Source organism: Nesoenas mayeri (genome assembly GCF_963082525.1).
Source record: "Nesoenas mayeri genome assembly, chromosome: Z".
Lineage (NCBI taxonomy): Eukaryota > Metazoa > Chordata > Aves > Columbiformes > Columbidae > Nesoenas > Nesoenas mayeri.
Window position 1 is genome coordinate 77,082,119 of NC_137542.1, and position 71,371 is coordinate 77,153,489.

The following is a 71,371-nucleotide window of genomic DNA, read 5'->3' on the forward strand; positions in this document are numbered from 1 at the left end:
GCTGCACAAAATACTGTGACACACAATCAGGTTAACATGAATTAATACACTTAATATAACATGAATTAATATACTTCAAGTGTATTGCTACTGATTGCAATTTGGGATGGAAAAAATGGACTTGGGATTTTGCATTATGGTTGTTTGACCACAGAAAAATAGGTCAGCTAAATGGGATTTATTTTGGGCTTGTAAGACTTGAGCCCTTTAGTACGTAGTAATGATTTGAAGTTGGCCAATGCAAGCGGTGTTAAACCTGGTTGGAAATGCTGATGTCTTTGTTTTAGGGTCAGCAGAATATCCCTTCCCAGGAGGAATCTTCCAGTGGGCTCGTTACCGCATCAATGGCACCGGACTTAACGAAACGGAAAGAATCTTCAGCGAGTCACTGAACAAGGTACGTGCTTCCAATCGGGTACCGGAGCCATTTAAACACAAGGCCCACGGTGCGATTTGTGTCATCTATGACAAACGTAGACGATTCTCTGAGCGTTTTTGCTCTGCTTTTCAGCACGAAAACACCCTGACGTTGGCAACTCTGCGCATCTTCAGCAACGGGCTGGGGCAGCCGCATTTCCACTTCAACGCTAACGAGATGGGTTATGTCATTAGCGGCTGCGCGCAGGTAATTGGTGACATGGGTGAGGGAGATCATCATAAAACAATCACAGACCTGATGCTTCCCAACCTCAATTAATAATACTCCAATTAGTAGCATTACAGAACTTTGTAGAAGGAAAGTGAGGGTACAAATAAAATGTTGATCTCGGTTACATTTTTAAGCTGCTTCAGCAAAATCCCATGTGCTTGGGAGCACAAAATAAAATAGCAACACTTGATTTAGCACCTCTGAGGAACAGGTAGAGAAAATATAGGAAGGATTAAGATTTAGAGAACAGGATTTGATGATGTTTTGCACTCAGTGCAAAGATAATTGAGGTGGAATGATGAGACCTCACAATGTGAGTTAATGTGGGATCGGGGTCTCAGTGCAAACGCTGATTCTCCACTATCTGCAGCCATCACTGTGTATTTATCCACTATCAGCGCGCTGCAAATAGTTGAATATTGATCCTTTCATTGCAATAGGTCGGAGTTATTCTCTCTGGAGTCACCGCCAGCTTCAACATCGGCATCGGAGACGTCATATTTTTCCCTGTCGGTACCCAACATTACCTCAAGAGCGTGTGCGATGAGGATTTATTATTGATTTTAGCCTACAGCACGGGAAACCAGGTGAGAATCCGTATGAGCAAGGGGAGTAAATTATCCAGCCATCCATAATCTTGTAGAAATTGCTAGAAATGCTGTGATTTTTCTCTTTAAAATACCATCTTTTTCTTCCTAGCTGGAAACCCTTCGCATGAACGACTATTTCCGCGGCACCGCAGATCACATCCTTGCTCAGCTTTTTTTCAAGCAACAGGCCGAGTTCAAGAATTTCCCCTAAAAATGAAGCTCACGACCTCTCTTACAACCAAACAGCTCCAGGAACGTTTATATGATCACTGTATTTCTAATAGTACTTTTTGGTACTTTACTCGCTATTTATCTGGAGATGTTCAGGAAAAAGAATTGGGGGTTGCTAATTATAAAAAGCTATTTTCTCTTTTGTATTTTTACAGTGTTTTATTTATAGTGCAATGTAATTTGATTGTATATTAAAGTAACTTCTGCAGTTCAATGGCCTTTTGCTCTGTGTACCATCCATCAGCCCCTGGCACTGCTGGAGCTGCCATTGATTTAATCATGGACACGCCGCTCTTTTCCAACAGCGTCTACACACAAATTCAAGGGTTTTGTTGGAATTCAGCCCCCAAAAAGAAGCCCAGATGGTTTCCCAGCCTGGCATCTCTGCCATTTACTTGTCAGCCTCACCTTCCTCTTCCTCCTTGTGCAGGAATTGGGCTCAGGGAATGGTGTTTAAATCAAAGCAATTCACTGATTTATTATTGACACACAATAACCACGTGCAACAAGCAGTTGGGATTCCACTTCATTCCTTATCAAGGCTCTTGCTATTCTTCAATCCGGCTTTACCGCTCAGGGTGTTTAGTTTTTGGGGGGATGTTTCATTTTGGGGGCTGTCCCGACTGTTTGCAGAGCAGAGGGAGCACAAGGCTCAGGTTTAAACCTGAGTTCAGCTGGGCCAAGGCAGGTTTAAGTGTTCTGAGATGCTGGGGTGTCCATTGGGTAGGGGAGATCTTTATATGAGCTGAACACAGAGATGCATCAAGCTGTGAATTTCTAATTTGATACCCAGATCTCTGCGTATGTGCTACAAGGGGAATGTTTCTCATACACTTTAGCAACCTACTTAGTTTTACTATTAAATTTAATTTAGACTGACAAGCAGGGGTGTTCAGGTACCAGCCCCTTTCCCACAGTCTGGTCCCATTTGGGTATAAATATCTTAGTTATTCCCATGTGTTTGTTTTCGGAGGTTTAACGGCTCATCTCATATTGCCAATATCATCTCAACACACCCAAACATTTACATCTCTCTACATCCCATTCCGGGGTTTGGTAGGATCTTGAAGGGTCTCAATACAGGATGATTTAACAAGTAAAGCTGCTCTGTGCATCCCGTCCCTTGTCCCAACAACAAACCCTTATGGTGAGTTTTATAGATCCCAAATGACAGAAGGAAACTTCCTGCGGTTAATAGTGTGTTCCTGTCACTGCCAGGTTGGAAATGTTGCCAAATACTTGATCTTTGTCAAAACAAACGTGGCCAAAGGGAAAATCCGGCCCAAACCAACATTTAATGAGTCAGTGCTGAAGCATCTTTTGTAGACAAGCCAGGCTTTGTTGAACGCGAGGTTCTGATGGCTGCGTAGCTGGAAATAGCCCACTCTATAGAATGATATTGTTAATTATAGGGGTGGCATCCCATCATAGCCCAGGTTATGGAGCTGGGGACTTCCCAGCATGCTTGGGGGTTCCTGCCAAGTCCTTGGTGGTTTCTGGGCTGTCCTGACCCTGGGCAAATGTTTGATTTTTGTAAGCAAATGGGTGTTTTTTGGCAATTGTACATTTTTCAGTGCGCTCGTTTTGGAAATAATACAGAGCTTAACAAATGCCAAACTGCTTGTGCTTTATAGAACAGGAACCCGGAGCATCCCCTGGGGCAGCACTGAGCGCTGGGGGGTCCTGCAGCCCTTGGCACCCCAGTTTGGCCCCAGTGTCCCTGCTCTGGCCCAACTGGTGTTGCCCAGGACACCAGCGGCTCATAAACTCCTTCCCACCGAACGTGAGGGATGCGATGAGCTGGTTGTCCCTGTCCTGGCCCACGAGGAGGGTGGAAAAACAGTGGGAGAAGAGGGAAAATCAACATGAAAATGAGTCCTGAGCATTTGCGAGGGAGAAGCAAATCAATTATTAATGTGCATTCAAGGAGAAGGTGAAACGAGCTCTCGAGGCCGCTGCGAGGTGACTTTTGCTCAGTAAAGCTCACTCTTGGTGTTCAACAGAGAGACCAAGGAAAACAGGGCTTTGGGGGAGAGAGAATTATCTTCAACTTATCCCTATTCTTGCAATTAAAACGTTGCACATCACCAAGTGAAATCTGGGACTTTGGGTTTTTTATGTTGTCTGATCGAGCTCCTTTTTCTGATGGAGCTCAAAACATCATTAAATACCCCCTGAGCTCCCCAAACCTTCCTTAGGAACCCCCACTCAAAACATCATAAATACCCCTGAGCTCCCCAAACCTTCCTCATCGCCATTTCTGTGCATTTTAATTGACTGTAGGACACTGTAAATGGCAGGTTTTAAATAATTAAGGCGCTGCTAATCCTCGAGAAAGGTCAGAAAGCCCCTAAGAGATGCCACGTGAGATCCTCGCTCTTGTGAATGGGCTAATTAAAGGGATCCTGTTCATTGACAATAAATGACGGTGCGAGGCTGTCGGCTGCAGGGGAAACGAGGGCTGGGGGGCCATTAACACCTCTCACCAAAACGTGATACGATAGCTCAAAATACCAAGGACTAAATCCTATTTTGCAGCGCTGTGAATGACGAGCGGGGGCTGCGCGACTCGACATGGACACCAAGAGGTCTCAGAAGCTCCTGGCGACCTGCAGGTAAGTGCAGGGCAAGGAAGTGGGGGACACGCGCTGTCAAGTCACCTAGAATGAGTTTATTGGTGTAGGGTGGAGATCTGTATGGTATCGGTAGAACCTCCGGGCTTGGCGGGATGTCAATGTCCTTTATTTCGCCCCATCCATCACCACACCTTCCTTCTGCACCTTGGTTAATGCCAAGAAACCCCATGGCTGGGGTTTGAATATGATGTGCTGGAAATGCCGGTTGTAACGCGCCTTGGGAAAGTAGAGCCCACCAGTGGAAAATGTCCAAGCCTGCAGAATTATGGCTCTGAAGCACTTGCCTCAACAACAAAACAAGCAGCTGGAGGAAAAGACATTCGCTTCCAGATGGATTTGTCATGGGCAGAAGCAAAAGGCGGCACTGATACCAACTGGGTGACTGTTCCGCCTTGGAACTTCCAGAAGCAAATTGATGCCAGGGAGAAGCATCTTTTCCTCCAGATGCCTTAGGGGAAATGGAGATTGTGCCAGACGATGGGGCAAACACGCTGTTTGAAGGCTGGAATGTGGTAAAATAAAGGGTATCTGGAGCAAATCAAGAGTATCCAGAGCTTAGCGCACCAGAGCACCCCGGAGCATCCAGGAGTGGTGGCTTTGGGTCCCATCGCTCCAGCTCCTCAGACTCTTCCTTAGGAGATCACTGAGCCCTCTCATCTGATACATTTTAGGGTGCAACGACCTCCCTCGTCTAAAGAAAAGCATGAAAATGGCAGTTTTGTCCCGGTTCCCACTGTTTTGGTGGAAGATGCTCTCGCGTCACGGCGCTAGCACCCCAACCTGGATCCGCTCCGGCTGCTCCATCCATTGATGTTTTGATTGCAATTAATATTGCTGTTAAACATTCCCAGTCCCCCAACGTGTCCCTGGGGGAAGAAATAGTCATAAAGACACTGCAGGAGGCAAAAATATGTCCTGGAGGTGAGGGGTAAAAAGTAGAAGGGTAAAAAGCACGGGACACAATTGTGCCCCGTGTGCGTCGGCGCCTCCTGTTTGAACACAAAGAAATGGCAAATGTGGGCGATATCCCTTGGGTACATTTCATGTGTGCACACGGTGGGTGCGGGGACCAGCACGGCTGATCTTCAGCCCCAAAATGGGCTTTATTCAACCCATCCCCAGCGCCATGCCCAGAGATGGGCTTGGGGAGGGTGCAGCATCCGCATCCTTTCCGCTCCTGCAAGCAAACGGACACAGGGAAGAAAGGAGACTTTATTGTGTTGCTTTTCCTCTTTATTCCTCCTGCTTCCATCGCACAGGCTTTAAACTCCCCCGGCAGCCATTCCCAGCAGGGTCCACTCTATCTTCTCAATGCAAAGACGCTGGTTTAACTCTTCTCTCCCCTGAGCAAAACCGATGCCTTAAGCCGCTCGCAACAAGACACGAGCAGCGACGTTTGATGGGCTGACGCGGCATTAAAACGGAGCTCCCAAGACGCCTCCGACGCGCTGAATCCTGCTCTACGAGGGGGAAAAAGCATCATTTTCTGCCGTAGGGTGTATTTGCTTGCAGGAAAGGGAAACTGCTGGTACAGGAGCTCTGGTGCGGAGGGAAAATCAGGGCAGGGATGTCCTGCCCGTAGATGGGATGCACATCCCCATCCTTTTCTATTGATATAAACCCCGATGCCATAAATCGGGTGGTCGGTGCCTTTGCGATGCTGAGGTTGAGCAGCACTAATGGGACACGATTGAATGTGGCCGGCAATGAGGAAACGGGCTATTCGAGACACTAAAAAATAGGGCGATGCTGCAGGCGCTGGCTTTAATATATCATCTAGCGCTGATAAATTATTGCTAACAAGTTGGAAGGCAGCAGGAGGATTAAACTTGAGCTAGTTCGCCGGTAAGTCGATTCATTTATATTTTCTAATGGTATGCTTTAATACTTTGCTTATTAGCTTGGGTTAATATGAAATTGCTTCAGAAGATAACCAGGGAAATGTGCTGTTAAAATTGACTCGGTGATATATGTTGAACTTATATTCTGCTCGTTCCTCCTCTTCTTGGGGGGTCTCACTGAACCTATGCCTGCAGGATTTATTTAAGGCTGGTTTTTAACCAGATTTGATCGAATTGCAAGGGGAATTAAGCAACTAGAGTCACTGTTTTGCATCTAATCTCAAAACAGAGAGAATTGGATTGGTGGGTGATGGTTCCTTGGGCTGCAAGAAGGTGAATTATTACAGGCTTTGTTTAATTAATAGTGTGTTAATTATAATTAAGAAATGGAGAAGGCCACTCTGAAACTTTTCACAGACACCATTCTGGTGTCTTTTATTGTATCACGGAACCCCCAGGATTCATCATTTTTGATGCACCCGATTTCTTGCCCTAAGGGAGCCAAGTCAATCACTGCAGCGCCTTCCCCTCCACCCTGATTTAATTCATCACCCTCCTGCCAAGGTGTGTGGTTCCTCCACTCATTTAACCTCTTTTTTTCATTTAATACAAAATATTTGAGCGATTTGACCCTTCAGAGGATCTGAGTGTCTATAAACCCCATGAATTTTACTCCTCTCTGCTGTCGGGTGTGATTTTCTTTGGAAAAAGCTTTGATGACACAAATCGTGTTCTCGGCTTTATAGGTTGTTATCACTGTGTTTGAATTCACCCTCCATGGCTCAGGAGAGGGTGTAAATACCCCATTTGCCATATTATTCCTCATTCACAGTGGGGGTTTGGGATCGCGTGGCATCTCAAGGCGCGAATACTTTCAAGGAACATCTCAATAGGACGTTCCTAACGGGGCATCAAAATGATGTGACCATATAACGCACGCGGGGGGGTCTTAAATGATTGTGTCTATATGTTGAAGCACCCCCGGGGCTGTCGGGAATTGGCATTTCCAGGCTGTCCATGTGCCACTTGAAAACTGAGGGTTATCCATCATTTCAGGGCAAATTGCGTCCAAATTCACCTGCACGCAGCCGCCTTCTCGCAGCCGGTTGCTAAGGCAACATTTTCCCCCCACCGGGATCTTCTGTGCAGCGTTTTAGCTGCAGCTCCATCAGCAAAAATGTTTTACAAGCCAGGCTTGAGCTGTGAAGAGCTCAGCTCTGCTTATCTGGGACCTGTTGGAGCAGGTCCAGAGGAGGCTGTGAAGATGATTCAAGAGATGAGACAGCTCTGCTATATGGACAGTTGGGTTTATTCAGCTTGAGAAGGTTCTGGGGAGACCTCAGAGCAGCCTCTGGTATCTAAAGGGACCTACAAGAAAGCCGGAGAGGGGCTTGGGACAAGTGCATGTTGTGATGGGACAAGGGTGATGGGTTTAAACTGAAAGAGGGGAGATTGAGGTGGGATCTAAGGAGGGAATTCCTCACCATGAGGGCGGTGAGACACTGGAACAGGCTGCCCAGAGAAACTGTGGATGCCCCATCCCTGGAGTGTCCAAGGGCAGGTTGGACGGGGCTTGGAGCAACCTGGTCTAGTAGAACGTGTCCTTACCCATAGGTCTAGATGAGCTTTGGAGGTCCCTTCCAACCCAAATCATTCCATGATACATCCAGGCTGATGCAAGAGATTTGCGCGCGCGAGGCTCAGAGGCAAGCAAGGGTTAACTTGGGAGCTCATCTAGACCAGCGGTACCCAGCTTCACGGTGCAGCTTCTTGCAGTTGTTGAGGCTGTTTTATAATCTCCCTGCGCTACCTCATGTGCTTCCCCCGAGGAACCACCGGAGGAAATCGGTCTAATTAATAGAATCGATATTTCTGCATGGAAAGGGCATTGAACAGGCTGCCCAGGGCGGTGGTGGCGTCACCACCCCTGGAGGGGTTGGAAATACACAGAGGTGAGGTTCTCAGGACATGGGGCAGTGCCGGGGCTGGGGGAACGCTTGGACTCCATGATCTTGAGGGTCTTTTTCACCCCAAATGATTCTGTGATTCTATCTTCACATGCAGTTTCCCCCCAGCCTTTGCCGGCATTTCTTCAGATATATTTTGGATCAAGTAACTATGTTATAGGCAATGCTTGTTGCGGTGAAAATGGGCTATTGCTGCTAGGGAAAGTCCAATGATATCTGAAATAAACACCCATTTATTGTGAATGAGTGGACTGATTGTTGAGAAGCGGCCCCGCAATGGGGTTCCCTGGCGAGCGGCCGTGCCGTAGCCACTGGCATTTGCCCTCGAGTCGTGTAGAATGATCATAACACTTCATCTGATAGGCAGTAGGGATGTATTTTTGATAAATGGGTGTTTTCTCTGCTCCGAGCACATCGGCGTCAGTGCTGCCGTTGCTGCTTTGCTTTGAGGATGCTCAGCCTTTGAGATGCCCAGCACGCCTCTGCAAGGCTTTGCTGCATCTTTGATGGGTCTAAAATGGATCGATCACCCTGGAAATAGCCACTAATTGTACAGAAAGTGCCAAGTGTAGCTTACGGGGTTTTATTGCTACAATACCTGAACCGCGTATCTGGGTTTTCAGGGAGCAGCAGGTCGCAGGGAAAGCGCCGGTAAAGCAGAGGCGGCATGAAACCAGTTCTGTTTCATTCAATCCCGTCTCATCACATGTGCAAAATGTACTAATAAGCCAGACAGCCCCTCAGAGGCTGCAGACGATGCTGCGGGCTCAGCGCCGCGACAAGCGCCTTCACCTGCGGCCTCTGGAAGCAGACGATGGGGGTAGGTGGTGGAACTGGAAAACTTGCTTTGAAACAAGCACTTTTCTTCTAGACAACGCGATTATGTACGTTCCCTCTCACACAGCCTGTAATTGAATTAGCTTTCATATTCTTTTTGATCCAAATGGTAATCCCTGCTTGCAGCCCTGGCCTGTTCTCTGCGCTGTAGCGTCGCACAACGTAGCTAAAAGAACTTGGTGCCATTAATCTCTTAACTTAGTGTGTGCCCTAAAACGTGTAAAAGATTAAAACTCCTGCTTATCCAAGAAGGTTTTGAGATTAACCATGTATTTATGTATGATCTTTTGAGGTCCCTTCCAATCCCAAACATACTGTGATACTGTGATTATAATGTGTAGGTTATTACTTAGACTGCTCTGTGGGTTAGAAGCTCAAGATGCATCCCGGCATCCCACAGTGCAAGACTATTCTCTCTCCAGGAGTTATCTGCTATTTTAACATTAGAATTGAACCATTTGGCATCTGGTCACCTCTCCTGAGCTACGTGGGTGGGTTTGGTGGTGGCCACAGTTGGCTCGTATGGATTGGATAGGACGCAGTGGCATAGCCCGTAAAGCACCTTCCTTTCCCGTGCTGCTAATTAACGTTAATCAATGGAAAAGCCTGTGGTTACGGCTAACGCTGCGTGAAGCCAGGTGGTTTCCTTCAGCCTGTTTTTTGGCGATTATCACATAATTCCACCTAATTTTAAAGCGAATTCGCAGCTGTTATCACCGTGATCCCACATCATTTCGAAGCAAATTCACTAGCTCTGTGAAAACAAAGCAAAAAGACACCGTTTGTGACGTTTTCCTGTTGCGTTTTGTTTTGGGTTTGTCACGTTTCTGCAGATAACACGAAAATGTCCAGGGAAAACGTGGCGAAAAGGAACCCGCAGAGAAACACTGTGATAAGCTGCTCTAAAGTGGCTCAAATGAAGTTAAGATAACAAGACAGGCCTGTTCAAATCAGAGCGTGTTTTCCTATCGCAACAGCCCCAGGTACTGAAAATGTCCATTATTACATTTCCAACTGGCCAGCAATTACTAATTGCTGCTTTGGTAGCGAGAGTCGCAAGAGATCGAGTCAAAACCCAGGAGCTCATGAAATTTGGGGTTGATTGTACAGCTTTCTTCATCATAATAAATAAATGCAGGTGCGCACAGTTATTTAGGTGCTGATACTTGGTATTTGCAAGACCAAAGTGATCCTGGTTTGCTCCTGAACACGCGGGCACACCAAATATTTAAAGTGCTGTAACACAGGGAATTGGGGAAAATGGGGTTTGAAGTTAAATAGTAGATCTGATTTTAAAAAGTGATGCAATTTGTAATTGCACATTGAATTTTTGACTAGGCAGGAATGACCATGCTGGCCTTGCCCATGTTGTTTATTCCACGAAAATAAGATTTTCTGCATCTGAATACATTCTAGATGCAAAATGTATTTTAATCCAAGAACTTAGTGGCAGCAAATAACTAAATAATCAGGGCTTTTATTTTCGGCATCATTTTCAGCCGAAGAGGATATTGGTTTCTGACCAAGCTCGTTCATTCCTCTTCTCCTTAATGATTTAGCCCCGGGCTAAGCGCAGAAAATATGAGCAAATCCTGCTGAATGATGATTGTTTAGGAACCACGGAATGGATTCAATGCCCTATTGGCATAAATCGATGGGGTTTTGTTGAGCTCAGCGGAGTTACATTGACAAGCACCATGCGGTGAGTGCAGACTTAGACTAGACTAGACCAGATTAGACTATTCCAGTTAGGAGGGGCCTAAGATGATCACCTAGTCCACCTGGTGCCTTATCTAATCAACCTGCTGGCCTTATGTAATTAAGTGTTCACTCCAGATTGTCCTTGGCCATATATGTTCTTTTTATGCTCTAATCTAAATAAGCCCTTTGCAAGCTGTTGCTTGTGAGTTTAGTCTTTTTTGGCATAGATGGCCAAGAAATATGTTTGATATTATTGCAAACATAGTTTCTCGGTGAGTAATTCGGGGAGTATTTTGATCAAGGATGGGGAGAGAAAGAATATGAAGTATTCCCAGTCCTAACAGAGCCACGCTGGGCTAGTTAGGCCAGACTAAAAGACGTTTGTAGCAGCGTAACGAGGTTGAATAGGCATTAATTCAGCTTGCAGTAGCGAGATGGAAAATGACGCTTCGTGCAAAGCCACAAGAACTGGTTTCAAACAGCTTCCTTAAGGCATCCGCCGCCTTTGCTAAACAGGGGGAGAATGAGTTTTATTTTCCCAAGTCGAACAGGCCTTAGAGAGAAAGAATTTGAATAAGAAATAGCTTTCTGGGATAATTAAAGGCAAAGGAGGTGAGAGAGTGAAGCTGTGCCAGGCTGGGCAGCTGGGATCTGCTCCAGCTGTGGGCACAGGTGAGATCATGTATTTACTTTCCTAATGCAAACACGCTCGGCACAGGGAACTGAAACACCACATCCTGCTGCTGCTCCCAAAGCACATCCAGCCCTCTTTGGTTTTTTTGTCAGGAAATACCACGTTATTAATATTGCATGATTTTCTGTAATAACTCCGTGAAGCGCTTGTTTAGGCACTGCTGCTTCACATGAAATTGCGCTGTCTGGGAAGAACAGGATCCACACACATTTCCCGTTCTTGTGAGTTTTAATTGTTGGAGGGATAAGCAGGAAAACGAGGTTACTGAATAAGTTGCACGCCTTGAATTCAAGAGACCCAAAGGAAACACGCCGACCATGGTGTTTAACATTTAGCAGCCTAGATGAGATAAAGAGAAGAATTATGGAGAAGCTGCAAGGGCTTTAGAGAAACGCTGCTGTGTGAAACCATCCGTCAGAGCAACACATTTGCAGCTCTATCAAAAAGAGCTGGCGGGCAGCGCAGTTACTAATTGCCTGTGTGGTCCAACTGAATCACCGCGGATCAGCGGCCAATTTGTCGGATGCTGTGTGGGTGTGAAGTTCTGAGCCGTGAGGCTTTGGGGAAGTGTTGGCCAACAGTTTGATCTCCTCCGTCTGCCAGCACCGGGCATTTCCCAGCAGGGAAAGGGGAAAACCATTAGAACAGGCTGGTGAGGGGCTGGGAGGGCTGGAAATTGGGGCTGGGAGCACTGGAAAGTGGGGCTGGGTGCACAATCTGCAGCTGCATCGTCTCCTTCAATCACCAACAGCTGATTACCCACAGCTGTTCCCAATTTGCAGGTGTCTCTGGGCGCATAGAAATCAGACCAGGACAGACTAATGGTGTGTTCTACTAGTGTATGAAGCTCAGATTCCCATTCTTTGTTCCTCACCCAATGATGTTCTGTCTATTGATCTACTTTATCGGTGAGACACTTCAACATTCCCCGTCACATCTCACCAATGACCTCACACACATCAAAATTTCAAAGAGGAATTATAAGTTATAATGTCACAATACATTCTGCTGCAACTATGACGAGTCCAATGATTCGAGTGAAAACACTACAGCTCGCTCTGAACACGCGGCTCTGCTGCCCAAGGTCTTTGCAATGGGCAAAACTTGCCAAAATAAGCACACGGGGTGATACCAGCCCTTATTTTCGGTGCTGTCCTCACTCAGCTCTCTCCCTTTCCTGCCTATTGCATTCTCATTTTTAAAGCAGATATTTTAGGACCAAATAATGTGCCAGTTATCAGCAGCTTAGTGCAATACTTTTGTTCTCCACCTGCATAGCAATGCGCGGTACTAGAGAGAGAACACGTCTCTCCCAGCCTTGTGTGGCTTCCCAAGTCAAGGTTGTAGCAGAAATGGTTGTCACCGTGCTGTTGGAGTTCATTGAGGGTACTCCATTCCTAGCACTGTAGAAGTGCTTCAGTTGGGCCGTTTTTTGGCTGGTTTGGGCTTTCTTTTTTCTCTTTCTTTTCGGTATTATGGGGTGGTTGGGTTAGCAGGGCTGGATTAGCGCTGGACGAGCTCTTGCAGCCGCATCGCTTGATTCTCACAGCGCTGGGTTGCCAGAATGGCTGATTGAGACACAACCCGATTAGCCAATGGCCTCGGATTGAGTTTTGGGAAGCAGGAGATGGACTAAAGGGAAAAATCTGAGTTAACTCGAGCGAGCAAGGCTGTGGAAAGAAGCCCTTTGAACTTTTTCCCCTAAGGATTCAGGGGGGTGATAGTAACAGGTTATAGCTGCTCTTTGCTCTGGACCAGGGCTGCTCCCCTGGTAAAAGCCCAGTGTGCATCAAAGCCACGGCAGGGCACAAGTTGGGACTCGCAGGCTCCTGCTCCTCCTTCTCCTTCTCCTTCCAGGAAGGCAAAGCCGGGCCCTGCGCCAAGGCTGAGTCTGGCTCCATGGCTGGGTTCTGTGCCATGGCTGGGTCTGGCTCCATGGCTGGGTTCTGTGCCATGGCTGGGTCTGGCTCCATGGCTGGGTTCTGTGCCATGGTTGGGTCTGGCTCCATGGCTGGGTTCTGTGCCATGGCTGGGTCTGGCTCCACGGCTGGGGAGACCACACCTGGAATCTTGTGTCCAGCTGTGGCCCCTCAGTTCCAGCAGGACAGGGAACTGCTGGAGAGAGTCCAGCGCAGCCACCAAGATGCTGCAGGGAGTGGAGCATCTCCCGTGTGAGGAAAGGCTGAGGGAGCTGGGGCTCTGGAGCTGGACAAGGGGACACTGAGGGGGGACTCATTCATGGGATCAATATGGAAAGGGGCAGTGTCAGGAGGATGGAGCCAGGCTCTGCTGGTGACAACCAGTGACAGGACAAGGGGCAATGGGTGCAAACTGGAACACAGGAGGTTTCACTTAAATATGAGAAGCAACTTGTTGGGGTGAGGGTGTCAGAGCCTGGCCCAGGCTGCCCAGGGGGTTGTGGAGTCTCCTTCTCTGCAGACATTCCAACCCGCCTGGACACCTTCCTGTGTAACCTCATCTGGGTGTTCCTGCTCCGTGGGGGGATTGCACTGGATGAGCTTTCCAGGTCCTTTGCAACCCCCGACACTCTGGGATTGTTTGAGACCCCTCCTGGTCCCCGAGGGTTCACGCTGACCCGCTCACAGCGGTACCGGCACCAGCCCCGGGCTCGTCCCCCCCGCTCCCCGCTCGCACCGGCTTCACGCCTCCCAATCACCCATGTCGGGCAGCGCTTTCCCCACGGCGCGCCCGGCCCCTCCTCCCGGCCCGTCCCCGCCCCGCAGCCGCCAGCCTGGGCCCCGGGCCGAGCGCCCACATCCGTGAGCCCGGCCCGGCAGCGCCGCCTCCGCCCCAGCCCCGCGCCGGGCTCCGCACAGGGAGCTGCTCCGCGCCCGGCCCCGCACCGGGCTCCGCACAGGGAGCTGCTCCGCGCCCGGCCCCGCACCGCCAGCCCCGGCCAGGACAGAGGCTCCCGAGAGCAGGTCTGTGCTGCGGGGGAACCGGGGGCTTGGCGGCGGCTCCGCGGAGCGGGGGGAAGGCGGCGGCCATGCGGCTCCGTGTGCGGAGGGAGGGGAAGATGGAGCCGGGCGGCGGGTCGGGGTCGCCCGGGGAAGGTGAGCGCGGAGCCGGGCGGCTGGAGACCGCGGGGTGTCCCCGCGACACGCGGCCGCTGTCGCGACAGTGTTCTCACGACATGTATCGCGAACCCGTGGAGCGTGTATTTCTGTCGTATGCCGCGTTTCGGGCTGGCAGGTTAGTGACTGTAACCGGAATGGAAGGGCGGCGTGAAGCTGCCGGTGAATGGTGCATGGAAACGGGTGGTGGATGCAAAGCGAGAAGGGAATTGGTAACCAGGCGCTTTGGGGCCGGAATGGCCAAATATAGGTGCTCCGAAAATAGTTCTTCCGCCAACAGACACGTTTTAGCGGCGCCGTGGCTGCCGTCGCTCCCTAATTGGGGTGGAGGGATGAGGTGGGAATAGAAAATGAAGGCTATAAAAAGATCAGATGAACGCGCTTTTTCACCTAAAAATGAATTTAAAAAGAAACACCGTGAACTTCACATTGTTCCAGCAATGTATGGTTGATACTCTTCTATAGCTATTAGATGTGATTACTGCGGAGAGGCATCTTTTACACATTTTGCAGGGAGCACAGAGGTAGATTTGGTCATTAAGTTCAAAGCCAAGCACGACTGGTGCAGAGTTTAACTGAGCGGCTGTGGCAGGAGGGGAAAAGCAGGGACAGAGCAGCACATTCATAGTTTGCATCGTCTGAGCTCTAGTATAAAAGTTCCTTTCAAGTAGCTCTATGCCGTGAGCTGTAGGCATTAAATAAAAATGCCACAGGTGAAATGAATTGCATACGTGCAGGCAGGTGGGGAGAAAAAGGCCTGAGCCTTGGAGTCATGCTAATTCACAGCAGTGAGAGAGAGCGCGACTCCTCTTGCGCTGCTTTAATCAAGACTTTGACTCGAAGGAGGAACAGTTTTCCCATGCTGCAAAAGTCTTCTCAACAGATCTGGCGGGTTTTGGCTGCGCGCGGAGTCCCCAAGATGGGCTGACACGAGGAAATGCGCGAGAAGGCAGCGTTGGCAGCTTTGCTGGTACAACATGGGAGTTTGGGCAGCTGCAGAGCAAAGCGCCACTTGGTTTTGCCTTCAGAGCAACAGCAATAGATGTTCCTGGATTTTCCAAGCTGGTTTTCCTGTTATTGTGTGGCAGGTTTTTACTCTCAGAACTTCTATATTGTGCAGGTTCCCTAGGGAGCTTTGATTTTGCTCTTTCATTGAGAAACAAAGTAATCCTAAGTAATTCAGCGAAGTTTTGTGTTTCGTGTGTTGAAGCGGGACGTGGGGAAGCGGTTTTGGCAGCAGGTTTGGGGTTGATTTGGGCGGCATCACAAAGGACAATGGGTCCTTATCCCCTGGTGAGCTTGGTGGCCTGGGTGGACGTGTCCGCGTCCGACAGCTGAGATGGAGCTGCAATGTTCTCTGTTCTGGTTCGTGCAGCGTTATGAAATGGCCAAGACAGCATGGAAATGGAGAGTTTCTGTGATCTAAGGCGCAGCAGGTTTATCAAGCAGTGAATCATTCTGCAACGCCTGGGAGAGAGTGGACCGTGTAATCTGGAGATTTCATACTGAGAAAGGAGCTTTATGTTTCCTGTAGAATCTGGAAGAACTGGCTGGTTCCCATAGGTCAGAGTGATAGAAGTCAGGGCTGATCTTGCTTGTGGTGCACGAGCGATGTCCCAGGGAGCTAAATGGGTGCGAGAAGAGAGAAATGACTCCTCTCTGTGCCTTTAAGGGGTTAAAACTCCTGGGATAACCAATTGGTGCTTGGGCAGTACAATAGACTTTAATTCCTAAAACGTTTCATGGAATAATCAGATTGCTTCAGCGCTCACATAAGATTGTCTGCCGTAGAAAGAAGAAATGATTTACTGCTTCAAAAGCGCTGATTTAAATGTCTAATAGCCATTAGCTTGTTAGAGCTATTGACTTTCTATCTCGAGGAACCTTCTTTACAATTCGCAGCCCTTAAAGAGCCACGGTCAATGGGATCGGATTATTTGCCAAGCCAAACAGTTCTGCTCAGGATTGTACATTTTTATTTAATCGGAGTGGTATAGGGAGTGGAAATCTGCTTTATTGTATGGAGGGAGGTGTAGTTGCCATTGTGGCTAATGATTATTGCAACGATTGTTTAAAGGGACACCCAAAGTGTTAGAACTTGCCGAGCTTGTCCTAAGCAATATGGAACAATAGGCATTCCTTTTCAGATTCCTGACAGCAAGAGGGTTGCAAAGGGCTTTTTGATGAAGTGCAATCAAGTATATTGACCTGCGTGGTGTTCCATGGGAGCAGGTGTGAACTGAGTGTTGCAAAGCCAGGGAAAAGCCTCCCTGTTTGTCCTGCAAGCCCCTGCACAGGCCTGGGATACAGCACGTATAGGCAGCATAGAATGGAAATTCCATTCATATTCCAGCACGTATAGGCAGCATAGAATGGAAATTCCAAAAGACAGGTTTGATCTGGGGATCAATCAGAGGGCTAATGATGATCATAGTCAGCCCTGTCTTCTGAAAATACCATTGGAAGGAGCTTAGAAAGGATCCCAAGTATTAAAACAGAGCTTTATGAGCCAACCTTTGGCCTTAGTAACTAAACCAGCGTGACTGGTGAGCGGAGCGATGCTGTTCTGTAGCATGAGGGGCCAACCCCAGCTATCAGGACAGGGTTTGTGACCTGCGGAGCTGACTTTCCACCACCCACCCCTTTGCTCTTCACTGTGTTGCTTGCTGTTCATTGCACATATTGAGCCACGTACGTGGGCACAAGGGTGGTGGTATAAAAAACACGTGTAGCTGGCAAACATCCAGGTCTTTTAGACATCATCATCCAGTTTGGAATCTTCATCGGCATCGCAGGCTTCCGAAATTTAACTAGGGATCTGGAGGAGAAACAGCGTAACAGTCCCGAGCTTGATCAAAGGAGTCCTGCAAGAGATTGATGATGAGCTTTGCATTCAAAAGGTGCATTTGATAAGGTCGGGGAGAGATGAAGTATGGCTAATGATACCACGCTTCTGCAGCTAAAAAGCCGCTCCAGCCCACTTCATGTCTTGCAGATAACTATATTAGCTCATCAATTTTCATTGAATTTATGGCAGGCAGACAAGTCAGTCTCATAATGAAGGGGAGTTTTGGCTTGCCTTCAAAAGAGCAGGAGAGACCTGGAGGGTTGAATCCATGGGGAATCTGCACAGGGTGGGACGTGACCCTGAACTTGGGACGTGACCTTGACCTTGGGACATAACCCTGACCTTGGGGCAGCCGTCCCCACAGCCCCTTTTGTCCTTTGAAGCTGGGCTGCTTCCCTCATACGACTTCGGGACTTCCTCAAAGGTAGTGCTGTGATTTCTATGTATTTAATAAGATTTGTTGGTTTCGGTGAGCCGCTGAAACTTCCTCCTACTGGCTTGAATACGTTCCTTTAAATGTCATTGATTCCTGCGCTTGTTTTCCTTTTGGAAATGTGAATGAAAGATTAGAGTATTCGCCGTCTGGGTTATGTTCCAGTGGCAGGATTCTGCTTCCTTGTGCAAGCTCCATTTCTGGCTTGTGTATTTTGTAAGCGGTGGTTATTTTCTGCTCAGCGGCACAGTTGTATTTGTGCGGTCAACCAGGCGTGCGAGACGGGGTTGTGTGCTCAATACAGACGCGCTGCGGCACAGTCGGCCCACAACTTATTCCCGTAGTGACCAAGCAGGTTTTCGGGGTGGTGAAATAAAGGGAAATGTGTGTGATCGCTTGTGTTGTGACTCACCTTGTGCTGCGTGTTTGGCCCGGAGGGAAAAGGCACCGGGGAAGTGTGGTGATAACAGCTCCTGGTGACACTGGGCGCAGTCCTTGGCTTGGCCTTTTCTTCTTCTTTGCATTGCATGTATTTTTCATATTGATTCCTGCTGAATTAGTCACAGTGCTCCCTTGCCCACGCAAAGGTAAATGTGTATTTGTTGCGGATGTAGCGAGAGTTTTCAGGCGGTGTCATTGCATCGGCTGGAATGGATTCAGTGCTCCTCTTTAAGTACAACTCGGGGTGGTGGAGCTCGCTGGGTGACAGGAGAACCCCAGACAGTGTGGGGGGGTGATGGACATGCCAGTGTTTATCGTGGTTTATTCTGAATAAACGTGCAGTGATGCGAATGGGTTCTAGCTTAGGAAGCCTCTGATGTCCCCCCATCTGTTTGGGAAGCGATATTCGGAGCTTTGAGTGCGTTTTATTATGAGCAGAGGCTTCTTATGTGTTGAAAGTGGGTTTGAAGTCCTGATGGCTCCTCTGCAGGGCATGCGGAGCAGTGGGGAGTGTGGTACCCAACGCACCTTCTTACCTATGGAGTTACATTCAGGTGCGCTCAATCGGTTGAAAGCTCAAAGTCCATATATCTAAAGAACTGCTCAAATGCTGCGTGTTCCGTATGTATTTCTTTATTCAAAAGGGGATCCTGGTTTACTAAAGGAGAGTAGAGCGTGACTTGTTTGCCAAGAGTCTTTCCATAGCAAAGCCCCGAGCGTGTGCGAGGCAGCGGTGCCAGAAAACGAGGAAGGCAATGAAAAGATACCGTTGATTTCACACCAGTGTTTGGTACATCTTGTTGGCTCCTGGATGGAGATTGCGATGCGCGGCTGGTTTGGAGCAGAGAAGCTTCATTTCATCTCCAGTGAGCTGCTTGATTTGGGCTTTTTGAGGGGGAAAACTGGCTCATTGCGGGCCATTTAGTTGGCAGCTGCGAGGCTCTTTTTGGCAGATGATTGCAGACAAATTATAGTGGGATGGCTGGACGGAGTTTTATCCCCCATCCTGTCTCTTCCTTCTGCTCAGGAAGGACTTGTGATAGTGCCCTGTTGCATTTATTCTCTACCTGCTCTGCTTTGCATGGCACGTGGTCCTCAATGTTCTCCCTGCTCGGGAAGAGGTGTCTAATGCGACTGTGTTAATGAGCGGGATGTTAATGATCTGAGCTTCTCTGTTGGATGCTCCATTGTCCAGAGAAGTCGACCCACAGCAAGAGAGTAACAGGTTGGGGGGTTTTGAGGGCACCAGAGGACTTGAGTTTAGTTCTTCACCCTATAGGTGGATTAATACTGGTTGGAATCTTGAGGGTGGCAGCCAAGGTTTTAAAAGACAGGATCTAGTCATCCCCAAGCTGGCCCTCAAGAGAAGGGAAGAAAAGAAGGAGAAGAAGAAAAACGGGCTTAAAACTGTTCTCCGCGTCCTTTTCCGTGCGCTGGGTCTTTGGGAGCATTGATTTTCCTGGCTGAGCAGCTGAAGGTTCGATTGGTTGATGTGAAGCCGTAGCTCTCTATGGAGAAAATACTCCCTGGAGTATCTGCTGGCAAGTGGCAGGTTTGAAACCATTATTCACGTTGTGCTTAGGGACCCATAAATAGGGGCAGAACAGAATAATCACTCAGGATTAATCAATCCGATTAGATGCGCAGTCTCTTGAAATAAAGGCTCTTTCAGAACCCCAAACCTCCTCCATTGAGGGTCCTTGCTTTGGTTCAGATGTGGTGTGTGATTATTGTACAGGAAAAGCAGCCTGTGCTGGGATAAAACGTGGGTATATGGGAGGAGGGTTTAATCCCAAATTAATCATTTGTATTACCAGCAATAGGCGGAGAATCACCTCCCAAGATACTTCTGTTTTTCTGGTTGTTTGACTGTTGTTATTGCATCGATCACAAATACTTTGATTTTGATGCTCTTCACGTTCCACTTGCTCAGTGTTGCCTTGCAGCAAGTTTGGGGTGTTCTGGAAGGAATTAAAGATGAATTAATCTCTGTGAGGTTGTTGTGTTGGTGCTCTGGCCTTTCCCTGTCAGATCAGGGGCTTTTTCTGCGGGTTTATTAAACCTTTATTATCAGAAGATGTATTTCTGAAGAGCTTGTGGCTCTCTGGGTGGCTCAATATCCAAGGTATAAACCTCACACAATGGGACTGCTCAATCCACGGCTTTTTTTACCCTGAAAGCTGTTGAAACGCGGGATAATCGGACTCGGTTTAGTTGAGTCGTTGAGTCACAGCGGGTCAGGACTCGCTAATTGAAACGCTCCCCAAGTTAGATTTGAATTCTGATGGAAATGAAGGGCTTGTGTGGCAACAAGCGGCGGGGTTGTGAATGGGATACGGCCCGGGGTCTCCTGCCCGGAGACCACAATAATTAGGCTCCGAATGGAGCGGATTTTGCTATACGCCGAGGATTAACAGGGAGAAAAGAGAAGGCTTAAATCACGTTGAGAAACAAGGGTGGAAACCGGGTGGTGGTTCATAGGATTCCGGGTTTCATACACGCAAACCAATACTTTGTGGATGTATTTCTTGCATGCAGCCCCTTTCCTTCCCCTCTGGAGCTTCGTAACAAAGTCAACACAATCACGAGACCTTGACGTTTAGGGTAATACAAAAGAGTTAAGAACCTGCTTGGTCAAAGGGTGTCGGGCTTGGAAGATGCTCTGCTCGAGCAGCTTATTTCAAGAAGCGATATATTTGATGTATTGAGTATTTTTCAAGAAGCGCTTGGACGACACCTTCAAACCTATAGTGTGAATTTGGGAGTTGGATTGATCCTTATGGGTCCCTTCCAACCAAGGACATTCTATGATTCTTTCAAGATAAGAATCCATAGCTGTGATAATTTAATGTGATGCTAGTTAGAACTTGAACCCTGCGAACGGCCCCTGTTGTGTCCGAGTTTCCTTTTGTACGCCTGTTTCTTCACTACCGATTTTCTTCAAGCTCATAATAATGACTTGGAGCAGAAGGATTTAACCCTGGGTTTCATACCTCCTTGTTTTCTCCTCTTTCCATAGGTTCCTCAAGCTTAGCACTATGACTGATGGAGACTACGATTATCTGATCAAACTCCTGGCCCTCGGAGACTCTGGGGTCGGGAAAACAACGTTCCTGTACAGATACACCGATAACAAGTTTAATCCCAAATTCATCACGACGGTAGGGATAGACTTTCGGGAAAAACGAGTGGTGAGTTGTCTCGTGTCTCATCTTTTCTATTCATTTGTGCTGCAAACGCATTTGATGTAATATTGCTTCTCTTCCTGCGGGTTTAGATTGTGATAATGGGTTGTCTGGGCTAGTTTTTGGCTTAATTATGAACGCTGGATTAAGGGGCCCAAGTATAGAGTTTAAATAGAAAAAACAGACACTTAAGCAGCACAGAAGCTTCAGCTGAGTTTATTAAATGAACAAGCAAAGCACAAGGAGCTTCCACCAGCTCATCACCTGAGTCGAATAATTACTAATCACTGATTTTCCACTCTTGACATTTTGGGGTAAGATAGTTTATAAGTGCAGGAGAAACTACATCTTACATGGACTTACCAGCCTTGGAATGACTTAAAGGTCTAATAAATTATCTTGTAAGAAAGAGATCCCAAAGGTTAAATATGTTGTTCTGGTACATAAAAGTCACATTAAAAAATGACTCTGTGAGATACCATGTTGATCACACATGTAATATTTAATTTGCACACTTGGTGCGGTTGATCCATTGATTTTTCACAACAGCTGATTTACACCCTGTTGCTGTTTAATAAGGAATTGAGCCCCAGCAAAAGGTGCTGTGATTCCTTTAAGCATCATGAATATGCAGTTGGGGAGGAAGTCATTAGTGCCCCACAGAAGTTAATGAAGAAAAAATAGCTTTTTAGAATAGTAGTTAATCCACTGTACAGCCATGACACAGAACACAGCGTGCTAGGCCAAGCTTTAAAGAATTAGGATCTAATTTAACGTCCTAAACATGACCAAATTATCTTCAAAGTGCAACTTTCCCGGGCGTTTCATGTGGCTCCGGGGTTTTTAAACATCATTATGAGCAGCCTCTGAAGTGGTTTGAGAGGCCAGAGTTGCCTTTTACTAAAGGGCAGAACTTATAACTCATTGCTGGCGCAAAGTAGGAGGTTTTGGGGGTTTGGGTGTGATCTGTACCTCTCTTGGTAGGTGTACAACCGCCAGGGACCAAATGGATCTCCAGGAAAGGCCTTCAAGGTCCATCTGCAGCTCTGGGACACGGCCGGCCAGGAAAGGTAACCACCTTCAGCTCCGTGCCAAACACCCCAAAGTCTTTTGCTTTTTGGGGTATTTTCAGGTGGAAAACCCAGTTTTTGTGATGCCGTGATCAGAGGAGCTCAGAAAACAAGACTGGAAGAACCGAGGGTGATGTGCTCCCCGCCTCGTGCCTGCACACGCGGGTTATTAGTTAATATTGGGTTTATAATACCTTCCTAAGCTCTGGAAGATACCATAGAACCTACCTAAGTGCCTTGTGCTTGTAGTTCACATTTTTGGGTAAGGCAGGTTCTGATTAATTTGGATGAAGCCTTCAGGTTATTCCGCTTTAAGCAGCAATACTGCAATGGCTTGTCGAGGGTTTTGATTGCGAGGTGACAAGAAACAGTGGCAGATGTATTGTTAACCCCCACTCCCCCCTTCCCGCTAAGCACAGGCCATCGGAAGGGAAAGGAGGACGGAGAGAAGAGAGTTGGAAAAATGCTGCTGATAAAATAGAGAAAATCATATAAAATATACAAAACCAATCTGGAAAGTCTCAGCAATTGCAGAGCTGGTAGCTGAAGTCCTGGACTGGACTCCGCAGCCACCCGGAGCTGGATTCAGTGTGTCACTGGCCTCGGTTCGCAGGGACAACTCGCAAGGTCCTCTCCTAATGTTGGCCATCAGGAAAAGGGAAAAGGAAGGAAAAAGGGATGAGATCCTCATGATCTCCCACTTTTAGATGAAGTATTCACGTGAGTGGGGTGTTAGACACAGTTGGTCAGTTCCTCGGTCACCTGTTTCTTGTTGCCCCTCTCGCCAGATGTGAATCTGTGCTTATCAATAAGTTTGCATTCCATTGCTCAGTTTACCAAAACACGTATCTGATTCTCCAAGAAAATGCAGCTGATATGAAGCTTTAGCTGACAGGCAAATTCACTACAAGAGAAACTTGGTTTTTAACCAAACCAGGACATGGCTTTAATTTTCCTTTTTGCAGCGCGACTGCCCAGAACCCTCCTTTGCAGGATTATTTAATCACTTGCTCCCATCTTCTCCGTGCGCAGTTGTTTGTTCTTCCCAAAGACCTTCTTGACTTGTGGCTATTGAATTTCATCCTGTTATTTCCCTAAAGGGAGGAGTGTGTGTTCTGCTTCCTCAAGCTTCCCCTACCTAGTTACATACACTGGTTTTGCTCTTAGAAAGTGAGGGGCACCCTTTTTACCTTAAACCCTACAAGTCAGCTCAAGAAAGCACTTTTTTCTTTTAAATTTGCATGGATTTGTGGCATAAAATATCAAGATATGTTTTTTCTCTCACCCAACCCTTCTCTGCTTTGCTGTTGATTCAATCAGGCAGAATTTGAACTAATAGATTAGTCACTGACCGCGCTTATATTCTCGTGTATAAACTTCCTCGGGTCGATTACTAACACACTGATTCATGAGCGTTGATGCATCAGAGCTAAAATTAAAGTCAATAATTAATGTTGAGTTTACTTCCGAGGGAACGTGCGTCTGCTAAAACTTAGTTCAACAAAGCCTCGCTCTATATGATGTTAATAGAGCCGCGTTGTCTTTCCTCTCCCACCCTCAGATTCCGAAGCCTCACCACCGCGTTCTTCAGAGACGCCATGGGCTTTTTACTCATGTTCGATCTCACCAGCCAGCAGAGCTTCTTAAATGTCAGGAACTGGATGAGTAAGTCTAACTTTAGCGCTTGACTTGTGTATTTTGGGCTGCCAGGCTCCATGTGTTTGTGAGCTGGAGAATGCTCAAAGAAGGGGTTTTGTCTAATGTGTCTAATTCGGGGTGAGGGCTTCATCAAATTGGATGATACGTGCTCTTATTTTGCACGATAGACTGTGTTGGGCATATTCTTGATAATCCTAATAATCCCGATAATCTTGATAATTCGAGGGTTCGGCTTGAAAGCACCCAAGGAAATGTGTTTGGCATGTGGTTAGTTGAGGATATTTCGAGGCGGGGAGCAAGAATTGATTGAATTAATTCATTTGGAATGATTTTGTCAACAGTCTTGGTCTCCAAGGCGCTTCCAGCGTTCTCTTATCTCCTTTTGATCTTTGCTTCCAGGTCAGCTGCAAGCCAACGCATATTGTGAGAATCCAGATATCGTCTTAATTGGTAATAAAGCTGATTTATCAGACCAAAGGGAGGTAAACGAAAGGCAAGCAAAGGACCTGGCAGACAAATACGGGTGAGTAAATAATGACAGAAGGTAAATTGAGGCTGTAACTAAGTGTAGTTGGTGATACTTGAGCAAAACACTCATAAAGTCCAAGATTTGTGGGCATTGCGGTATCACACTGATAGTGAAATGCAGCTTGTCACGCTTTCACGTCAACCTGCTTGAGTAGGAAACAGGTAGAACAAAACACCCTGTTCTAGTAGTTTGGCCCAAATCCATGGGAAATAAGGCTGAAATAAAACATTCTTACTAGAAAACTCCATTTTTGGCTTGTCCTGAGAGTTCAGGACAAAATACCAAAGGCAGCTGCACAGTCAGTGCCATGAACTAAATAACTAACAGTATTTATAACTTGATTTCTAGTTAGTTTGGAATCGTAGACACCTGTGGATTTTGGTCAAGTTCTAAGCAGCACTGAGTTTATTTGGTTTTCCCTGTAGATAATAAAGCCGTTAATGGCTTTTTTCTTATTCTAGTGAGCCTTCTGTATTTATTTCCATTACTAACCACAAAAAATGGCTGCGTAATGTAGTCAGTAAATAATTCCTTGGGCAAAAAGAAGGTGTATTTTTTTCCTTAGTTGCCCATATTGGACAGTGAGGGATGTTCAGAGAGAATTGGGCTTGTGAAACTGGGGGGAGTAATAAGCAAATCAGACTTAAAAACACTAAGAGATTATTAAAGAGTTGTCTGCAGCCAAGTAAGGAGAAATTAGTTTGTGCCAAATTTCATTGCCGAAACAATTTGTAACCTTGTCTTCTGAAAAAGGGGACAATATTGTGGATTTAAGGGGATTTGTGCTGATGTGACCATGTTATCAAGCTCAAAATGCCAGGACACATTTGAGTTTGGGTTCTGCCCAATAGAGACCACACAAAGCAAAACTCAGCCCCGTTCACTTTATTGCCACCAAACCCACCCCTGGTCACCGCACCACAGGTAGAGCAAAGACTCAAGTCTTGGTTGGCCTAAAAGTCCCTCCGGTAAAGCTTTTCCTTTCTCCGTAGCATCCCGTACTTCGAGACGAGCGCCGCGACCGGGCAGCACGTGGAGAACGCCGTGGCCACGCTGCTGGACTTGATCATGAAGCGCATGGAGCAGTGCGTGGACAAGCCGCCCAGCGCCGACGCGGCCAACGGCGCCGGCTCCGCCAAGCTGGATTCGGCCAAAGCGGAGGAGAAGAGATGCGCCTGCTAAATAGCGCCTTGGAACTGGGAGAACCAACGGGAACGCTTCATCCCGCGGCCGATCTACCACCAAATGCCGCGCGTGGGAGCCGAGTTACCTTGTTTTATTGGCATCGCGCGGTTTCCTCCAAAGAACTGGGGCCCGAGGGAAGTCGTGTCGCCGCCGGGCTCTCGCGCTGAAATGATTCTTCCCGATGTGGTGCCATCGTGGCGAACCCTCCCGCCTCCTCCTCCCCGCTCCCCCCAGCCCTCATCTTTCATTTTCAGGTGATCAGGATATTGAATAGAGGAAAGTAGCTTTATTTTTTTAAAAGAAGAGGGAATCTTGTCTGCATACACAGGGTGTCGATGTTAAAATGGAGGTGGGTGGTTTTCTAGACCTGTGCCGTTTTTCCACAGAATCCTGTTTCTTTCTAAGTCTTAATCTGCATCAGGGAGCGTGTGTTTTCTAAGGCGGTTTTCTGTGGTCTATTAGGATGTCAGAGTAAGCGGTGCTGCGAATCCGGCCTGAATCGCTGAGACATTGGGTGGTGTGCGTGCTTTGGCTTTTTGGGGTGAATTAATGTGTTTCAGTTTAAAAGGACTTATCAGGGAATTGTGCAGCGTCGCTTGTGTTGCCAAAAATCCAAGCAGGGATTGGAATGTTACGGGGAAAAAGGATGGAGAGGGATTGTGATGCTGCAGGGACAGCTGATAAAGAAGAGACTGTGAGGACAGAGAGAAACTCTATTTTATTAAACACTTTCTTGCCATTAGTTATAACTATTCTCCCCTCCTCAACGTGAGGAAATGATGCTTTATTTTCTCTATGCGTATCGCAGGTGGGATGTAGGGAAGAACTCGTGGCTGTTTGAGCTGTGGAAACTCCGCTGTGCCAAAGGGGCAATGGCAAAGATTTATTCTTATCGCAAGCAAATACAGGAAAGAGAGAAAAAATAGTATATTTATAAGTATAGATTGTTTTCTAAACCAAGTGACAGTATATTTATGAGTCTACCCTGTCCTTTTTTTGTAGAATAACCGTTCTGGTTGTATACAGGTGGTAGTTAAAGGTCTAGTTGTGCTTATTGTGCTTTAAGCTGCTTTAAAATCACTTGGAGGGGGAACAGATCGCTTGACACATCAAGTTAAATTGGTTGGGTTGGCGAGATTGCAGACTTTGCTGTATTTCAATGTTTTCAGCCTTGCTTGCCTCCAAACTGCAACCTTTGGGAGCTCAGAAACGTCTCCATGCCTCCCACAAGTGGGGAATTTACTGGAAAACCAGCAGGTTTTATGGGCGGCTCCTCGAAGGCTGTTTGCTGGCGCATTTGGCGCGGTAACGGGGTAGATGGTGCATCCGTGGAGCCGTTGGGGGAGTAACCAAAGGGCTGTGCTGCTGTGCCAGAAATCTGGCTTGTAAAGATGCTACAAGTGAGAGCCTCGACTTATAGGCTCTATAGGGTGTCTGCTATACAGTTAGATATTGTGTAGCTCCTTTTATAGGTGGAAAAGATGGTGTGGTTGTTTTCCCGGGCAGAAGATGGAAGTAGAGCGCTAGAATGTAAGTTGGTATTTGGCTACGTACACTGGAAGTTCAGGGTTCTCTTTGAACCCAGGTTGCGTTGCTTTGTAATATGTAGCATAGAATGAGCTGGTGCTCAAAGCTCCATTGCTTGTATTTCTCTCTCCACCTGCTGTAATTAGCGCTCTTAGAATACTAATAACTTCAAAATCAAATATACAGCGGTGGTACCTGATGCAGTCTGGTCTGGAGGAAGGTTTCTCCACCTCGCCACTGAGTTTGGTTCAGGAACGACAGAAATGACTGTAGTAAAAAAGCCATTGCTTAGTTTGTATTTATATACTTGCTAATGCAAGAAATGGATCCTTATTCTGTGCTTTTTAATAGGAAGAAATCTATGAATGTATATGAATCTATTATCCCAAAGGGTTTTTGCACCAAAGCTTTGTTTGGAGGGAAGGAAGAGGAGTTTCAATGTGTTTCTTTTCCTGGTAGGTGGCTTAGTTATTAAATTAAGAGGAACATGAGAAGTGATTCTCAGTGGCTACTGACAGCTCTGTTGTTCATCAGATTATCTCATTTTTTGCAAGGAAAGTTAATAATCTCTTACTAAAAATTGCTTCCCATCCCACTAGAACTTGAATCCAGATTCCGCTCTTGCAAAATTTGATGCTACGTCTTCGAACGTTTGCATTTGAGGACAAATGCAGCCCGTTAAGAAGCCTGCTGGATATCCTGCATCAGAGAGAGAAGAGCCTGGGATGCTTTATCCAGGGTGATGCTAAAAGTGCAATGTCAGTGCAGGTATTTTAACCCTGAGGGGCTTTGTCTTCAATTTCAATCCAGCCACTTCTTGTCCTTCTTCCCGCTCTCCAGGTATATTTGTCCTCCCGCTTCTAAGCGCGAATGTAAGAACGTGGCCTCAAAACCTCGGTGGCACCGCGGTGATCTCAGCGCCTCTTGTTCTCCAGCCTTTCGCTTGTTAAGTATTTGCTTTGCCAAAGCCTGGTGGTGCTGCTCCTTTCGTATTTGGTGAGTTCAGCTCCTGGGTTCATACTCGGAGGAGCGAGGACGCTTTGACCTGCCATTGCTGCTCGTGGGCATTGGCGCATCCTCTGCTGCCTTCACCTTGGAGCGCTGGTGCCAAAACCTTTTGTACGCGATACTAAAGACAAAATGCTGTAGGTAAGAGAAACACCCTTTGATATTTACCAGAGAACCCAGTTGGAGAAGTTACTTGTGTATTAGTGCTCGGCCGAATCGGGTCTGGAGTGCGTGTGAAATGAGGAGCTGCTGTCAGGCCAACCAAGTAGAGCTAAAATGGTATAAAAATTAAGGCTCCACAAAGTACCTACTCCATGAACATAGAGATGTGAATGAGTTGCTTCTTGTTGTTTTAAGTATTACCCAGCCCTGAAGAAAATTATTCCATCAACTGCACATGGCCAGGAAAGTATTAATGACTATTCTTCAATGCTTTTGGAGGCTTAAGCAGATGCTCTCTAGGAGTTAATGTGTAGCAATATGTGTTAGAAATGCCTGACACAGAGTGTGGCACATGGTGTATTTTACTCTTGACAATCATTTAAGCTTTAATTTTACGAACTATTTTTATCTGGGATCAGTTTGCTGTGCTCAGGCAACCACAAATCCTCCTTTCTCAGCCTAAATATGTGAAGGGTTGTCATACACATATTTATATGTTAAAGGATCGGATCATATAAGAAACTTCGTTAAAAGTTGCGTAGGAGTTTCAGACCATGCTCTGATCTTACAAATAGGAGGAGAAGCAGCTGTAAAAAGGAATAGTTTTCTACCTGAGTGCTGGGAGACCTGGCTTGAGGCACCTTTAAAGAGAAACCCACAGCATATTGATTATCCCTCCCCAAAAATCCCCCCCCACACCCCTATAGGATAAGTTTGGGTTTGTTTTTTCCAGAGGATGCTGTTGACTCTTTGATGCTGGGCAGATCTGCTTCTAATTTATTATTAATTATTATTTCTAGCTAAACTAGTTGAAGGTGACAGGGGAGATGATTCTTTGCTATGTGCTTTTGGTCCGTATGGTTACCTAGTTAAAACATAACGTTAGCAAATAGACCCTAAAATTGTCCATCCGCATCGTGCAATAGGGCTTGGTGGACAAACTGTAGATTAGAAGCCGCCTGTTGTATTCTGCTCAACTTACTTATGGAAGTTAAATGGGGTTTTTTGGTTCTCCCAAGGTCTCTTTCACACTAAGATCCTGTAGCAATGACCTTTTTGGTGTTTCCTTCTGTTACGCCACCCGTGAGCATGTTTTATGTTCGTCTTAACAGATCTGTGCTCTGAGCGTGATTGAAACTGTATCTTGAATACAAATAGTCTCTTTTTTTAAATTAGAGATGCCCTTTGATGCTTGTTCCTGTCCCTTTGTTGTACCCAAGTACCTGTGGCTTCTAAACCTCCTGTCACCAGCTTCACCGGTGTCTGGGGTCGCGTCATCCAGCTGAGGAATGTAGCCTGTGCCTCGGTTTCTGCACTGGTATTTTCAGAATAAAAGGATATTTTTCAGTGCTGTCTCTAGGCTGGTTTGGGGAGGAAACAGCGGCTTTGCCATGAGTTTTCAGCACTGGAAATGATAGGAAAACACGCCTGGCACCCCGACTTCACCCCGCGGGGAAATGGGTCCATTGACAGAGCTCACCCTCCAGAATAGGGCTCAGGTGAGTGTGACCACACAATCGCCAAGTTAATCCCGTGTATGAGTCATATATCTAAAGTCAGATAAGAAAAGGAACAAACCGAAACTTTGCGCCTTTACGCCTTCTTTCAGCAGCGCTGCTTTGCTTTGTTTGGCTCCCAAGATGTGCCACAACACCGGACCTCAGCGCCCCATCATCCTACAACCGCGGGTGGCGAAGTGCGACTGTACCAACATGCCAGGCAGCCAAAGGTTTATTTTATAGTCTTACCTAAAGGTGAGTTGGGTTAAACTGAGTCTCTGTTTCAGTCTGGGCAGGGGGAGCCCCGTTGTGCTGCACCAGGGATGCGCCACCCCCAGGCATGGCCATCTCACCATCTCTTTCACCAGCTCTTGCCTTAGTTGCAGGTTTATTCTTGCAACCAAGAGGTTGTAACACGCAGGAAAAGTCCTCGCAAAGGTCAGGGACAAAGATGCAGGTGTTTGTTCAGCTCTCCTGCTGCCGTAGCCGGGTGAGCAGCCCGTAAGGGGACACTCCGAAGGCTCCCGAGTGGCGCGGGGCACTGCAAAGCACAGAAGGTGGAGATCGCTCAGACACACCAAGCTAGGCTTAACCCCCCCCCGAGGTTTGTATCTTGGGCTCTGGTTTGCAGCAGAGCTTATGTTTTTCCTCTCCTTTATCACGATCGTCTGTGCAGGATGAACTAAGGCCTCAGAGCCCCATGGGGACACCGGTGGTTGTTCATGTGTCTCCAGGTACTCACTCTGTCCAGACGCCTTTGGAAACCATAGTCTTGGGCTTTCCAGACCAGAACTCCACTCTGTCTTTCAGTTCTTTATTCTGCAAGGAAAAAGAAGTTAAAAAATAAACCAAACCCCACTCAGCATAATGGAGCAGACAAGCAGCTGCTCCTCCACAAAGGTTTTTGGGGGGTTTGGGTGGATATTTTTGTGTTTCTTTTCAATTTTGTACTTTGCAGCTTCACCTGTGCTTCCAGTGCAGTCAGCTTCTCGGTCAGGTCCTCTATCCTTTTATCTTGGCTTTTGAGTTCCTTGTTCAGTTCCTCTGCCTGAAGGGTAGGAAATCAAACCTTAAACAACATCTAAAACATCTCCGTGTCGAGAAAAAACACAGAGCTGAGGGTATAATGACAACAGGGTAAGTGCAGACCAGTCAAGTCCCTGCTCTTTGACCATGTTGATTAATGGATTTGCCATAATTGACTGAGCTGACCTCCTGGATGACCATATTGATTAATTGATGTACCATATTGATGAAGCTGACCTCCTGGATGACCATATTGGTTAACCAATTGGCCATAACTGATGGAGCTGACCTCCTCCATGACCATGTTGCTTAGCTCAATTGGTTATGGCCCATTGTTTAAGCAACATGGTCATCGAGGAGGTCAACTCGATTGGTTATGGCCCATCGGTTGACCTCCTTGGTGACCATGTTGCTTAACTGATTGGCCATAACCGATCGAGCTGACCTCCTCGATGACCATGTTGCTTAACCAATGGGCCATAACCAATTGAGCTGATCTGGATGACCATATTGCTTAACCAATTGGCCATAACCGATTGAGCTGACCTCCTAGATGACCATATTGCTTAACCGATGGGCCATAACTGGTGGCGCTGACCTCCTGGATGACGGTGCGCAGGCCGTGCTGCTGGGCCTGGATGAGGCGCTGCAGGTGACAGATCTGCTCCCGCAGGGTGACAATCTGCTGCTCGACATCCCGGCACCTGCGGGCAGAGCAGGGTCAGTCTGGATCCTTCACCCACCCACATTGCTGGTGAAGATAAATAACTCTAATTCATACAGCACAACATAAAGCAGAACAAATAAAACCATAGTCTGAGATACGTTTTGCCTTGTAGGACCTCCCTTACTAGCTGTCAATAAATAAATTCACAATAATGAAGGCCATTGCATTTCTACCTCACACACAACATCACCAAAGCAGCGTCGAATTCAAGCAAGAACAGTGCAATTAGTGCAGGCAAGGTGGAAGCAAACATAGAATCATTTTGGTTGGAAAAGTCCTTTAAGATCAAGTCCAACCATTAACCCACCCCCAGCACTGCCCCATGTCCTGAGAACCTCATCTGTGTGCATTTTCAACCCCTCCAGGGATGGTGACTCCAGCACTGCCCTGGGCAGCCTGTTCCGATGCCCAACAACCCTTTCCATGAATAAATGTTTCCCGATATCCAAATTAAACCTCCCCAGTGCAACTTGAGACCATTTCCTCTCAAAGCACTAGGAATTCAAGTGGAATCAACATCTAAGAGCTGCAGGACATCAACATCTTCAAGAAATCACGGTAAATCACTATTTGACCCACTTGCTGTCATCAAGAGTAATCTCACTAACAGAAGGAAAAGATTCGCTGGTAGTTTATGTGGAATAACCCCCTAGAAAGAAAGAAAAGCACTTTATATCACATGCATTGAGTTACCGTTTGCTGTCTTCATTCCTCGCCATCATCTGGTGAAGCGTCTTTTCAAATGACGTCTTCTTCTCTATCAGGGTTTGCTTTTCCTAAAGAAACCAAATAGAAAAGTTATAATATGCTTCCTACCATTTGGTGACAATTCTGCAAACAGAATTCCCCAACAACCACCTACAGCAACATCTGCTGTAGGTACAAACTGGTCTGACCTCTGAAATTGAATCCAAAAGGGGTGACTGTAGCAATTTACTACAGCAAAGTCCATATTGTGTTAAAATTGCACTTCTCGCTTTTACTTAATGACCAAAATAATGAGCATCTGTGCAGGGAACACCGTATTACTGCTACATTGGCCATAATTGATGGAGCTGACCTCCTGGATGACCATATTGATTAATCGATTGGCCATAATGGAACTGATTGAGGGTGGCCATACATCCACCCTCACAAGCTTGTCTGCAGAGGGACAAATCTGAATAGAAGTCCGGACAAAGCTCTCAGCTTCAGAAAAATCACCCGCATGTGATGGGGCGGCATCTATTCATTAACCTCATAGTTATCCCAGGACAGGAAAAACTGATGTTAAAAATGGCATTTCTATAGGAGCGATTCCTACGTACATTAGAAAATCCCACGCGTGGTTCTATTGCTTTTTGCAGCTCCACTACCACCACCAAACTACATTCACAGCCACCATTTGCCTGCCCACCATTTCCAACACATTTTCCAATATCTGAGGGTAAAATGAGCAGTTTTACCACTGGGATGGCGACATTTTCACTTCAAGGTGAAACAGCAACCGAACACAATAAATTCCTCGCCCACTTCCAGGATGGACGGACACACAGACAGATGGACAGCCGTACCTCCTGCATCCTCCGCACGCGCGTCTCCATCTCCGCGATGCGGCTGCATCTGTCCCTGACGCTTTCGGCGAGGCGGGCGCTGTTTTGGGAGCTTTGCTGGAGCTTCGCTTCGTGCTGGAGATTGTGGGTCTGCAACAACGGAGTTAATTGGGGTTTGTTGGGACGGACAGAGATGGGGCTCAAGGGATTTCGAGCCAATGCTACTTCTCCTAAATCAAAGTTTGCAGCGCAAACCCAGGAGAAATATTATGATCCTGAAGACGGCCACATGGGGGGAGATTTGTACCTGGATTTGCTGCTTCTCATCCTCGTGGCTTTTTTTCAGCTGTTCCGAGCGCGCCTGGTAATTCTCATACAGCTTTTGGGAGGCAGATCTGAGAGCTTGTACACCCGCTTCTCTTGTGGCTTCCAGCTGCAAAGAGCAATTGTACTCTCTATATCTATATCTACATCTATATCTACATCTATATCTATATCATCTACATCTACATCTATATCATCTATATCTACATCTATATCTACATCTATATCTATATCATCTACATCTACATCTATATCATCTATATCTACATCTATATCTACATCTATATCTATATCATCTACATCTACATCTATATCTACATCTACATCTATATCATCTATATTTATATCTACATCTATATCTACATCTACATCTATATCATCTATATCTACATCTACATCTATATCATCTATATCTACATCTACATCTATATCTACATCTACATCTATATCTACATCTACATCTATATCATCTATATTTATATCTACATCTATATCTACATCTACATCTACATCTACGTCTATATCTAATCTACATCTATATCTACATCTACATCTATATCTAATCTACATCTATATCTAATCTACATCTATATCTACATCTACATCTATATAGTGCTTTAAAAAATGAGGTTGTAACCACATGCTGAATAAGCCCTCTATACAAAATAAATATCAGTATTCACCCTTGTCAAAAACAAATGCATTGAGCAAGCACCAGGTTGCAGCAGCCAGGACACAACTCTAAGTAACTAGGTTGCAAGGCACGGGAATTTGTCCAAAACCCTCCAAACCCACCCCAAAACGCACCTTGATCTTCAGCACTTGGTTCTCCCTGCTCACCAGCAGCAGCTGCTCCTCCGTTTCCTTCAGCGTCGTGGCCACGGGGCTGCGGTTCCAGCGGCTGCAGCGCGGCTCCGGCGCCTCCCCCGGCACCTGCTCCGGGAAACATTTAGATATATTTTAAAAATAATAAGAGAAACAGCTCAGGCGATGGAGCTGGCTCGACAAGACTCAGCCGCTTTGTGAAAAAGAGCTTTCCGTGATTGATTATTTGTTAATTATCCCCATCGCATCCTCCTGTCTCCCACCCCACGGCGCTCTTTTGGTACGGGGTAAAACGGCCTCTGTGCGTTGCTGAGAGTGAAGAAATGAGATATGAGATGGACTGGGCTGTTTCATTGCTCACAACACCTCTCATGGGAGAACAATATAAGGAAAAGGTATATCATTAACTAAGCTCCGTGCTTCCTGCTGTTCCTCCGGCGTTCAGGGAAGCGACAACTCCAGAGTATTTCAGGTATTGGAAAGAGCACGGAAATACCTTTTTGACGTATTCGGCCTCCTGGGTGAGCTGGGAGCAGGAGGAGCCGTACAGGACGAGCTCCCCCTCGGCGCCGCGGTCCTGCCGGCTGACCTGCTCCGTCAGCAGCAGCGTCGTCATCACGATCCGCGCGGGTCTTGGCTCTGCAACAGAAAAGGGGCTTTTTAGTACCTTTCAGTTGAGCCCGTTTCCTTCCATTTCAACCCCGGGGACAAGCAGGAATCACCAGCTCAAAGCACTAAATGTTAGGGACCACTTTAAAAAGAACGCAGACACCTGCTTGGTATTTTTGCAATGAGACATATTCATTATATATTATATATATATATAAAATATATAGAAATACATCAATATATAAAATGTATATAAATATATAATACATTATATTATATTATATTATATTATATTATATTATATTATATTATATTATATATTAAATTGTATTATTATATTATATATAATCCTGTATATTATATTTATAATACATAATATATATAATATTATATATAATAAATATAATATATAATATATAGGATTATATATTATATAATATATAGGACTATATATAATTATAATAATATTATATAATATATAATAATATACATTATATATATTATATATAGGATCTATATATAATACTATATTATATTATATAAAAATATATTAATTAATTATATATAATTACTTCTTTATATATTCATGATATATTATAGATTATCATATATAATTATATAAAACATAATGTATCATATATAATATACAATATGTATTATAGATAATATATATAATATATATTATGTTGTTATTATATATTGTATATTATATATTACCTAATAATATGTATATGATATATCACGTATCATATAGATATCACGTATCGTATCATATATATATATATATCTCACGTATCGTAGCATATACGTATCACATCATACATATATATATCACGTATCGTATCATATATATATATCACGTATCATATCATATATGTATCACGTATCATATCATACATATATATATCACGTATCGTATCATATATATATATATCACATATCGTATCATATATGTATCACGTATCGTATCATACATATACCACGTATCGTATCATACATATATATATCACGTATCGTATCATATATATATATATCACGTATCGTATCATACATATATCACGTATCGTATCATACATATATCACGTATCGTATATACACTTATATTCATTTATTTTCCCTAAATGTTTCAGTAACTTTGGACCAGCATCCTGCACCCCAACGCTCCATTATTCCAGCCAACTTGCAGCCAGAGATCCCATGCAGAAAATAAGGGAATAACTCCCACTTTTCTGCAGTTTAAGTCAAACCCCAAAGCTTTTGCCACCTGTCTGCGAAGCTCCTAAACCAAACCCGACTATGCCGCGCACAGTAATTCTGCTCAATTCAGCCTTCCCAGTGCAGAACTGGTTTTAACTGGGTTCCAGAGGTTTATCCCTGTCCTGCTTAGACACGAGTAGCAGCACAAAGCTCGGGTGACACCGTAACTCTCAGGAATAATAATAATAATAATGATTTTTCAAAGCTATATGAGGGTCAGATGAGAGCCAAGCCATGATTTCTTTTTCTCGTAGAGAGAATCAAGCCCCGAGCCCCTTTGCTGGGTTTGCGCTGTGCAAGGGTGACATCCAGTGTCAGCCGCACTGCAAAACCCCCATTGCCAGCTGCTGGGCTGCAAACACACGGCACACAAGCTCCTTATTAATGCCTGCAACCAATTAAGCTTTACACAGAGGGATAATGAAGCCACTTAAGGGGCGGGGAGGGTGTGGATGGGCAAAAAAAATCTCCGCCAAAAGCGGTTGCGCTTTGCAAAGCTCCCACACCACTTAGGACAATATCCCGTTTTGAAAGGCGTTAATTTGACAATACCAAATTCAAAGGCTTTGGGCTCCTTGCCCGCAGCGCCAGGAAGGTCACTTGGGCTGGCACCTTTCTTAATTAGCTCATTTTCTTAATAAAATCATAATGAGGTGCATTCTGGAAGCGGGAGCATCAGCAGATGCCACATCCCTGCCCGTCCGAGCTGGGCTGTTCCGGACACGGAGGAAAATCAGGTTGCTTAAGAGTGAGCGACCTTTTCTAGATATTCCACATTTTTAGGACTATAAAAGCACATCTCTGCTCCTACTGATGACGGTCACTTGCCCTAAAGCTCACACCAGAATCCAGGACACACCAAGCAGGAAAGCACCACCCTCACTTATATAAGGAACAGCCCAAATGATCCAGAATAACGTTATTTGGAGGAACTTTCAACATAAAACAATCTTTATGTTATTACAGGCTTGGTCATAAAGAGGTAAATAAACACCGCGCTCTTCCCATAGTTTATATAATATTCATTCACTTTCTAGTGCCTGGGCACATGCATAGAAAAGCGGTTTATTTGTTACCATTGTTCTCACAAATGTTTAAAAGAAAAGGTTTAACGAATACGCAAAGCACATATCAACACCACCGCCTCTCCCCAGGCAAAAATGCACCTATTTTATATTGTCCCCCCCGCACGGAAGCCGAGGGAGAACATCAGATAAGCGGTGACTAACAGCACCGCAACAGTTCGGAGCCAGAAATCACTTTGCAAACAACCCCCAGACCTGCGGCTACGAGACATTCGCTCATCCGGGCGGCATCGGCACAAACCGCAAAGAATAATTCGCTTTTGGCTTTATACAGGCTCCTTAATTAAGGAAGGGATACGGGACAGGGAAAAAATGGGTGATGGTTTATTAAAAACATGTGGCAGTTGGTGCCAAAGGTCGCTCAAGGGACGGGGATTGGTCAGGTTTTGGAGGGGCTAATATGGGGGAAATGCTGAACAAACACTTGGGGTCACAGGGAGCTGAGACCCAGCAGCTCAGTCCCAAAGCTGGGGGGTCGCAGCAGCTCCCGGGATGGTGTTTTAGGGGCCACCGGGGTGAGGGAAGAGGTGTCACCGCCCCCCAGGGAACAACGCGCTGTCCCCGGAGCCCCCGAGCCCGGACTCACCTTGGGAGGGAGCGGACATGGGACCGGCAGCTTCGCTCCGGGGACCCCGGCACAGGGGAACCGACCCGTGCCGGACCGACCCAGCCCGGGCCCGCCCGCACCTGCGGCCACGCCCCCGGCCACGCCCCCACCCGCAGCCACGCCCCCACCTGCGGCCACGCCCCGGCTGAGAAGGTGGCGAATATACAGGTGAAAGTACGGTAACCGTATCACTGAAAAGGTGGAGAATATACAGGGAAAATGTGGTAAACGTACCGCTGAAAAGGTGGCAAATATACAGGGAAAACACAGTAATTTTACTGCTAAAATATGGATAATATACAGGTACCTCTTAAAAGATGGAGAATATACAGGTAAAATATGGTAAACGTACCGCTGTGAAGGTGGTGAATATACGGGTGAAAAATGGTACATGTACCGCTGAAAAGGTGGTGAATATACAGGTGAAATATGGTAACCATACTGCTGAAAAGGTGGCGAACATACAGGGAAAATACAGTAAATATACAGCACAAAATGTGGTGAATATACAGGGAAAATACGGTAACCGGACTGCTGAAAAGGTGGCAAATATACAGGTAAAATACGGCAAATATACCGCTAAAAAATGAGGCCTGGGAAAGCAGCTGCCTTGAAGAAAAGGGCTTTAAGGCAAAGTATTGATGGAAATATGGCTGAGAAAACTGCAGACATCCTGGGAAAGAGGCTAAAACAGAGAATCCGCAGGTAAAAGTGTGTAGTAAACTCTCTGACAAACAGGAAAGTCCCGATTGGCAAGTCTGCTCCTTTAAGATCTATATCCCAATCACATAACCCCCATAAATATATCAAGTTGAGCTCTCTTCTTTTTTCCAATCAACATTTTGCATCTGAAGGCGATTTTGCCCATGGGCTGCACACCTGTATGTGCCCTGCTATAGGTGCACTCCTATAGGGACCTGGCTATAGGTGCCCAGAGGCCTTGGGGGCTGAATTGCCCTGCTGAGGTCCCTGTGATGCTCCTAGGTGACCTGTATGAATCCTGCATCTTAACAGGTTTCTGTTGGAGCGTAAAATAATTTGCTTATTAACTAGAAATGGGAAAATATATATATATATATATATATATATAAAAATACACCACCCATTTCTCACCCCGCCCCCCCCCCCAGAAGCAAAGAGCCTGGAGGATGAAAACGCAAAGTCTTGGGGATGGAATTGCAAATTCAGGTGCTGTTCCCGGAGCAAACGTGGGATCGGCAGCACCAAGTTTGGGTCCCAGCCTCACCTGCCTGTGTCCGGTTCCTTCTTGGCAACAGCAGCTCTGAAACCTCCAAAGCAAGAGGCCCAGGGGGTGATTTTTCCTGTTATCAGCTCAACTGAGAATAGCTAACTAAGGTTAATCTTTAACACATTCCTGGGACTAAGAGTCTCCTCGATGGGCTCCAGGTGTTCTCTGCAGCCCAGGAGGGCTGAATGCAGGCTGGGGGTTCATTGGCATTTATTGCTTCAGGGAGGCAAAGCAAAATGCGACTTAATGCATCTTTAAAGCCACGTTTGGAACGGTTTGCAAACTCCGTTTTGCCGCGCGAAACCTCTGAGGGTGTCAGATTTGGTGCTTTGCGGGGTTATTGTGGCACCTCTCAAAGGGGAAATCCATGGGAGGCGATGGATGCGATGCTGAAGGAGCTTGTCCCAGGATCTCGTCCCTTGCTCCAGCACAGCGACACGTTCTGCAGTCAACAGGCTGCATGTCTCGGGTTTTATTGCAAGAGAGCTTAGACTTGGCCTAACCGGAGTCCTAGACACGTGTAACACCCGCGTGGCAGCGGAGGTTAACGAACCCGGGTAACGTGGGCGAGCGATTCAGCCCGGGATCGTCGCTCCTCCTCGCTGCAGCATCCTGTTTTGATCCAGCACCGAGGTTTTTATAGAATACACTCTAAGCTCAGCCTATGTATGGCAACTCAACTCCCATGGCTTGCTCAATCACGCAACCATTTCATATTATTATGCAAACATCGCATTTTTTGCAGTTATATCCACAAGCTCACAAAAAGAAAATGGAAATGTTAATATATGGCTATAGGTTTTCCCTCAGAACTTCGGTTACGTTTTGCTGAGTCAAGCATTAAGTTTATTTGCAAATTCGGTGCTCTGGCCTAAAGCCTGTTGAATAGAACGTGAAGAAACGTTGCCACACATCCTACCCACCATGGCATCCCCATCTGGTTCCCTGCTCCCCAGAAACCATGGAAAACATGGAAATACATTTAAAGTGAAGCTTTACTAATTGGAGACTCCAAGTTCCTCCAAGCAACTGCATAAACAACCTTTCAGTGGTGGCTTTGAGAACCTTTTCCGCTTGTAACCCTGAGAGAAGGTGTTTCAACAAAGACCGAAGGTTGGGCTTTCCAGACAAAGATGTCAGAGGAGGTTTTTGCTCTGACAAGCCCTGCAGCTCCATAAATACGGTGAGTCATTCGTCTGCTGAGTCACCAGCAGGACCCAGATGCCAAACACCCCGCGTGGCCACGCACACGGGTTCTCACGGGGCTTCCAGCCATTTCCCTACCATTAAAATCCCCCCGCAGCTGCCGGCTTAAAATCCTCCTTACAACCAGTAAAATCACCCCAAAAGTGGAGGGATGTCATAGGGAACATCCCGAAGCTGAAGCGACGCACATTAGCAGAGCTGCCTCAGAAAAGCAGACATGAAGGGGTCGGTGGCTTCGCGTTTGCACCCGAGAAAGTCACCTAATTCCAGCTAATGTTCGAACTAAACAGCACTAATCCTTCAACGAGGAGCCAAAGACAGCTCTTTTTGCCTCAAGTGTTTAATAGTCACCAGGGAAGCCTGGTAATTAATTTATTGCTTTAATTATACAGTGTGTTAACTGTTCCTGTCAATGTCTTTTTAAGATAAGAGTTTTGTTGCATGAGGAGTTTGGGCAAGAATAAAGAGTTTTGCTTATCTTGCCGAGGCTGAAAACACAACATTAGCAGGAAAATGAAGCCCTCGCTCTTCCTGCAGTTTATAGAGACATTTTAAAAGCATCTAAGCAAGACTAGGGAGTGCCTGACTAAATAGGTCCTCTCACAATATTTGCTATTTGAAAACGAAATAAATATTGTGTCGGGTCTACCCAACCACTAATTTGAATTAATTAAATAGAAACCGAAGCTTGGAATTCGTTCCTTTAGTTTCATACGTACAGAAGAGCTTGTGAACCAAAGAGCTTGTCATGTTTTTTTTCCCCCCATAAATCATTTGTTCCAACAAAATGCTCTCCCTATAAAACTTGCTCCACTGTAATTAAAACGAGGGGTGGTTATTGGCAGGGTTTGTGGGCTCTGTCAGTACTAAATTATCCTACCAAACTTTATGTGCCGTTCTCAGTCGTCCTGTATAATTATCCAGTTTATATCGACATTGGCTGATGTTATTTATCGAGTGGAGATGAACCAACTAATGAAGTTACACTGGCCATGGAGATCCCCCCAGAAATGGGGATTAGAGACCAAAAAAATGTAAAGGAGTCAGGAAGAACCTGATGTGGACCACTATGGTTATGTTTACACCCAGCTGCTATAAAATTAGTGCTAATTTTCTGCCCGTAGTGATGAGGAAAGTGAGGTCTGGAAATGGTGACTCACTGTTTCCACCCAGCTCTGCTGCGCCCTATGGACCAGGAAAGCTCAGCCACCGCTGTTTTCTTGATCGTCATACGCGATTGCTCTTAGAAAATCACTATTTTCATGGTCTGGTGCTGAAGAAGAAGATCCAAGACACATTTTCCTGCCTGTGTCAACACTCGGGATGATAAATGAGTCAGTGATGTTCTCTTACCTGCTAACAAATGAAGCTGTCTTCTTCCATTCTGGGTTTAAAGTCATGGTTTTCTCATCCTCCAGACCTTTTTCCCCTCAAGAATGTGGTGGAGCACACAAAAATATACATCTTCTCGGATCTGCATGGCGTGGTGTTATCCTCAGCTGCAGGAAATACAGGAAATATTTGAATTTGCTTTCACAGCCTTAGGCTGCATAATCTGTAGCAAGAAACTTCAGCCCAGAAGAGCATCAGATGATCAGACCCCATCACTTTGCAGCCTGGAGGAACCCACAGCCTCAACCCTTGTGCACAGAGTTACCTTGGAGTAAATGAGTTGTAACATGTGGGTTTGACCCCAATTCAACACAAGACTTAGGGGACGCTGCCTGTGCGTTTATATCCCATTTATGTCACCTTCTGGAGGTGCTTCCAGCTGGCCCTGGCCCAGCAGATACGCCCAAGGAGCTCTTGTGGGTGAGATAAACAGGGCAGGGCCTGATCCTGACGTGCTGATGGAGCTGGGACATGACTGGGAGGTCTAGTGGGGCAGGAGCAGCCACGTGCTCAGCAGCAAATTCCCCATGGAGATGGGCTGAGAGACCTGGGGTTGTCCAGCCTGGAGAGGAGAATGCTCCAGAGACCTTAGAGCAGCCCTCAGTTCCTAAAGGGACCTACGAGAAAGCTGGAGAGGGACTTGGGACAAGTGCATGTCGTGATAAGACAAGGGTGATGAATTTAAACTGAAAGAGGGGAGATCGAGGTGGGATCTAAGGAAGAAAGTCCTCACCATGAGGGCGGTGAGACACTGGAACAGGCTGCCCAGAGAAGCTGTGGATGCCCCATCCCTGGAGTGTCCAAGGGCAGGTTGGACGGGGCTTGGAGCAACCTAGTCTAGTAGAAGATGTCCTTACCCATGGGCCTAGATGAGCTTTGGAGGTCCCTTCCAACCCAAACCGCTTTACAACTCTATAATACAATTGACCTGGAGATCTACCAGGAGAAATGTCTGGGCTTACTCAATCGAGGATACACATTCACACTTTGGGTTTCTTAAAGCAGCACTTAGATGGGACACCTAATTCTTTTCATAGCTTTGGCTCTGAGGCATTTTCTTGCCTCACAGGATAGGAAAACATCTCATTTACTTGAGTATTAATCATGTGCCTGAAGAGCGTGCCCAGGAGTGGTTCGGGAGCCGGCGGGTGCGAGGGTGATGATGTGGGGTAGACCTGGCAGATCCAGGTGTGGGAAGATGACATCATCGTTACAACCCCAGAGCAACTCGCTGCATCAGGGATGAGTCAGTCACATCATTTAGAGACTTATCTCAGACATCTACAGTCTCCAGCACCATCCCCTATCATATTACTTCCCTGGGGCCAGGACAGTAGATCAACATGAATCCCTGTTGCACTATTACTCACTTTTTCAAGCAATTATATCATCAAGTATCCAACTGTAAAACCCAGCACGATTACAACACAGATCTGCGCCCTTACTCACCACCTCCGTAGTCCATACGTTGGGAATTACTGCATTGAAACTCCATTACTGATGTTGTTTTCTGGGTGGTCCTTTGTATATCCGCATCTTTTCGCTGCTTGGAACTCATTTGCCTTCATCCCTTGGCATTATGTTTCGAGTCCTCATGCCAGGAAACGCGGTGCCAGTAAATGTCAGATGGAAAATGAGAAAACTGCTCAAAAAAACGTGCAGAAACGCAGTTAGAAAGCTGTTTAAAAATATAATTTCTGTGTGTTTTTATAGTACTTACATTTATTTTGATAGGCTTGCCACATAGGGTGGAAATGAGATGTATATGAGCGACACGTCGTTCTTACCATCTAGACACAAGGGTGAGAATCAACTTAAAAAATTGAAAATCTCTCCATGCAAAGCCTTTTGCTCCCAGCAAAGGGTTAAAAATCACCAGTCGGGGGGCACTTTGGTATCAGTGGGGCTGGATTTTGGCTGTTGATTTACTGCCACAAGCAATGGTCCAGGGGCTGGGGCATCACTGGGTGGGTACAGAGCACCATGGGCTTCAGGAGCCTCCACACACCTACACACGTGCAGGTAATTGGGATTTTAATGAACCCATGATGATTTTAGTGATCCGACTGGTGATGCACTTAGTGTCTTAGCAGGAATTCTTGAATCTTAAAATAAAAACAGGCCTAGCAAATTGAATTCTGCAAAGTCCATTATAGGCTGAGTTTCTACCCAAAGGTGTCTCTTCTCGCCGCACAGTAAATACGCACGAATAATGAGTTCTCCAAACCCAGCCGCTCGGTGCCGCCTTGCTTGAGTGGGCTCGGTGAATCGATCACTTGTGTTTGGAGATAAGTCATTAAATTGCCGTCTGTTGGGCTCCTTCCCCCAGGACTGGTCCATCATCCGCGTCAATCTCCGTCTCCCCATCCCACAGCTGCTGCTCTGGGTCTGCGTTTTGATAAACAATCTGTTAACTGAAAATGGAGCCCCAAGTTACTGGAGCTAAATTATAATGATTCTCCTCATCAGAAAAGCGAGGCTTCCAAAGAAACATATTGAAAAATGACAGACAGTGATAAATTTGGGGTTTCTGTTCTAACAGTTTGGAAAATGTGCCACTTCCATTCGAGAAGCGATAGCGCTGCTCACGGCTCTTTGCGCCGCAGCAGATTTTGTCTCCTAGGCATGGCATGGCAGAAGCGATGTGATAAAATCCTCCTGGCCTCTCACTGGAAAAGAAACAGCCCCGATGTCTCAGCGGTGAAGCCCCAGCAGCGTTCGATGACTCAAGCCTTGCTCGGTCCCAGCCCACATCCTGACGTGTCATTGCGCAGGGCAGATGCTCAGCTCACCCCAAGGCGTTTTGCCGCCTGAATCACCCTTCTTCTGCAAACCCAGTGTCACCTCGCAAAGCCTAAGGACCCAAGGTGTGCTATTATTCACTTTAATACTTCTTTAAAAGACATGTAGATGAGGCTCTTGGGGACGTGGGGTAGTGCCGGTGTTGGGTTAACAGCTGGTCTTGATGATCTTGAGGGTCTTTTCCAACCAAAATGATTCTGTGGTTCCGTGTTCTTCTTTAATACAATAGATAAGGAAGGAGATGACAAGGTGAAACACTTGGAACCAAAGATGTTGCAGCACCTGGGGTTTTTGTTGATTTTTGCTCATTCATCAGGAATATAAGGATTGGACCCCCACGAACTGGAAGAGATGAGGTTATTGATTCTTGCGCATATGACGTGAAAACTTGGTAAGGAACAGGGTCAATTGCCGTTCTCCTCTCGCCAAGGCAGAGCAAGATGCTGTAAACAGGTGACAAATGGTCCTGTTTCCACCCGTGTTTTTGGAGTTCTGAGCTCTAGGAGCATCAATGAGGTCAATGCACGTTCTTGTGACACCCATCGTTGGGGAGCCACACTGGTTGCTCATGTCCCAGCCTCGCCGCGGAGATGCGTGGGAGAAGGATGGATGGGCCCTGCAATTAGTGAGGAGTTTCCCTCCGGGAGGTGACACCATTGTCACCGGAGCACGGGGCAGGAGGAGGTGACAGGGTGACACCTGCCATTCCTGGAGATCTTCATCTCCTGCTTTTAACCCCCTGGTGAAAGGCTGAAGGTGCGAGGGAGGAGATGTGGCCGAGGTCCCGGTGGGTGCTGGGTGCCCAACTCATCCTGTGCTGCTCCACTTGCGAAACCAGACTGGGACAAAACAAAGAATCCCCCAAAATAACTGGTAGAACTAAAGGGCTTCAAGGGACCTTTGACCAAACCCTTAGGGGGGTTGTTGTCGTAACATTTATAGAATTATTTAAGCCTTGACTATTTAACTTGGGAGGTTACACGGTAGTATTGCTGTTGTCATCCTAGTTAAAACATCTAATTAATTTTTAATTAATGTGCTTGAACATTGTCCCCTTGGGCTGGGGATGCTGTGCTCCCCACACACTCGAGTATCTTCATGACTCAACCAACAGGAGCGCTCGCCCGCATTTCACAGCCATAATGGGAGCACATGTGTCGGGTTTTTGTGGGTCGGGGCCCATGCTCGTTACTTCATTGCTATTTTTACCTCATTTTTAGGTAAAAGGAGAGTAAGTCTTTGCCTGGTCTCCATATTTTAGCTCAAATAATTACATTGAGCTGCCAGATGAAACATTTCATTCATCTTTTTTCCCCTACACAATGGCATTATTCTGTGAATACTCATTTTCAAGGCTCTTTTATTCCTTAAATCCAACCACAGATGTTAATTATTCTTTTAAGTTTCTCCATTTGTCAAAAGGGCACAAAAACCCAAGAAACTAAGGGAGCTTTCCAAAATTGAAGAAACGCATCCATACCTGAAAAAGACAACGCCGACCAATACGTTCCCGCGTCAGATGTTCTGCAAATCAAAGCATTTTGGTTTACAGATTCCCAACAAAGAAACAAGCTAATAAAAGCTCCGTCTTCTCATTCTTCCTCCATGGTTTGTTTGTAAAGACAAGAGGAGCTGGAGAACAGATGCCGTTTCTGACGGTGTAATACGCGATAGGCAACAATTTCGTTACATGTATTGCTCAGTTTGAGCAGGAGACTCCAAAACATGCCTGAATTTTGGAAGGGATGGTGGGTGTCTGTCACCCCCATCTCTGCTCATTTACCTGCACCCACCACTCGTGTCATTACCCCCATTTCTGCTCATTTACCTGCACCCCCCACTCGTGCCCTCTTCTCACCCCACTTCTTTACAATGCCATGTGAGTAAGGATAGATCTACCAGCCTCAAATTCATCGACCCAATTTGTGGGGTGCAGACCCACCCGTGCCGCTGGCAGCCTCAGATATCAGCTTTTCTTGTCACTTTTGATTGGAAAGAAGAGGAAAAGAAGACAGACATTATGAACAACGCTATAGGAAATTTAAGGATGGTTTTCCTAACCTTAGCCTGCTTTTATTTTCTCACCTTCTGGTTCATTAATCTACCCTTTTATTCTCCCCTATCCTGCTTGCACCCCCATAGCATCTTCCATCTTTGCTCTTTCCCGTTATTTTTCTCTACCCACTCCCTGGTCTGCCTGTGGGTGCCCTCCAGAAATAGGACAAGATGGAAAAGCAGGATTTGGGTGCTCTGCATCCATTCATGGATCAACGACTCGAAGCAAACGCCCCTCAGATCCAAAAGACCCAAAAGAAGCCCAAAGTGTGACTCAGGGCTGGAACACATGGCTCATGGACCATGTTGACATGTTGGAATTCCTCTCTCCAACACAACGATCTGGATGGAGTGGCATCACTGGGTTCAGCAACTCGCTCCTGGTGCGCAGGGATGGAGCAATGGCAGGAATTGATTTGATGGTCACTGCTTGTGGGACCTATACAAATGTGCGTTGTCACACTCAGGTGACTTCTGCAGGTGGCACAAAGGGTACAGTTGAGATGGGGTCATCCTTCTCCTGAGTGTAATGCCGTGTTTATTTATACGCCTGTACGTGGGCTGAAAATCTGGCACAAAAACATAAAGTCTATTATAGATTCAGCATATGGAAAGCCAATAAAACGAATACAGATGATGCGAGTTCAGGCTCATTTTCGCTGGTGCGTTTCTGGAGTAAACACATTGATCTCAACAAACTTTGTGGGTATTTAAATCATTGCAATCAAGAAACTAGGTCAAGTTTCGCAGCGTGGATCAGAAACTGCTGTGGAGGGAAGGTGCTTGCTCTCGGGGACCTCCCGCCCTCGACACTTTCCCTGCATTAATTTGTCCCTAATTTGAAAACATCCCACTTTGATTACCTCCTTTTTTCTTCTTCTTCTTCTCTTTTCAACTTAATGATACTGCAAGTTTCTTCATTAGCAAAATCTCGGAGGGTAGACGGTCTTTTCTTTGTTCTACATCGCATCCCCCGAAAGGCAGCTCTCTCTTATTTGTATTTGTAACAGATGAGAGATCAGTAAAGTAGCCTTGAAAAAGACCTAAATAAAGCAGGGAAGAGTAATAACGTTGCTCCTTTCCACTCTGGATTTCAGCAAATCGTCCTTCTCTCCGCCGCACGAACCTTGCGTGCGTATCTGCCACAATTTGTAAGGAAGACGACGCTACCTTAATATCAGAAGCGAAGCTGGAGCCTCAGCAGGGGTAAATGAGTTTCCTGCAGGTTTGGCAAGATTTCTCGGATCCAAAGTGGGGTGCTTGAGCAGTTCGGATAATGAAATGAAATGAATTTTCAACTGCTATAGAAATGCTGTGCAGCGGACCCAAGCGCGGATCACAATTGCCGCTCGCTGGGTGACATTAGTCTGCTCGCAGATGCTCCTTTCGGCACAACCTCTTATTTTAAACTCCCCATTCCTTCTATTTTCAATCTCCCTTTCCTTCTATTTTAAACATCCCATTCCTTCTATTTCAAATCTCCCATTCCTTCTATTTTAAACCTCCCATCCCTTTTCTTTTTAAGGACCTGGTGCTCCGTGAGCGCCGTATGCGGGTTGCGCATGGGGAGATGCCAAAGCAGCTTTAAGCACTCTGATATTTCCTTTCCGAGGAGACAAGGGAAACTTTGTGTGGCATCAGGTCCTCCAGATCACAACGCCATTCCCCCTGAAGACGCACGGAAAATTAGCAGTAATTATTTGTACGCTTCCTTTTTCTCATCAAAAAGGCATCACTAGGTTCTATGTGCGGGAGGCAACTTTGATGGAAGAGAAAAACCCAGACGCAATCAGCGCTTCCCTTTGAGGACCGGCCCAGATTGTCCATTAATTGGTTTAATTTGTCTCATGCGGCTTCGCATCAAGTCTATCGAAATCCCACGGAGGTAATTGAGGATAACGGGCTCCATCGCTCGCTCTCCCTTGGCCGAGGTGCCGTGGTCCCGTGACCCCATGGGTGATTTTTGGGGCTCAGGGTCTGCGATGGGGGGTCCAACATGGGGCAGCCCCCTGGACCTGAACCAGCAGCCTTTGACTTTTCCAAATTCCTTCCTTTAAAATCAAAAGAGCCCAAGCGACGTTCTGTTCAGTTGAGTTCAATTAAAGATTATGTGCAAATATATATACTCATATGTATAAAGTTTCCATATAATTTCATGAAATAATTATTGTAATTAGCATCTCCATTTGAATTTAGAAGTCGTTTCCTTCCCTTCAACCCTTTTTTTCTTTTTCTTTTTGAAAAACTAGATTAATTCCTTGGGAAACTGATGAGAAGTTTTCAAACTAGAAACAAATGTCTGTAATAAATCAAGAGAGAAGGGAACAGACAGAGATTATTCCGCAATTAAAGTTTACAGAATTAATTCCACTTAAAATCCGTAGAGTTTAGTGCAATACAGTCCGTATATTCTGTTTTCTTTTGGAAAGGAGCCTCTTGTAAATTTGGGAGGAAGAAGAGCTGGGTGGCAGCAGGACCACTAATCACCAGTAATCACCAGTAATCACCAGTCCCCAACCATTAACAAAGAGGTTTCAACACTCCAAAATACAAATCAACATAAGGCGCAGCAAACATCGGCAAGTGGATTGGAAATTTGGACAGGTGATTGGAAGGCAAATGTGGATATTTGGGTTTTTACCCAAATGAATGTAAATTTCATTAGTCGATAATTAAAAGGAAATTATACAGACATTACAATTACTGCCAATGGCATAAATGATGAAGCTATATGGCAAAACAATTTAGGAATTCACATTGCAGTTCTTATTGTCGATTTGGTTACCAAAGAAACCAAGAATAAATAATATACTCGGCGACTATGCAAATGAAGCCTTGATGTGTTGCTAGGCTGTTAAAGCTAATGTCATTGTATAAAACAATAATGTTAAACATTATTAGTTTTTTAATTATGTCAGTTAATTAGAATTGTTCCCCTTAATTGCCTATGATTCATCTCCAGAAGAAAAATGTACAGCTAGCAGCTTTGGGGGGGTGTTCCTCAACATATCACCTCTCTGCATCCCACTCTATATCTATAGAATTAATGATACAACTCTCTGCATCGATGAATTGCTCGTGTCCGGCCTGCCCAAAGGGCTGCACCTTTTTGAGATATGAGAAGTGATATTTTTGCCATTTCTACCAGGGGCTCCTGATGGCACCTTGGAAACAGGCAGCAAAAATATTTGGGGTCGCTGTTTGGTGTCGGCCCATTGCCCAGAAGAAGAAGAACCATTTGAAATGGTTCAAATGCTCCTACACACAAAGGGCAGGGGTGATTTACAAATAAAGTGTTGTCATTCACATTCCTTACCTAGGAGGACGTCTTTGGTCAGCGATGGAAGAGTTTTGCTCATCTCATCTCATCATCATCTCATCTCATCTTGCACTCGGTACCCGCAGCATCGCCCAACGTCTCCAAGCGTGTTTCCTGTCAACGTTTTTGAAGCGGAGTTTAAATTAGCAATAAAAACTAAGCCTTAACAAACCAAAAAAACTGTAGGTCGTTGATATCGCTTGCATTTTAGTTTTAATTTTAGCATGCCCTCATAGAGCAGCTCTCGTGATTTCAGTACACGCCATTGCAAGTGAAATGGATGTTTGCATTAGGGTTTGCAGGCTCAGGCCCTTCTCCTTTCCTAATTATTGTTTTAAGGACTTATTTTTCAGTTATTTTGCTCATTGTTATTTTACCCTGTGAATGGTTCCTGTAAGAATTCCTGGTTCTGCCAGCACCTCTATCCTTTGACACCCACCTCCCATTCTGCTCCATGACAACTTCCATCCCTAATAATAAATACATAATAATAAATACAGTCATTATTCTTTCTCTACATATACATTTGAATTGGCATATGATGGAAAATACATACATTATTTTTGTCCCAGCTCTGGGCTCTAAACCCATCACACTCAAGATAAACTCCACCCATCAAACTCAGGTTGCAAATGCATCCTCGTTGCTTAAACCAAATACGGAAACGTGTTGTACGGAAACAGGATCCAATAAGTACCTCACATTTGCTTTCTTAACACCAGGAACGAAGGGTTTCATAAGTCTGTCAAATTATAGCCCCATCTTTCTGCTTTGTAATGTGGGATCTGGCTCGTTAGTATCCTGTTCCCCTCCCAATAGCTCCTTTCCCAAGTGTTGGATTTGCAATTTCCCTCTTTTTCTCCCAGTCTTTATACCTTTCAGCCCAAATACAAACAGCAACAAAGATCCTAATTATGATCCAAACTCATTATCCTCTGAAGAAGTTCCCGGTAATCAAATTTTAAAGAAAAATATATTTAACGAGCTTTTTACAGTTTCATCTGAGCGCTATGCATTCAAGTAGACAGTGATTAGGATGAAACAGCTCTAATTTGAATGACTTGATAAAAGCTCCTACTTCACTACTATGTTTTTAATAATTGTGTAATTACATAGAGAAGTGTTCCTGTAAATACCACTTGTTTTGCACAGAATGGGTGACATCAACATGCGAGAGCTTTATCTCAATTAGCGGCGCTTTGAAGTGGTATTTTCTTCTGTCAGCTAAAAAGTTAATACGTGTATCTTAACATTAAGAATATAGAATAGCGTAGAAGCCTGTGTGTCTATTTTAGGTCTCAGAATCAAAAAAAAACAACGATAATTTCCACTTTTGGAAATCTCTCCACATTGCTTTGCCTTATCATGGCTTCATGCAGCCAAGTGGTTTTACTTGGTTTCTTATTGTGGTTGATCAGGGGGTTTTGTTGGTTTTTTGTTTTGGTTTTGTTGGTTGGTTGGTTTTGTTTCTTTCGTAGCTCCATGGTGCCTGGACTTGTGCATGTGTGTCCCCATCCCTACGCGTCCCCAACCCTACGCGTCCCCAACCCTACGCGTCCCCAACCCTACGCGTCCCCAACCCTGGGGAGAGAGAGCATCATCATTTCCCATACCATTCTTTACATCCCTTGGGCAAGAACCCTGCAAGAAGAGACCCCTCCAGCCTTGGGTAGAAAATACTACCATGACCTTGGTGTGATTTTCAAACCCAACTTTGCGGAGCGACGCTTAAAGGAAAAAGCAATTCCTAAAGCAGCGTCAATTTGGATTCACTCATTTATCTATATCATAAAGTTACTTCAGCTCATTTTCCAAAAAAAGCAGCAAACCTCTCCAGTTCTGCTCCGAGCACGTGTTTGAGCCTCCAAGTGGTAGTTTGCACTGATTGAGTTGCCTAAGTAGGTTTTAATAATAGTGGCACAACTAATTTGCTCAGATACGAAGCTCAATCGATGTGATATTACCCGCAAGATAATTAAATAGGAAAAAATTTAATGTAACTCTGATTTTTCAATCAAGGCTGCAGGTGACTCCCTAAACATCTATTTTTTCCCCTCTGTATGGTTATTGTATTTAGCAACTCCCTGGCCGCCCTTTCCCAGTATATTGCTCTTCTTTGACATCATTATCATGTGCGGTGATTTGAATTTATTGAGGTTTGAAATAACCCCATATCCTGGCGGAAAAGACTCATCTCTTGTTAAATCCATAAGCGCCTGGTCAGACATTCCAATGCATAGATTTCATCTATAGGTATTTAGCTAATTCTCTGCCTGCACATGTTCCTGTTGGTTTTCCTACCCTGCCTCATGATCCTTATCCTGGAATAGATGCCTCAAGTTTCTTCCAAACTCTGGTCAAAAGAAGAGTTTATATATCATTCCTTTAGAGTAATTGGCTTTACTCCCAACAAGTTCTGAAAAATTGTCGCCATCCCGGCAAGAAGGTTCCGTCGTTCCTGCAAAAGTGCCCACGTGCACCATTTTCACCACGTGCACCCAGAAACGGGACGTTCCTTTGCCCCCCTACGTGTGCTCCCATCCCTCTAATCCCAAGCGAAGGCTTTTCATCCTGCACCAAAGCCAATTTTCTTCCCGGTTTAATGGCTTATTCAGCTGCAGAGACAAACAGTTCCCAAGCCGGAGAAAGAGACCGTGATAACTCTACATGAAATATTTCCTTTCGGTATTGCAAATGCGCTGCTTTGCTAAGAACTCTGCAGACAACACTGAAATCCAAAGCAGATGTGAGACATTAGGGCGAATACGGTATCAGATTTAAATGCCTGATATCCATGTGGTTTTTGCACCTTTGCGTTCTAGCGACAAGGCATTCGGAGGTGGATTTAGCTGCCAGCCAAAGGCAGATTCCGCTTGTTCCGAGCTTTACCATTATGACTATTTACCGCGGGAAGGTTGCAAGCAGAGCCATCCAGATGTGGCTGGACATCTGCCCTTGTGCAGAGCTCTGCGGCAGCCAAATCTGTCTGTTTGCTAAATAAAAATCCAGCAGCCAAAGCTGCGAGCCCAAGGTGAAGTTTCTTGCCCAGCTCAGGAAGCATTTAGCAGCTCAAGGGTGGGTGTTTCGCAGAGCTTGGGCACTTTATATCAGTGCAAACCCACCCACGTGCCCCGGGTCCCTCTCTGCTCCGCGGGATCTTCGTTTCCAAGCCCCAAACGCAATTAACATAGAGCTGGGGCAAAGTGATGTGTTGTGCTCCAGTTCACCTAAAAGATAAGACTGCATATTTCATGGCTGGGTCCCCCCATCCCCACGCGTCCCCATCCCCATGCAGAGAGAGCAACATCATTTCCCATGAATATCATCAGGTGAAAAACCACAGCCAGGACTCGGAAGAACCTTTTTGCCCCGACATCATCCCCGATGCCTGTAAACCCAGAATCAATAGTTAAGAACAGAGAATTGTGCTTTAGTTTCTCATTAAATCACCATAAACCACCACTGGCCTCTGGTCTCCGGCGAGACCACTTGGGCTGATCTATGTATTCATTTTTGGCTTGACAGCCAGCTGGGAGAGCAGGCGCTGCTGATCTAATAGATACCGACATACGCCGTTCGCCTGCTTGCTGGAAAAGCAAAGGAAAAGCAACCAAAAGAAGTCAATCCACGTATCCCAGCCGGCGATGAGCGGGATAAACCCGGCTCCACGCACCGGAGAACTTCCCCTCCAGCTTCCATGGGTGCGCCAGCAAGCGATGGGTGACTTGGCTGTTGTTGCAGTTTGGAGAATGGGTGTTTGGGCACCCAAATTAGCAAAGTTCGTTAAGCTGGGGATGCTGGGGGCGGCTCTGCTGGCGACGTGGCCGCCGCCGGGCTGGGCCGCAGAGCCGGCACGTTGCTCAAGAGCTCCGCGCTGATTTAAAGCATCAGCCAAACCCAAAGCAGATTTTTAAGCTAATTCGAAACAAACACCAACCAGATTTCTAAATGGACTAAAAATACATTTCCTCTCTTTTCTCAGCCACTTGTGATGTTTTTTTCCCCCTACTTTCCCAGGGCTTACTGCTCAGATTTCTCTGTCCCCTGGGCCAAGGCTGCTGTGCTGATCCCTAAGGAATCAGCTTTTCCTCACCCCCCCCCCCCCTTTCTCACCTGTATTTTTGTTTTCAACATTCTTCCTCCCTCCTAACAAAGTGAGAGCTTTTGTATCAGTTTGCTTTAACACCAAGCTCTACCATTTCCACAGGGTGCTGCTTACTGGTGATGCTGGGATGCGGGGGGGTGCGATGCTGGGATGCAGGGTGGGGCAACGCTGGGATGCAGGGGGGGTGCAACGCTGGGATGCGGGGGGGTGGCAATGCCGGGATGCGGGGGGGGTGGCAATGCCGGGATGCGGGGGGGTGGCAATGCCAGGATGCGAGGTGGGGGGGGGCGACGGGGGCGACCCCGGGATGCAGGGGGAAGGCAACGCCAGGATGCGGGGGGATGATGCTGGGATGCAACTGGGGTGACGCTGGGATGCGGGGTGGGGGGGGGTGACGCTGGGGTGCAGGGCGGGGGGTGATGCTGGGGTGCAGGGGGATGATGCTGGGATGCAAGGGGGTGCGATGCCGTGATGCAGGGGGGAGTGATGCTGGGATGCAGCTGGGATGCAACTGGGATGACGCTGGGGTGTGGGGGGGGCGGGGGGGGAAGACGCTGGGGTGGCAGGGGGATGATGCTGGGATGCAGGTGGGTGCAACGCCAGGATGCAGGGGGGTGATGCTGGGATGCAAGGGGGGTGCGATGCCAGGATGCAGCTGGGGTGATGCTGGGATGCAGGGGGGGTGCAACACTGGGATGCAGGGGGATGATGCTGGGATGCAGGGGGGGTGCGACGCCGGGATGCAGGGGGATGATGCCGGGATGCAGGGGGGGTGCAACACTGGGATGAAGGGGTGTGATGCTGGGATACAGTGGGGGTGATGCCGGGATACAGCGGGTGGGTGACGCTGGGGTGCGGGGGGGGTGACATTGGGATGCAATTGGGGTGACGCTGGGATGCAGGGGGGTGCGAGGCTGGGGTGCAGGGGGGTGGTGCTGGGATGCACGGGGGTGCGACGCCGGGATGCAGGGGGGTGATGCCGGGATACGGGGCGGGGGTGACGCTGGGATGCAGGGGGGTGCAACACTGGGATACAGGGGGGTGTGACACTGGGATACAGGGGGGTGATGCCAAGATACAGCGGGGGTGATGCCAAGATACAGCGGGGGTGATGCCGGGATACAGCGGGGGTGATGCCAAGATACAGCGGGGGGTAGCGCTGGGGTGCACTGGGGGTGACGCTGGGGTGCGGGGGGGGTGCATCAATCGGGTGCCATGTGGGGACAGAACCAGGTGAGCGTGTCCTGTGGGACCCCAAAATAGATGTGTCCCAGGACGTGTCCCTTGAGGGGACTTCACACCGTGCAGCTCCCCGGGGTCGCGGGGAAGAGCCAACCCAGCGCTGACACGGGCTGAGTTAATGGGGGGATAACGGGTAGAATAAAACCTTCGCAACCTGCTGAGTGAACCCAAACTTGCCAAACTACTAGAACATTAATGAGTGAGAGATCTTAATTAAATTGTTTGTAATTAGCTTTCCCAGGAGTAAAAACACCAACTAAACAAACCAAAAAACAAATGCAAAAGTAGTGAATGCAGAATAACCTGTAGCACTCACGCCGGAGCTGCTGCTGCAAACGCTGCTTCTCTGTGTAGGGATGGGCTGGAAACCAGCAGGATGGACTTTGTGGTTATTTCCTTGCTCTTTTGCAGCTATTTCTTTGCTCTGTCACAGTGTGTAAGTGTCACTGTCCCAGGTCAGAGGACTCGGAGGCCTCTGAGCAGGATTTTTGGCTGGAGGTAACTGGTGGAACAGTGGGAGGAAGAAATTTCCCCCTTGCCTGAAGGATGCTCTTTCATTTTGTTCTGGTCATTTCCAACATTTTTGCGTCGTTCTCATCGTTCTTCCCCGTTTCCTCCCTTGGGGGTGTCACAAGCCTTTTCTTCAGCGATTCTTGTGGCTCTGCTTTCAACAGTTTGTCGTCTGGTTCCCTTTAGGTCTTTGCGAAGCTGCTCCTCGCTGGCTGTTGTGGGACGGCACCGTGCATGGTGTGTACCAACACCACCGCTCCTTGGCGCGGGAGGGCTGGAAACACAGACAAACACAGGAGGAGGTGAGCGGCGATCAAGGGGAGGACTAACACTCGTCCTAGAAGCGCTTTGGGGGCAGTTCCATTCTGCAGAGATTTTTAACTAAATATCATATCCTTATTGCTGGGTTAGCTGTCTTGGGTAGGAACTTTGCAAAAAGAGGTCCCATTTTCATTCTAGATGCTCAAAGCATCTTGAAAGTGAATCAAAGCCAGTTTTTGTAATTAGCTTGCTGCTTAAGATGGGGACAGGACACTCTTTAGAAACAGGTTCTAATAAAGCCATTAGGCGGGTTCTGTTTCCAGTAAAGGAGCTGGCCTGCCATTAACTCCTCTAACAAGGTGAGCAGATGGCTTAACCCCGAAAATAGACGCGCTATTTTTGCTAACTAGATTGGAGCACAAGTAGTCGGGGGCCTTTAGTTGGCTAAATGCTGTTTTTCTGGCTGGGGACGTGATTCAGTGCTTGGAATTTGGCGTCTGACTGGGTGACTGGGACCACAGTTTGCTGGGATGGAGCAGGGCAGACAGACAGACAGACAGACAGCCCTGGCTGCCACATGGACGTTTGATTCAATTTATAGGGACAGACAAGAAAATGATTCGCAATGCCTTCTCTTCCTCAGAAACCCTTGTATTAATCTCTTTTAAAAGTGCCTTTGAGTTTGTTCTGAGGTCAAGAGTAATGAAGGTAATTACGGACGGACTCTGAGCTCTGACACAAACCAAAAGCCAGTCGGTGATTACATGTTGCTGTTTCCATCTCTTTTTTCCACATATCCCTTTCCCTAACACGCTTATCAGAAGCCGAGTTCACAGGATTTGAGCACGGCCAAAGCAAACAAGCCAAGAATTTGGAAAGTCATTCATCTCCATCCAAAAAAAGGGCGATAATCCAGTTTATCAGATGTGAATGCTTTGAATTTTGTGGGCTAACCGGGGCAGTGCAGTGGTGTCCGGCTGAAGGAGAAGGGGCAAAGCACCCCCCGTACTGTGGGTCGGACCCATGTGGGTTTGCATCATGCACCGAGTTTTGCATCATTCTTGCAGGTTTGCAGCGCCCACGTGTGTCTGAATTGCACGCGTGAGTTTGCATTGCCTGTGCCGGTTTGCATTGCCTGCACAGGTTTGCATCACTCGCATGCATCTGCATCACCCACATGGGTTTGCATTGCCCATGCAAGTTTGCATTGCCTGCATGGATTTGCATCACCCACGTGCGTCTGCATCACCCATGCAGGTTTGCATCACCCACGTGCATCTGCATCACCCATGCAGGTTTGCATCACCCACGTGCATCTGCATCACCCATGCAGGTTTGCATCACCCATGCAGGTTTGCATCACCCACATGCATCTGCATCACCCATGCAGGTTTGCATCACCTGCACAGATTTGCATCAACCACATGGGTCTGCATCACCTGTGCAGATTTGCATCACCCACGTGAGTTTGCATTGCCTACATGGATTTGAATCACCCACATGGGTTTGCATCGCCCGTGCAAGTTTGCATTGCTTGCACGGATTTGCATCAGCCACATGGGTCTGCATCACTCAGGTTTGCATCCTCCACGTGCATTTGCATCATCCGTGCAGTTTTGCATCACCCACATGCATCTGCATCACCCACATGAGCTTGCATTGCCTGCGGGGATTTGCATCCCCCACATGGGTCTGCATTGCTCAGGTTTGCATCTTCCACATGCGTTTGCATTGCCTGCACAGATTCGTGTCCCCCATGTGGGGCTGCATCACTCACAGAGTCTTGCATCCCCCATTAGGGTTCGCAGCACCACACGCTGCACTCTCAGCTCTACGTGCCCCATCCTCCTCACCTGCATGTGCCCCGTGGTGATTGAACTCGCCGGGACCTCACGGCTGGCCAAGGACAAGCAGGGCCAACAGTGCCCATTTCTGAGCCGCAGCCACACGTGTGACACGGGTCACCCATGGGAGCAACCCCAAAGCGCAGCCCGTGGGGAAGGAACGTGTGTTGAAGTCAGCGCCGGCACGGGGAAGCTGCGGAACAGATAGAGCAGCTGATAAAGTGCTAGGTAAACAAATCCCCGAGTATTAAAGTTTAGAATCTAGTAATTAGCAGAGAAGTACAGGATAATAAGCACAGTGGGATGTTCCTCAAGGTACTTTAAGCTCCTACTGTGTTTATTATGCAGTATCAGTATGGAAATATATGCCTGACTACGCTTATGGTGGCATTTTGAAGTTTAAAGCAGACTCTGGTGCTCAGGAAGAGGTGACTTGATGACTCGCCCTCCCAGGTTGCCGGGGGGTGCGCTGAGGTGGCCTGGGGACACTGGCAGGGGTTTGTCCCCATGCAACTGGGGAGCACAGGGCAGAGCATCCTCCCCTCCCTCCCATCGCACTCTGTGCAGCGGATGGGGAGGCGAGAGCATCACCCCCCTGCAAACCCAACCAGCAGCGCCACGAGCAACGGGTGATACTGTAAAATGCCAGCACCAAGCTATTTCCAGCCAGGAAAAGAACGCTTTCCTACAAACTAACCACAGTGGGGGTCCGGGCCCGAATTCATCAGTGCTGTCCCCACCCACGGGTGGCTACGCACTCGGGGACCAGTCGCATCCCCATCCCCATCGCTCCGCTCACCCGCAGCGCTGGGGCCAGCGGGCTGGACCGCGCTAGATGGCACTGTGGGATGCGGGACGCGCCGTGCGCTTGCGGACACATCTCCCATTCCCCCGGCTGCAGCGCCGATGGAGAGCGGTCCTGGGCTTCCTTGGGGCTCCCTGCTGGACCCTGGGTACTTTACACCGAGCAAGGGCATCCAAATACATATTTAAAGACGCTACTCTTAATCTAGCTTGAGATATCTGCATCTCTCCCTTTCACACAGAAGTTTTGCTGGATGGATCTGGTTGTACAGCCCCTCAGCATCGTTTCAAGCCTGCTTTGTGCTGCCAGATTTCCCTCCCCACCTCTTTCTGAACTGTTCAGGTAATGCACACAGAGCTTGTTCTTTCCAAAAAGGGTTTGGCAGCGACCCGAGATTATTCCCTGCTAGGGAAAATATGATGAGAAAAAAATCAAAGAGGTAAGGAAAAGGCTGTTATGAGAGCAACGGTGAGGGTGGGATATAGGAATAAACAGCATTCCTGCAAAAAGCCCAGTGTGAGAACTTGATTTAGAGAGCAAAAGCACAAATCTCAGCCCCAGGCTCCTATGTTGGTCACCGGTCGTAAATCACAGTGATAACGCTGCGTGCCGGGAGGCAAAGGAGCATCGCTCTGCATCCGCAGGGCGCGCTCCGGGTTTCCAAGGGCAACCGCAGCAACAAATACAATCAAAAGATTGCGAGTTATGTCGGAGTAAACGACCCATCGGTAATTGTTTTCTTATTGTGTTTGATCGCGGCGGAGACGGGAGGAAGGTCTGATCGCTCCATATACTTCATACCTTTTATTTGTTTGGAGGACAAGGTAAAAAGATAGATCCGTGGGAAGAGGGAATAGAGACATTTTAACTGCAATGAAGCAGCAGAACAAATGTATTTCCCCTGGTCCCCTCTTAATTTTATTTGTGTCAGTCTATTTGTCGTGGGAAGTCTGCCTGAATCCCAAATTATTTTAGTTAGTTAATCTGCTCAGTGCCAGTTTATTCTGCAAACAGTCTCCGTAAATCCCAAATAATTGTAGTTAATCTGGTCAGCGCCAGCCTATGCTGCGGGCAGCCCACGTAAATCCAGAGATCCATCGGTTAAATTAGGTCAGCGCCTTTTAATAAGAGTATAGAGGTCAGGCTGTGCCGCGGCAGACCCGGCAGGGGAAGCTGATCCATTTTGAGGGGTAAAGGAGGAAAAATGACACCTTTTTGCCCTGGTTATCAGTGGGAATTGGGGATGGGCTGCTCTTTGGTGCACCTGCATCCATCACCCCGCAGCGGCATCCCAAAGCATCGCTTCCTTGGCCTACGTCTGTATTCCTTTTCCTGCATGTCCAGACATGGGTGCTGCCACGGGCGGGGTGCGGATGGACCCTCCGTGTCCCCCTGCACGGCTGCTTTTGGGATGAATCCATGTGGCTTCATCCCTGCAAGTGCCCCCTGGGTACCCGGGAGCTGGGTGCTCTGCACCTTCTGCCTGCGTTTTCCCCAGCCCCTGCACTACAGGGAGAACAGGGCATAGAAAAGGATAAATCCAGGAAAAACAAATGCAAGATTTAAGGCTGGAAATACTCCATAATACCCAGGATCTTCCCCACTGCATCACATTTAAGCCAGGATATGTAATCTTGGAGCTGGGACTACAGCCGTGCTCACAGGCAGAGCCTTCAGATGGCTCCGAAACGAGGGAGAGCTAAACCAAGCAGCAGCATGTGCAAACCTGACTTGGCAATCGGCATCGATCCCGGCGTCTCCGTGGCCACGACGAGCCCTCGCGACTTGGCCGCTGTGCTGTTTACTTGCCACGGACTGAAATATCGCGGAGCTGGAGAGGGAACAGGCCAAATCCAGCCCCAGCAATTAGTAATTAAGCATTCGGTGCTGGTCTCTGCATAGGTCTGCACTGGAAAAATACACATTTCCTCACCCGAGCTCATCTGCGGGGTAATTAAGGTACAAGAAGAGATGCTGCGGGGATTCTCATATGCAGGAAAGCAAACAAATAAATGGGGTTTTTTGTTTCTGGGGGGCAACAGGAAGGCAGATGGAAGGGGGCAATGAGCCAAGGCCAGAGCAGGAAGGAAATGGGAGGAGAAAAGCAGAATATTCGGAAGCAGGAAGGGAAATGGAGGCCGAGGGAGTTGAGCCGAGTCAGGGCAGCTTGAACCTGGCCCAAGATAAACTCAGATGGTGCTTTAGTACAGCTGCTCCCAGCTCCAAACCTTGTGCTTGCAGAGCTGTTCAATGAAATACACGACGACGCTCCAGGAGTGGCGCCGGCTATAAATCACAGCGCCATTCAAGAGCTCGCTAAGGTGGCTGAGATTTCCATCGCAAACCCAAACCACAGAGCACAAACTCATCCAGACCTTCCTGGGAAATTGTTTAGAACGCCCAAAATCTTCTGTTGTAACTGAGAGAATGGGCTGATTTTTTTGAGGCTTGGAACACACTTTTCAAAGCTAAACTTCACTTTATCTGTGCCTCGTCGCAAACTTATCCTTCACTTTTTGCTTGTTAAAAATGCCATGCTAAGCTGGAATTCTCAACACCGATGCAAACCGGAGGAAAAGATGCAGGTAGGACTGAGCCCAGGTCCAGTAGAACAAATAAACCTTGTTTTAGTTAATTTTCACCTTTGGCAAAAATCCCGGCACACAATTATTAACTCATTACTGCTGATGAACCATCTCCTTGGTGAAAGGGGCTCGTCAAGGGATTTATTCCTTATTCACCACAATCGCGTTTGTTGTTTCCATCCTGCTGCTGCTGATTTGCAGACTATTAAATCACTATTGTTTAATTGGACTTTTAACCCATGATTGAGCGATTCCGTACTTCTCGCTTCACCAAAATGAAAAAGAAGAATAAAATCAGTGCTGATGGACTATGTGAGAGCTTCACTGAACTAACACAATAATCTGGTTCCCGAGTCCTGGATCAGAGCAAAAATTAACGTGAAAACATCCTGTGTTTGCTCCATCCACCCACTGCCCCTTTGCTGCGTCCTCTCTCCATCCCCTTGAGGATTAATTACCCCCAATAGAAGATTTTGCAGCTGAACGAGGCAAAAAAGGTTCGTTTGCTGCATTTAAGTGCGAAGAACAGTGAGTTAAGGCAGTTAATTGTGATTGTGTTTAGATGCCAGGCTGGCTCAGAGTGACACGGGGGACAAGAGTGACTTGAACCCCACCATGGACCCAGCACCCAAGTGGCTCCATCGTGGCCACCGAGTTACTCCTTTATTTATCTCTTTGTTTATTCCCCTCCAGCTTCAGCGAGACCTCCCCTCCATATCTATAAGGAATTATCGAATAAAACACACTTCACATTAAATCACAGGAACGTTTCGACGGCCAGATTTAATAACGTGAAATAAAGTCTTGTGGAAACCCACACACAGCTGCGGAAACCCCCAAATAAATCAGTTTTCAAGTGGCTGTACAGGAGCCAGGGAGCAATTTTTTCAAATTGCTTTTCTTATTTCTCTAATATAACAAAGTCCTGCCCAAGGTTGTGCGGCAAATGGGAAAAGAACACGCTTATTTTCTTATCAATACGCTACTGAATAATAAAGAATAATAACCAGCCACTCCAACGTCACCATTGTGCTTTTTACATCTATTCTTCTGCTCCCCCGAAGTAGAAGGCAAGTGGAAGAATTAATTAACACAAGATTGGATTAGGGCGCCTTGATTTACAATGTATTTCAGACAAGGATGTGTGATCGGAGCAGATGAACAGATTATAAATAAAAAGTCGGGATGTGTCATTAAGGCATCTGATTTGCTTCTGAAGCTTTATAAATTAACCCTGTGTAGGCAGAGGCGGGGAAGATGGAATGAGCCGCATCCAGAGGGATGCAGGACCCTGTGGGGACTTGGTCGTCCTCTTGGAGAACTTGAGTCCTAAGAACTGGAGAGATCCCAAAACCAGGATTTCTATCCTTAAAACAGATTTAAAAAGGAAGAGCAGAGATATTATGGAGTCGTCAGCTCAGCATCAAGTCACAGAAAAGTACTAGGGTGATTAATCAAAGAATTCTTAATTCTATGGAACAAGAAGATGAGTAACAACTAATTGGGATGTGTCGGGAATAAATCACATCAAAATCATGTCATTGCATCCCCCAGCAGGGCAACAGGACAAGCTGTGGATGTCAGATGTGCGTGCTATGGAGAGATTCTTGAGCCCAGCCTAACAAGGGAGCCTAGCCTGGGGAAAGGAAAACACTACGGAGCAGGTGGAGGCTGCAGAACCATCCCAGGAATGGATTTGAAGACAGTCAAAATGGGAATATGTATCCAGCAAGGTTCCCAACCATAGAATGGTGTTGGTTGGACGAGTCCCTCAAGATGGTTGAGCCCAGCTGTGGAGGACCACGGTATAGTACAAGAGGACCAAAGCATGAGATGTCTAGGAACCACAAGCCAAGACACCAGGGTCAGAACTCAACATGGGCTGGTATCGAGCACGAGGGATGTGGGGATGGGACCAGGAGCATCTGGGGGTGCAGGGGTGGGAACGGGGCTCCTCGGACCTTGTGCTGAGCACACGGCCCAGCGTTGCTCTCCAGGGGACAAGGGACACCCCAACAAGCTGTACCCAGAGCCAGGCTGCTCCTAAAGCACAGGAAGAAATCCTTCCTCTGCCCTGGGGGCTGGTGAGAGCTCGGCTGGAGAACGGTGCCTGCTTGCATAGGATCATAGAAAGGTTTGGGTTGAAGGGACCTTCAAAGCCCATTAGTCAGAGCCCATCCAGCCTGGCCTGGGGTGTCTCAGGGATGGTTCATCCGCCACCTCTCTGGGAAGCTGGGCCAGGCTCTCACCACCCTCAGGGCAACAATTCCTTCCTGCACCTCAGGGAAGGTGTGGACCAGATGGAAGGAATCCAGAAAGACATGGCAACACGCTGCATATAAGACATGACCTGCAAGGACAGACCACGTCAGCACCGAACAGAGCCTAAAGGAGACTTGATGTTTGCTTTCCAATCATAAAAAGACCAAAGAAAAAAGACAACTTTGTCTCCCCTCCTAATTTATGTATTTATTTTACACTGTTTTCCCCACCATATTTTCTCCTCTTGCTTCTTTCAGCACCCATTGTCTGGCTGGAGCAGCCAATTTTGTGTTGGGCAACCAGGCTGTTCCACAGAAATGCAGAGAGCCCGACCCGGGTCTCTGGGAACAGGCTGTGGGGAAGAGCCCTATGGAATTAATTCATGGCCATACTTATATTTTAAGGTTATATTTGCTTGTTATTTCTCCTGGCGACTGTGTTGAGGATGGTCTCCTGGAGCCGCTGATGCCGGGGCCAGCAGCCACCCCGGCGGGCAAGGCGCTACCTAATGCTTTGCATGTGTTCATGGTCTTGCAAAGAGAAGAAACAAAAAATAAGGAAGAAAAATAGATTGCAAAGAGCTTCATTTCCCCCTCCTCACACTCCCCACCCCTGGAATTTGTGGTTTCTTGAACCGGGCCTTTTTTCTCCACACGTCCCACATGGCTGCCAGTGCTGTGATACATCTGTATGGGAATGTGTTAGTCATATTCAGCTTTTAATTACATGATATGGTATAACGCTATTCATATCCCGAGAGAGCTGTTCTTTCTACTATAAATATAGTCTCTTACATGTTTCATTTATGAAGCAGTTTCTGGAGTAAAACGGTCTGAAATCTCCTTACTCATCCTATGTTTTTATGCCTACAAAGTGATGGCAGGAGCATCGATGCTTCATGTCAAATAATTCTGATAAATCACTTGAGGATCCTGGGCTTTTTTGCAAAAACCAACATGAACAGGCTGCAGGAACCTTGTCCATCCCACCTTCTCCATCTCCATCCTCCCCCAGACCCACCGACCATCAGCCGAGGGACGTGCATTTCAGCACCAAGCTCAATATGAGTTTCTATGTCACCTCCCCACTGAAATCAAGGGATTTGTCTCACAAGTAGTTGCTCTGCAGACAAGGATTTCACATTCTAATCCAGTACCTGCTGAGAAGTCTGGAGTCAGCCGGCAGGTTCAAATCCTAGCGAAAATTAATTTCTACACATATATATATTTAAAGTATGTATTTCTAAATATCCTCTTTCTAATCTATTCCTGCACTTATAGGATGAAGTGCATAATTAGCCTGACAAGCAATTGGCTGTTTTTTGCCAACCCTGGCAAGCTTCTGGCTGCAAAGGCGGGTTGTGACTTCGCCCCGTGTGCCCACCCTCGGCTGGGGACACCGGGTGGTCCCCGCGTGGCTCCCTGGGGACAGACACCCCAGGGAACGCTGCTCAGCCTCCCCCTTGCACTGGATATGCTCTAAATTAGGACGCAAAGACGCAGCTATGCATGGGGATACCCTTTTGAGGGATGCAATGCTGTTGTTTTGCAGACTCTGAGCTTCGCCCGGTGCCACAGGTGCCCGCGGTCCCGCTGGTCCCCAAGGCCACAGCCCCAGGCACCCGACTGCTCCGAGAGCCCAGGCCCAGCAAAGCCAGACATTAAACAGCTTCACCAGCCACTTGTGCGAGCACAAAAGGTGCTGAGCAAGGCTGGATTCCTCCCCATCCCGATATCACACATTGAGCCACCGGAAACCCCCACTAATTAGTACCAGACCCTGATGGCCGGGACTGATGTATCCGAGTCCTGTCCTTTATTCCTCGTGCCCTCGCTGTTCGGTGGGACCAGCACCAGCCCATCCTCATCTCTAAACCAAGCCCTAAACTGGACAAACCCCACAGCTCTACCAACTAAGACCAGATTGAGATCAAATAGGAACAAGCTGGGATGCAGAGCTAGGAGTTAAGACAACTGTAAGACAAACCCTTTGAATCCAATCCCGACTTTCTCGTAAAGCTCCCGCTGAAATCAATGGCTGGTTTGGACAGAGCATTTGTTTCTCGTTAAGCTTTAATTGTTGTTGATGTTTCTGCGCTCCTCGAAGCCAGGAAGGATGAGACCGGGATGCTGATGGGGCTGCACATCCTGCAGCGGGTTTGGGGTCCATCAGCAGCCCCCCATCAGGAATGAGGATACGGACACCTGGGGCCATGCACATCACACCTCTCCCTCTCTGCTTTACATCAACCCACCCCGGGGGCTCTTTTTGGGGCCGTTTTTAAAAGCGTGGCTGACAAAATTAAGCATTTGGGATCGTGGATGAAAGAAATCTGGGGAGAGTTTCTAACAGACTCACCTCTGGGGTTGGGAGATGTGCTCTTTGAACTGGAGATCAACTATTTGATATTAGCGGTGTGTCCTAGGAGCTATTTTTAATCAGATTTAAGCCCAGGGCCCCCCATTTTATCCTGGGGTAACTCTTGGCTTTGCAGAACCAAGCTCTGCCATTCACAACTGCATTTGGCCCTTAAACCACAAGGAGTTTTGAACATTTGCTTTGAAGCTCCCTCCAGATTAGCAGGATGTAACTAAAGGGCATTTTTGGTGGTTGTTTTTCTTTTGGGAATCACGACCGTCAGCTGAAGGATCGCCAAATAACTCGAGCTACTTTGGTTCCCTTGAGAGCGAGAAGTGGTTTGATTTGCACAAAAAAGAGACTGAAAAATGGTTCTTAATTTGCCATACAAGCACAATATGAAACCACTACCCAAGTGTGCCAAACAGCCCCCCAGGGCGGACAGTTGCCCTTGCAGAACTGGTGGTGGAGTGATGCTTTCCATAACATCGCCTTGCAAGGATTTGGGGGATGTTTCCTGGCTTTCTGCTCATTCTGCAGCATCACCAGCTCCATCTATTTTTTTTTCTAGTTTCCATTTCTCCCCTTTTTTCCAGCCATTTCCCCACCTCCCTTTCCTTTTCTTTCCAACTGTTGGCCTTTCTAGGAGCAGAGAGGTGGTGGATGAACCATCCCTGAGACATCCCAGGCCAGGCTGGACGGGCTCTGAGCAACCTGAGCTGGTGACGATGACCCTGCTCATGGCAGGGGGGCACTGGGGACATTTGAGGGTCCCCTCCTTCCCCAAATCCTCCCACATGACCCACGTCCCCCCCCCCCCAAGCTGCCACCCACATCCAAGGCTCAGCTGGCTGAGCACAGCCCTTCCTCCCCATGCAAATCTCCAAATGAGTGGCAATCTTCTAGCCTCATGTCCTCCCTAGTTTTTCATTTCCTGAGCTGTTTTAAGAACTTGCACCTGTGTAATAACCAAATACCAGGTTAAAATTGATACCAGGAGGTTGCTTGACCCACCCTGGCTTTAAACGCTATCTTTGAACGGATAAATTTTAATCCTTAACATATATTTTGTCCTTTGAAAATATGCTATGTGTTGCTGACATGTAGGAGAAAACAGAATAATAATTAATAAGAAACCCGTGCTGCTATCAGACTTCCTTAAATGAGCATTTTCTAATGAGAAATTGAACAAGGAGATGGAGAGAGGGGTGAAGGAGGACAGAGGAATGATAACACCCTGCGCATCCACAGACCTCAAACCCATCTCCACTTTGAATCCCACTGGATGGGACCCCAATATCCCCCCAGGGAGACATATGAACAAACTCCCTCCTTTTGCACTTCTTGCCTTTTTTAATCCCAGAAAAGTGTTGCTGTAAAGAACAAATCCTGACGGGCGCGTTGCCGGGGCCGGCCGGCCCCAACCAGCCCAGACAATACCCGGGGCTGTGGGAACCGCGGCGCAGGAAGGAGCCGGGACCAGCAACAGCTGCAGCGTCTGCTTCTGCTCCACCAAAACCATCGCCCTGAAACACATCACCCTGCAAACCCATCACCCTGAAACCCGTCACCCTGCAAACCCGTCACCCTGCAAACCCGTCACCAGCACGGAGGGGCTGACATGATGCTGAGGGGCATCGCATCCAAGAAATGACAGGGGAACACCCACTGCCGTTTTGCATCGTGCAACGGCAGAACCTGCTGGATGCACCCAAATTAACCCAAAAAGGCATCGCCTGCAAAATTCGCAGCTACCCAAATGGAGTAGATGATTTCTGGCCTTCTCCAAAGCATGGTTGGGGATGTTGGCATAATGGGATGTGTCTAGGAGACATCTCGCTCTCCACTATCTGCTCAATTGATACCGAGTCCCCACTGCTCATAACACAGCAGCACCAAGCCCTGGCAGTAGGGCTCCAGATTTTTGGCTCCCCTCCATCCTGAAGCCCCCGCTTTGATTGGATAAGCCTATTTTAAAAAAACCCCGATAGATCTAGAATGACTAAACACAAATTAGAAGTCAGATGATATAATTTCTCCCGCTACCAGCGCATCAGAGGGATGCGGGAAGGCGCTTGCTCAATACACAGGAAGGAATGCCGATGAGAAATTAGTCAGCAGCGGCAGCAGGATGAATCCCCAGTTGTCTCAATAGAAGCCGACTGCTTATTTACCCATCTGGGATGAATTTCTGTGCTTTGTGCGAGGAACGAGCAGCAAGGGGCTGATGGGAGCCTGCATTCCTGTGCAATGTGTCTAATTCGGCTTGCTGGAGTCATTTGCACTCATGGGCTGAGAAGGGGCTTGGAGGTAGAGATACCGCAAACCAACAGTGAGTTTTCTATGAAAATTATAGGAATGGAGGGAAAAATAAAGGTTTTAATGGGGGGGATCAATGGCAATGTGTTCAAGGAGGGGCTGGCACATGGTGAGGTACAAGGACATGGCACAAGTGTGTCCTGGGGCAGGTCCAGTCAGGAGAACAGATAAAGATCAATGGCCACATTTCTGAGCAAATACAACCTGAATTTCGGTGCCACACACTCTGAAAATACGTGTTCCTTTCCTCGGTGGATCCCCATGCCCAAAAGCATCACTGAAAAGCCAGGAATTAACTAATCCGCAGCTCAGTGGAGAGAAGAAAGGCTGGAGAAGTCAGGGGAGTCCTGGGCTTTGCTTATATGTTATATAAGTTCCTCTAAGAGAGATTTTACAGGAAGAGCGGATGAGTTATCTGGAAATACAGATGGTGCTATTGGAAATGCTCAGTTTTTTAAATGCCCTAAAGAACCCAAACCAAAACAACACAAAGAAAACTTGTCTATAAGCAAATAAACGCATCACTTTCCATCTTTACAAGCATGTCAGTTTACTTCGCACCCAGCCTGGGGTGTTTATTGAGTTCGCAGCATCCACGTCTCCAGCCTATAACCCACCCAGGGGACGCTGCATGGTTTGCCCCATCAAGGAGTAATCCCCCCAATCTGATCTCCACCCTCTTGGCCCAGGTAACCACTGAGGACCCGTTTGCTGGACATTCCCGGACGCTGGAGCGAGGCGGGCGGTCAGTGCCGGGCTGTGGGGACGGATAACGGGCCGAACGACGCGCCGGGTGCCGGAGGCTCCTCAGCTGCTGCACGTTATCGTTTGGTACCTCCAGGCACTTCAAACAGCAGCCACTTCAAGAGAGCCACGAGCGCGCCCAGCCGCGGCGGGGCTGCCTCTCATTACGCCGCCTCTGATGTGCAATATCCTGAGCATCCCCCGACTTCCCACCAACAGCATCAAAGGGGGACGGGGCCGGCAGCCCCGGGATGGGCTGGGGGTACCTGGGATGAGGATGAAGAACATTTGGCAAAACCCACCCTGAAAAGCTCTCCATTTCCTCCCACAGCAGCACCAAACGCAGCTCGTTCCCCAAAACCACCACATTTCAAAAGCAATATTGATTTTTTTTCTTTTTTAAGAGCATAACTCTTTTAATCCAAACCACATTTTCGCAAATGAGCAGCTAAATATTTGCTGTGTCTTTCTTTCCCCCCCTGCCCCCCCTGAAATAAATCCTGCACACCAGATCCTCTTTGGACATAACTCATTGCAGCTTAAAACGAATTAACTCCGTTCACACCAGCGTTTTGTTTCACAAACCCCTGTTCCCCTCCCCGAGGAAGAAATGCATGTTTTGCCGATGAACAAAGTTTTCCCCAATATTATCATTCCTGTGTCCCAGATAAATCACTCTTTGCATTTATTGAGTTTAACTCCTCATCCTCATGCCACGGGATGGGGTGGGGGGGTCCCTACCCTGGGTACCACCTGCCCGTGGGGACATCAAACCATCCCCCCCATGGGGAGGTGACCAAAGGGCTGGGAGCACTTGCCGGGGTCTCTCCAGAGGTTTAAGAGCTCTTGCTTGTCCTTATCACGATGCTCCAAATCTGATAGTCTTATTTCTCAGCTACAATAAGTTCAATTGCCAGCAGATAAGACTGGCTCAGCAGTCTTGCGTTTCCGTTAATCTCCGATTAATTTTAATGATCTTTCAAGCCCCTTTTATTCCCCATTACTCAGGACTTTCACATAATCTTGGCATCTAAGCGTGGCTTTAATCCACACCGATATTTCTGCCTCCCCTTGGCGCTCCTCCACGTGCCACCAAAGCCGCTGGTGTCACCTGCTCATTCCACGGGGCTTCTCACCTTCTTTATTAATTATTGTATTGGTGCCGCAACGATGTTAACAGACAGCAGGAATTTATGACGCTCGTAGAAACCAAAGGCAAAGCAAGCGCAGTCTGGCTCCGCAGAACCTTCCGTCTCCCTCTAACAGCTCTAATTTTTAGGGAAAAGAAATGAAATGGGGTGTCCCAGGCTTTCAGCGCCTCGGGGTCCAGCTGCCCATCTGCAGAGGGATGCTGGAGCTGGTGGGCAGCCCAGCGCCGCGGGGCTGCCTGGGTCCCACTGATAACGGCCCAGCAGTCGCGGGTGTTGCTGCCAACGCCGCCCTGCACCAAACAGACACCGAACTCAGGGCACCGCTGCCTCGTGCCAACCCGAGACACCCAGCGACGCTCCTCAGGTACTGAGGAAGGAGCTCTGCAAGCCCAAGGGACACAGCGTCACCCCCAAAATGACCTCCGGTGGGTCTCGTATGCGGCTTCGCAATTACCGCGGCATCCAAGGCGCAGCTTTGATTTCTGCGGGACATCCCGCTCACCCCACCCCGAGTGGCTCGGAAAACCCCGTTCCAAGCGAGGAGCATCGCCAGCCCTCGGCCAAGCAGGAAAATCCCCGAATACGGAGCCAAAGCCTCTGCACATAGAAACGCCAGCATGGCCCAGGGGCTTCTGCACTGATCCTCTCTCAGCTCACAAACACAGCGTGACCCCCACACGGGATGGACCGGGGGGTCAGCCCACGCACCTGGGCTGCCCGAGGAATCGCATTCACACCGCGTGGAACAGCCCCAACGCTCCGCAAACACTATATGTGTTTTCCCACATCAGTACGGGCAAAACTAAGGATTTATCTCGACTAATCACCAATATTTTCTCTGTCGCCTTTTAGTCTGTGATATAACACCACACTGGAGTCCTGACGATATTAATTCTAGCGTCCAGCACTCGTATTTGCCATCACCACCCACTCGACCCAGCTGCTTGCTGGGGTGCAGGGTCACGGGTGACACCAGCCATGCCCTGGGCTCAAATCTGACTAAAAAGACAATGACAATTCAGAGGACGATGACAAGCAGCGCTATGGGGGTGCTGCACCCCCAGCCTGCACGTAAAACAACTCCATTACACACAACCCCCCTGTCGCAGCCACAGCCCAACAGCTTGCGGGCTGCAATGCAATAGAGTTATTCCCCCCCTCCTCTCTTTTTTACAAATGCGATTTTTCTCTCTGGATTAGAGCATCATTAAGCCCCCCAGACCTGCGTGTCCTACATCACTGGTCCTCACCCCCCGGCTCCAGCACCGGGATGGCAACCGCTGCTCCCACCACAGGGAGAGCAGGAGCATCCCAGCATCTTCTACCCAATATAAACCAAAACGCGACCAACCAGACCCCCGCGACAGCAGCGATAAAGTAGTT

The 71,371-nt window shown here is 47.3% G+C and overlaps 3 protein-coding genes across 5 annotated transcripts in view; 2 read left to right on the forward strand and 1 right to left on the reverse strand.

Annotated features, from left to right (window-relative positions):
• Positions 1-1,450, forward strand: part of DYNAP (dynactin associated protein) — a gene marked incomplete at both ends in the record, with an annotated part of 6,074 nt that extends 4,624 nt beyond the window's left edge. The window contains 4 exons of the mRNA XM_080362447.1: positions 288-397; positions 512-625; positions 1,090-1,236; positions 1,349-1,450. Coding sequence (XP_080218573.1) covers positions 288-397; positions 512-625; positions 1,090-1,236; positions 1,349-1,450 — 473 coding nt within the window. The remainder of the gene's footprint in view (positions 1-287; positions 398-511; positions 626-1,089; positions 1,237-1,348) is intronic.
• Positions 1,451-21,001: 19,551 nt separating this feature from the next.
• On the forward strand, positions 21,002-25,588 carry RAB27B (RAB27B, member RAS oncogene family; the record flags this gene model as incomplete). The annotated part of the gene is made up of 5 exons (XM_080362620.1): positions 21,002-21,154; positions 22,133-22,218; positions 23,780-23,883; positions 24,277-24,400; positions 25,399-25,588. 5 exons carry the CDS (start codon positions 21,002-21,004, stop codon positions 25,586-25,588), a joined length of 657 nt encoding a protein of 218 aa, XP_080218746.1.
• Positions 25,589-29,976: 4,388 nt separating this feature from the next.
• CCDC68 (coiled-coil domain containing 68) lies at positions 29,977-41,931 on the reverse strand. 3 transcript variants are annotated; one of them, XM_080362803.1, is made up of 11 exons: positions 41,892-41,931; positions 41,588-41,733; positions 34,718-34,860; positions 34,204-34,332; positions 33,380-33,505; positions 33,094-33,222; positions 32,234-32,316; positions 31,412-31,517; positions 30,752-30,835; positions 30,530-30,606; positions 29,977-30,328 (listed from the first exon to the last, which is right to left on the reverse strand). In XM_080362803.1, the coding sequence occupies exons 3-11, from the start codon at positions 34,835-34,837 to the stop codon at positions 30,253-30,255; spliced, it is 930 nt and encodes a 309-aa protein (XP_080218929.1). In that variant the 5' UTR covers positions 34,838-34,860; positions 41,588-41,733; positions 41,892-41,931; the 3' UTR covers positions 29,977-30,252. The 3 variants fall into 3 exon arrangements, with proteins under 3 accessions (XP_080218929.1, XP_080218928.1, XP_080218927.1); XM_080362802.1 differs by lacking the exons at positions 41,588-41,733; positions 41,892-41,931 and adding an exon at positions 37,759-37,838 and having other exon boundaries at positions 34,204-34,329; XM_080362801.1 differs by lacking the exons at positions 41,588-41,733; positions 41,892-41,931 and adding an exon at positions 37,759-37,838.
• Between the last annotated feature and the right edge of the window lie 29,440 nt (positions 41,932-71,371).

Excerpts from the sequence above, each read along its gene's own strand:
- CCDC68 (XM_080362801.1), bottom strand. Across the intron at positions 33,223-33,379 it reads ATGAGAAGCAGCAAATCCAG|ACCCACAATCTCCAGCACGA; the intron begins GTACAAATCTCC and ends CCGTTGTTGCAG. Across the intron at positions 30,607-30,751 it reads TGACTGCACTGGAAGCACAG|AATAAAGAACTGAAAGACAG; the intron begins GTGAAGCTGCAA and ends TTTTCCTTGCAG.